Here is a 72,089-nt window from a genome sequence, read left to right on the forward strand (position 1 = left end):
ACGCGAGCTTATGACTCGCGCTTACTGGGAATTCCTCGTTCGTGGGGAACAATTGCAAGCCCCAATCCCTAGCACGAAGGAGGTTCAGCGGGTTACCCGGGCCTTTCGGCCAGGGAACACACGCTGATTCCTTCAGTGTAGCGCGCGTGCGGCCCAGAACATCTAAGGGCATCACAGACCTGTTATTGCTCAATCTCGTGCGGCTAGAAGCCGCCTGTCCCTCTAAGAAGATTTGTTTGTACGTTGGTAGTAAAAACCCGCCAGCCGAAGCCGGGGGCCTTCGCGATACCATAAGGTACGCCTATTTAGCAGGCTAGAGTCTCGTTCGTTATCGGAATTAACCAGACAAATCGCTCCACCAACTAAGAACGGCCATGCACCATCACCCACCGAATCAAGAAAGAACTATCAATCTGTCAATCCTTCCGGTGTCTGGGCCTGGTGAGGTTTCCCGTGTTGAGTCAAATTAAGCCGCAGGCTCCGCTCCTGGTGGTGCCCTTCCGTCAATTTCTTTAAGTTTCAGCTTTGCAACCATACTTCCCCCGGAACCCAAAAGCTTTGGTTTCCCGGAAGCTGCCCGCCGAGTCATCGGAGGAACTTCAGCGGATCGCTAGCTGGCATCGTTTATGGTTAGAACTAGGGCGGTATCTGATCGCCTTCGAACCTCTAACTTTCGTTCTTGATTAATGAATGAGGGAGAGAATGAGAGCGTTGCGGAAGTGAGTGAGATACCGTGTATGAGAGTAATTGGTGCGAGACTCCGTAAATTCCTGTTTACGGAGACGAACAAAATTTCTAAGAGTGCGAGTGAGAAAATACTGGACATTGTGGGAGAATATGAGGAACAGATGATGAAAATGTTGTGCAAAAATGAGAGAATACAGGGAAAACTGGATGAGTGTATGCGTCGAGCGAGTCGGGATTTAGCCTACGGCGAAAGTGGAATGAGCTATGCGAGCGTGAGTGCGAAAAATGTTGAAAAGAGCGTGATTGAAAAGTACAGGAAGTGAATGTGAAAACGAGTGAAAACGAAAGAGAAGAGTTATGCGGTAATAGTGAGGGCGGATGATGCAAGTGCGAATGTGACAAGTGAGGAAGTAAAGGAGAGAATGATGAAGCATGTGAGCAAGTCACTGAATGTGCGTGTGAAAGCGGTGAGGAAAGTGAGGAATGGAGGTGTAGCGATTGAGACGATGAGCGAGAGTGAGTTTAAAAGAATAAGAGAGTGTGGTCAGTTTAAGAATGCTGGCCTAAAGGTTGAGCTGCCTCGCAAGATAGGCCCAAAGATCATCTTGTACGTTGTGCCGAATGATATGGTAAGTGAAGTGTTAATGAGAGAAATGTATGAGAGGAGCTTGAAAGGGCGAGTGGATGAGAGAGTATTTATGGAACGTGTGCGTGTTGTGAGTAGGAATGCGAAGAAAGATGCAACCTGCGGAAATGTGATATTAGAAGTTACGAGTGCAATAAGAAATGTGCTCTGTAGTGACGGACGAGTGTTTGTGCATTGGAAGGCCTTTAGGGTGAAAGAGTTTTTCAGTGTGCTGAGGTGCCACAAGTGCTTCGCATTTGGGCACATGATGCGGCAATGCACCGAAAAGGAAAGACTGTGCCAAAAATGTGGATGTGTAGGACACATGATGAGAGATTGTAAAAAGGAAAGTGTGTGTAGAAACTGTAAGCTGAAAGGGAGCAAATGTGATCACTCGGTTCTGTCCGAAGTGTCTCCGCAATACGTGAGAGCGTTAGAGAGAGAGAAAGCGAGAATAAATGACGAATGAATGGTGCGTGAATGTGGTGCAGTATAACTGCCAGAGAGCGTATGCAATTATGTGTGATCTGGGTGAGATGATGCGCGAACGTCGAGTGAGTGTAGCACTGCTGCAAGAACCGTATGAAAGGCATGGACGTGTGGTGGGCTTGCCCATAGGTATGGATGTGATTGTGTGCGAAAGTGGGACGGTGAAAACAGCAGTGGTGGTAAATGACTCTAGGTTAGACGTGATGTGCGTGAGAGAGTGTACGAATAAGCTTGGAGTGAGTGTGTGGTTGAAGGGGGACTTTGGCGAAATGTATGTGGTGTCCATGTATTGCCAGTATGGTAAGTGTATCGAGCCGTACTTGGCGTACATAGACAGAGTATGTGAGACGGCCGGGAGAAAGCGTCTGCTGATAGGTATGGATGCGAATGCCGTTTCTCCCTTGTGGTATAGCAAGGGTGGAGGCAGCAGAGAGAGTGAAGCGCGTGGTAGAATGATTGAGGAATGGATGATTGCGAGCGGGATGAATGTTGTTGAATGAGCCAAGCGAGTTTTACTCGTTCAGCGGGCCGAATGGGGAGAGTGACATCGATGTTACTTTCGTGAACGGCGTGAATGGAGGGTGCCGGTATGAGTGGGAAGTAAAGCCGACTGGGGAGTGATTGACCATAACGTATTGTTAATACGGATGGTACACAGAGAGAATGTAGGTACGAATGAGGGCATGCGTAGATGGGTGTGCAAGGACGTAGACTGGGAAGGATATATGTGTGATATGCGAGAGAGTGCGTTAGAGGATGCAGCGAGCGCCATAGACGAAGCGGATGCGCAGAGCTGTGTAGAGCGAATGATGAAATGGATCCATAGTGCGAATGATCGATGGATGAAGAGATGTAAACCTGTGTATGCTAGGAAGCTTGTGTGGTAGACGGATGAGCTTGAAAAACTGAAGAAGGCTGTAGGAAGGAGCAGACGTGCCTACCAGCGTGCGAGAAAGAGGAATGGAAGCAGAGTGGAAGAAAGAATGAATGAATATAAGTATGTTTTGCGGGAGTATAAGGAGGAAATGCGAAGAGTGAAAGGGGAAAATTGGAAGCGATTTGTGTGCGTGACTGGGAAGAGGGATCCATGGAGCGATGTATATAAGGTGTGCATGGGAAAGCGTGATAGGGTAAGATTAAGTGGCATAAAAGTGGGTGATAGAGTGACGAATACATGGAAAGAAAGCGCGGATGAGCTAATGAAGAGATTCTTCCCGGCAGCAAGGACGAACGTGGCGATAGACGCCAGGGGAAACGTGAGGGAGGAAGAAAAGCAGTTTGAATGGAGCGAAGTGGATGTGGCAGTGAGATCGATGAAAGTGGGTAAGGCACCTGATATGGATGGTGTGAGTGCTGAAATGTTGCGAGCGATTTGGCGTGCTGTCCCGGTATGGATGAAAAGAATGTATGATGTATGTCTGAATACAGCGTGTTTTCCCCCGGCGTGGAAGACTGCGCGGGTGGTAGTGTTATTGAAGTCTCCCGATAAACCTAGGTCGGACCCTGGGTCTTATAGGCCCATTTGACTGCTGTCCGTGCTGGGGAAAGTGTTGGAGCGAATGATGGTTGGAAGACTCGAGCGAACGATGGGTGGAAGAATGTGTGACGCCCAGTACGGATTCGTAAGGAATCGGTCGACCGAGGATGCATGGAATCGAGTGCATGACTGGGTGAATGGGTCGAAGAGAAAGTATGTGTTAGGAGTGTTCGTGGACTTCAAAGGAGCGTTTGATAACCTAGAGTAGGAATGTGTGATCGAGAAATTGCGTGAGGTTGAATGTGAAGAAATTGAATTATGGAAGAGCTATTTTAGCGGCAGGCGTGTATGCATGATGGGTGCGTGTGACACAGTGTGGAAAGACGTAAAGCGTGGCTGCCCGCAGGGCTCCATCTGTGATCCATTTATATGGAACCTAATGATGGATGAACTGTTGTGGCGGCTGCGTGAGAGTGAATGTAAAGTGGTGAATCCCTCTCACTCTTCGTCGGTCTTCGAGGTGAATCCCTCTCAAACTTGACGTACGGCCCCGGCCAGCACTCGCAGCCTGTGCCGCTTCCCCATACGACTCACGCAAGTCCGTCATGTCTCCATCCGCACCGCTGGAGGCCTCCATAATGGGGCGCCAGCAGTTAAAGGATTCGACAGCAGACGGCCTCTCGCGCACCGAGTCGCCCTCGAGGATACGCGACAAACAGGACTTATTGTTCTTCTTGTAGAGGGATTGCACAATTGCATACTCCCTCTTTCTCCTCTGCTCCCTGCTCTCTCGCTTGACTAGAGGACAGTGCTTCTTTGCCGAAACGCGTTGCGGAGGGCGCACTTGTAGCGGCCGAGGGAAGATCATGCCCAGCCATCTCTTGATAGCCAAGACGTCGACACTCCCCGCCGTCAGAGCATCTCTTGCCGTGCCAGCAAGAGTATCAGCCTCGTAGCTACGGAACGCCGCACTCTGCTCTACGAGTGATTGTATCTTGTCCCGCAGCCTCTGAGAACTTTGTTCAGGGGAAGGCTGATGTGCGCTTTGATCGTCAGTACTAGTCTCAGTGGCCGCAGGAATGGTGTCGGCTCGTGTCATCACCGCACCATCCCTATCGCCCTCATCGATCACAATCGCGCGACGCAATTGGATCTTTTGGCAGAAGTCTCTAACCATCACTCGGTAAGGCTCCTGTTGCCGTTTACCCTTGATGGCTTCGAGACTCCTATTGGGGAACCTTGTCTCCAGATACTGGTTAATGAAAAGCTCCCCGGCTAAGTGCCTTCAGCCTCAGCTCGTGCCATGAGTCTAGTTTCCACAACTGACCATCTGGCCTTTACGCGGTCAACATTGATAGCACTGTTGGCTTGTAGTGGGTGAGCACGTACTTTGTGGACACCAAGACCACGCAAGTTCCGGAACCTCGCCGAACACTGCTCACAGCTGACCATTTCCTCCTCTAGGCTGTCCACTTCAGCCTGGCTGGTCCTTATAGTGGTATGCGACGGACCAGCTGCGACCCCGTCAGGGTCCTCCGCACCTCTCGCGCGCTCACTCAAGCGAGCACTCGCACGCAGACCCCGGGCCATCCGAGAACCCGGGACATCAGAATCATTCTTAGCTTTATTCATAATTTACTGCGTGTAGGGGGGCAAACGGATTGACAACCGAGAGCCCCCCAAAAAACCCCGGTCTTTCTTGGCCCCACAACTCACCATGACCGTAGGCGCATGGGCCGAAGCCGTTAGGGGCGCACTTCGCTGTACACTCGCTTAGTCGACACCTACCGAGTCTAAACTTTCAAAGTAGGCCGTTTCCGGGAGCACCACAAGGAGGTGGAGGTACAACTTGGACGTGAGAGGCTGAAGGTCCTTACTAGAGGACTTCGTTGGCGCATCACGAACCAACCACGACTCTCTCTAACAAGGGACATGTCACAACTGTCCGGAACCGATTTGATTCTCCTTGAAATATGTTGTTAAATACACAGATCTAAAAGACACGTATTTTTTTATACGTGCGCAATTTGAGTTTTAAGGGGTGAAACACCCCTTTAAAGAATAACGGTATTTTTCTTTAGGATCAAATATCTGCTAAACTATAAGAGATATAAAGAAAAAACGTACAACAAATTTTAATGGCTTGAAGAGTACTTTAAAGTTATATGAACAAAAATTTTTTTTTTTTTTTTTTTTTTTTAAAAAACCCTCACCACCTAATTTTTTTTTTCAAAATTAAAAATTTTGTTTTACCTAATTTAAAGCTTATTTTTTTCCAAATTCAACCATGTGTAATAAAGTTATGTTACGAAATATCATTTTCGAAAATTAATTATAAACGCTCCCGTATATACGCTCATCCGTGCTATGTGCGTAAGTAATTACCGTCGAACAATAAAATATATAAAAAATGTTTTTGTATAATTCTTATTTATGTTTTCTATGTATTTATAACTGCGTATTGTGTATATTTAGATTTAAAAAAAAATTTTTAAATATAATTAATAAGAATTTTTTAAATATACCCCCTGCTTTCTTATTATTTCTTTAATATTTAATTTCTTCTATAAAAATTAAAAACAATTATATTTTATAATAAAATTATTTTTTAATTGAATCTTGCGAATACCAATGTCGCAATATTTGGCATAAACAAATTTTATATCTTACGTTAAAATAAATAATAAAATAAGATTATGTGATGACGTATTTCTGATAAGTTAATATAAATTGTTCATGTAGCAGCATAATTCTCACAGTCGGTGTAGTCTTTTCGTTGTAATAATATCTGTGTAAACTGTTCTTTTATTGCAATAGAAAGCAAAATATAACATCTTTGAATATGATTATCAATCCGCTTAACGTTGTTAGACTTTTATTGGTGTCAATAAATTCAATATATTTAACAGAAACGCCAGTAACTGAAGCAGAAGTGGAATTAAAGGAAAACATTAAAAAAATATTACTGGATAGCGTTTTTCATTATAATGGGGTGGAAGTAACGGAAGAAATATATCTCGATTATGAAGAACCTTATAAATTACATAGTTTTGAAATAATTGAAGATGACGAAGAAGCATGGCATGAAGATAGTTTAAATTCTCATCCTCATTGTTCAAATGATGATACAAATTTTGATAGTTCTTATAAAAGACGAGCTGTTGAGTATTGGCGATTTCGGGACACTGATGAAAACAGTAATGACAGAAAAAGGAATCGTCCTCTAAGAGTAGTACAAAATAAATTTAGAAGAGTTTCATCTGAACGTCAGTTAAGGCGATGGGAAGAACAAATACAATCAGGTGGAAGTCGTACAGAAAAATTATCTTACATCTCCAAATTTACACATGATAAATTTACTGCAGCTGTCGAATCAGGATTCATGGTTCATGATATTGATTTAAAAAGATGGGCTTTACAAGCTCAAGAAGAAATAGGAAATTTAAATCCTATATTTAAAGCATCTCACAGTTGGATAGCAAGATTTAAGAAGTCTCACCGAATTGTTTCAAGAAAAGTTACGAAGTTTGTCACTAGAAGAACATTAGAAGATTCTGCTGATTTGCAAAAATCAGCTGATGATTTTCTGGAAACAGTAAAACCTCTTATTGAACAGTTTGGATCTGAAAATATTTACAATTCAGATCAAAGTGGTTTCCAATTGGAACTTCACTCTGGAAGATCATTGTCTAACCAGGGAGAAAAGAAAGTAGAACGTGTCGTGCAATCCATATCATCAACAACCCATTCATATACGATACAACCAATAATATCCTGTAATGGCAATTTGTTGTCCCCTTTATTTATTGTATTAAAAGAAGCTAATGGTAAATTTGGACCAAGAGTACAAGAAAATTTATTTAAAGCAGAAAATGTTATTGTAAAAGCATCGAAATCTGGTAAAATGACATCAGGTATTTTCCTTTTATAATTACTTTTTTTAACAACCTTATTTTATTTAACAATTTAATAAGAGTCATAAAAAAACTATTAAATTAACATTTATATTTTGTACAGATCATTTTAAAATGTGGTTAGAAGAAGCTTATTTCGCAAACATTGGTCCTAATAGCGTTCTTCTTATCGATTCATGGACTGGACATTGCCCCAATATGATTTCGGATTTAACACCTCCTGGAACACATATTACTACTATGATAATACCGAAAGGAACTACAGGGAAAATGAACCATGAATCCTGATTCGACAGCTGCAGTAAATTTATCATGTGTAAATTTGGAGATGTAAGATAATTTTTCTGTACGACTTCCACCTGATTGTATTTGTTCTTCCCATCGCCTTAACTGACGTTCAGATGAAACTCTTCTAAATTTATTTTGTACTACTCTTAGAGGACGATTCCTTTTTCTGTCATTACTGTTTTCATCAGTGTCCCGAAATCGCCAATACTCAACAGCTCGTCTTTTATAAGAACTATCAAAATTTGTATCATCATTTGAACAATGAGGATGAGAATTTAAACTATCTTCATGCCATGCTTCTTCGTCATCTTCAATTATTTCAAAACTATGTAATTTATAAGGTTCTTCATAATCGAGATATATTTCTTCCGTTACTTCCACCCCATTATAATGAAAAACGCTATCCAGTAATATTTTTTTAATGTTTTCCTTTAATTCCACTTCTGCTTCAGTTACTGGCGTTTCTGTTAAATATATTGAATTTATTGACACCAATAAAAGTCTAACAACGTTAAGCGGATTGATAATCATATTCAAAGATGTTATATTTTGCTTTCTATTGCAATAAAAGAACAGTTTACACAGATATTATTACAACGAAAAGACTACACCGACTGTGAGAATTATGCTGCTACATGAACAATTTATATTAACTTATCAGAAATACGTCATCACATAATCTTATTTTATTATTTATTTTAACGTATTAAAGATTTTATTGTAAAAATTATAACTTATCTGGAACACGTACACATAATCTTATCTTATGATTCATTTAACGTAAGATATAAAATTTGTTTATGCCAAATATTGCGACATTGGTATTCGCAAGATTCAATTAAAAAATAATTTTATTATAAAATATAATTGTTTTTAATTTTTATAGAAGAAATTAAATATTAAAGAAATAATAAGAAAGCAGGGGGTATATTTAAAAAATTCTTATTAATTATATTTAAAAATTTTTTTTTAAATCTAAATATACACAATACGCAGTTATAAATACATAGAAAACATAAATAAGAATTATACAAAAACATTTTTTATATATTTTATTGTTCGACGGTAATTACTTACGCACATAGCACGGATGAGCGTATATACGGGAGCGTTTATAATTAATTTTCGAAAATGATATTTCGTAACATAACTTTATTACACATGGTTGAATTTGGAAAAAAATAAGCTTTAAATTAGGTAAAACAAAATTTTTAATTTTGAAAAAAAAAATTAGGTGGTGAGGGTTTTTTAAAAAAAAAAAAAAAAAAAAAAATTTTGTTCATATAACTTTAAAGTACTCTTCAAGCCATTAAAATTTGTTGTACGTTTTTTCTTTATATCTCTTATAGTTTAGCAGATATTTGATCCTAAAGAAAAATACCGTTATTCTTTAAAGGGGTGTTTCACCCCTTAAAACTCAAATTGCGCACGTATAAAAAAATACGTGTCTTTTAGATTTGTGTATTTAACAACATATTTCAAGGAGAATCAAATCGGTTCCGGACAGTTGTGACATGTCCCTTGTAAGTACCATCGCAGCGTGTTGCTTTGAGGACCGAGAGAGTCATAGTTACTCCCACACAATCCTTTTTGTATTCTTCTATTTCGATTGGATCCGGATCGTCACAGTTTTATGAAATCTTCTTTGAGATCTTCAAACTTATATTCCCTGTCTACGTCATAAATTATAAGAGTAGGATTTATTTTCCTTGGCTCCTCTACTTTCAATTTCTTTGTTGTTAGGTTTATTCTTTTCACAAAGTCCCCGTCTCTTTCATCCACTTCCACCACTACTCCTTTTCCTCTCATTTGCCTTATTGCCTTTATCCTCAGCCTTTTATTTGTACTTGTCAGTTCCTTTATAACCTCCTTCTTTATTTCACTATTTGTTCTCGCATCTTCGTCTTCTTTTATAGGTTTAATTAGTACTACTTTGTGCATAGTATCTGACCTCCTTTCTTTTTCTTTTACAGCACCTGTAGCAGGCCTTGGAGTTCCTGCCGTAACATTGGCATAGGAGAGTCCTTTAGGCCTCAAGTCAGCAACAGCTTGGTAAGCAGCTTTCCATTTTTCTTTTTCTAAAACTACATTATGTAGTCTATTTTCTAGTACTGCCCATTTGGACAATATGTATTTTATTGCAGATTTTGTTATTTTGTTGTTATCATTAAACATGAATGTCTCGAGCTGTTCCTTTGTCTCCATCATCTCCTCTACTTCATTTACTCCTGTGCTCTGTTCTAATCTTTCATATCCATCCTTCTCATTTTCAGAATCACTCAGCCTTGTGTTCCCTTCATGCGTCTCTTCAGTGTCTTTTTGGGTACTACCCGAAGGAGGTGGTGATCTACTTACAGATCCCCTTCGCGCAAACAGCAATTCTCTTTTTCTCTCTTTTTCGGCGTTCAGAGTTTCGGTTACTTTCGTGCCAGCATTAGTCGTTACCAAAGTATCAGCCAAGTTTTTGTGTTTTTGTTTGAGTTTTGTTCTTTCCATGTATATCCCACGAGTATGGCAGGAAAAAAAATGTCCACTCAGGCAGAGCCTCCATCACCTGGGTAAGGCGACTTATATACCACAGAGGTTGCGCCAGGTGCCCCTGGGGGATCGTTTGCGGTCGCGCAACTTAACCTCCCCGCGGCCATGCAGCCCCAGACACGATGCCTCCCATCCTGGCTTGAAAGGGACCTCGGGGCCCCGGGTGCGTCATGCCCGTACTACTGTCGAATCGTCAGTAGCCTCCTGAGGAAAGTAGATAGGAACAGATGTCCGTGGTTGATTTAACGTGCGGTACCTGCTCAGAGAGCTTAATCACACAACCCCCATGGGTGCGGAATTGGGATAAGCCCAATCAGCTCGTTCCAGCAGGCCAGGAACTACCAGTAGCGCCTCCGAGTTTGTAGGACTCTTCGGCAACCCACCGGTTGGGGCGAGCGCCTGTCCAACGCTCTACCAGCTGTGCAGGACTGGTGCCCGAGCAGATACGCTGCTCACCCGTCGAGGCCCGAGAGCCCCTAACCAGCATGCGGCTTCTACCACTACCCCCACGAGTCCGACCTCAATTGCCGGGACGAGGGACGAATCCCCCTGGGCAACCCGACTCCCGTGGTACCAGTCAAGATCACTGGTTGGATCTTCGTGGCCGAGACCACTCCCAGCTTTCGGAGGCTTACACCTCCCAGGCAGTGGTCGGCCTATGTTCCTCGGGAACATCGGCTTCTCTTATCCTCCTTTCAGCATCGCCCTCCTTCTCTGAAATACAATCTTCGCATACACACCAACACTTAACTTTCCTTTGCAAAGAAGTTAGATAAAAACATGTTTAATAATTGTTCTATTCCGGTCATAAAAATATACAAAAATGAATGATATAATCTCTAAAAACTCACCTTTAAAAGAAGGTAAAAAAAGGCGACCAGTTAAGGGCACGCCATTAACAAAAATTATCCATTGCAAACCCATGTAGAATCCTAGGCAAAATTAACCATTGCAAACCCATGTAGAATCGTACCCGTTGCAAACCTATGTAGAATCCTATGAAAAATTAACCATTGCAAAAAACCCATGTAGAATTGTATTAAAAATTATCCATTGCAAACTTATGTAGAATCCTACATTGCAAACCCATGTACAATAGAATTGTATGAAAAATTATCGATTATAAACCCATGTACAATCGTAACAAAAGTAATGAAATAAAAAAAAAATTGCGCCAAGTGAAAGTAGAAACTTGTACCAGTGGAAAATTAAAGTTGCAGACATATATAGAGTCGTATAATGAATCAGTAAAAATTTAAATTTGCAAATGTAGAATCGTACCATAAAAAAACTTATCTTTTAAAAAAAAAGATAAACAAGATGCCAAGTCCATGCGCCATGTAAAAAAGAAATAAAAAAATTTTATAAAAACCTCCATCTTCATCTCGACTAAGAGCCAAACGCGATGTTATTGCGACAAATTAATATTTTAGAAAATTTTTGGAAACTGAGGAATTTGAATCCTATGGTTGGGATCTCAAAAATTCCCCTTGTTCCTTCTCTTAACATCCCCTGTAAGAAAAAGACGAGAAAAATATTGGTCCGAAAGTCGGCTGAATCGGGAATCGAACCCGAGACCTTCCGCTTGCCGGGCGACTGCTCTTCCAGCTGAGCTATTCAGACACTTACAAATCAATATTTCTCTCAATGTTTATAACCCCCCACCCCCCACCAAAGCGTCGTACCTGGTCTAAACGCAACAAACATTAATAAGAATATTTGTCAGTCAGCTCTCCTATTTTTTAAAAACCTCCATCTTCATCTCGACTAAGAGCCAAACGCGATGTTATTGCGACAAATTAATATTTTAGAAACTTTTTGGAAACTGAGGAATTTGAATCCTATGGTTGGGATCTCAGAAATTCCCCTTGTTCCTTCTCTTAACATCCCCTGTAAGAAAAAGACGAGAAAAATATTGGTGGGGGGTTATAAACATTGAGAGAAATATTGATTTGTAAGTGTCTGAATAGCTCAGCTGGAAGAGCAGTCGCCCGGCAAGCGGAAGGTCTCGGGTTCGATTCCCGATTCAGCCGACTTTCGGACCAATATTTTTCTCGTCTTTTTCTTACAGGGGATGTTAAGAGAAGGAACAAGGGGAATTTCTGAGATCCCAACCATAGGATTCAAATTCCTCAGTTTCCAAAAATTTTCTAAAATATTAATTTGTCGCAATAACATCGCGTTTGGCTCTTAGTCGAGATGAAGATGGAGGTTTTTATAAAATTTTTTTATTTCTTTTTTACATGGCGCATGGACTTGGCATCTTGTTTATCTTTTTTTTTTAAAAGATAAGTTTTTTTATGGTACGATTCTACATTTGCAAATTTAAATTTTTACTGATTCATTATACGACTCTATATATGTCTGCAACTTTAATTTTCCACTGGTACAAGTTTCTACTTTCACTTGGCGCAATTTTTTTTTTATTTCATTACTTTTGTTACAATTGTACATGGGTTTATAATCGATAATTTTTCATACAATTCTACTGTACATGGGTTTGCAATGTAGGATTCTACATAAGTTTGCAATGGATAATTTTTAATACAATTCTACATGGGTTTGCAATGGTTAATTTTTCATAGGATTCTACATAAATTTGCAATGGGTACGATTCTACATGGGTTTGCAATGGTTAATTTTGCCTAGGATTCTACATGGGTTTGCAATGGATAATTTTTGTTAATGGTAGGAAATGACTCGGTTAATAAAAAATTCTTTGTCATTCCGTATATAGATAAGATCTCAGAAATGATTGTTTCCTCGGTACAAAATAAAAATTGTATGGTAGGATATAGATGTCTCAACAAACTGGATAATATTATTAAAGCACAGAAAGATAAAACTAAACATCCATGCAATTCGAATGTGGTTTATAAGATCAGTTGCAATAATTGTAATGCATCTTATGTAGGCCAAACAAAGAGGCAATTGCAGACGCGAATTAAAGAACATAAAAATAATATTAGGTTGGACTCAACGAAACATTCAGTAATTTCTGAACACATAAGAAATGAACATCATACTTTTAATTGGGACAATGTTAAGATCATGGACAACGAAAATAATTATTATAAAAGACTCATTTCTGAGATGCTACATATCAAGGAACAAAAAAATGGACTAAATTTAAACAAAGATACTGAGTTACTTAGCGAGTCGTATTTTGATATTTTGGATATATTAGCGAACAATAAATAATAATAAGACAAATAGGACATTAACGAGTCAAACATAGATATTAGATCATACTGTATATAAACACGCACGCTCTCCGATCAAGTAGAGTTTAAAATGAGCTGTCTTTCTGTATTGTTGGTTTGTTATGTGTCATCCTTAATAACTGTTAATGAGTGGCAAAATTGTCAAGAAGGACGATGATAGGTAAGCATACTACCAATTGTAGGTGATATATATTATAATTTGGACATACGTTGATCGGTAATTTTTTATTAATCGCAGCGCCTACGGAACGGGTTAATTTCTCGCATATTAACGATGAAACTATCCGAGATCTGAACAAAATCAGAGATCATATCGAGGCGAACATTGTTGGACAGGACGGATTAGAACACGCGTTAATTGCTCAAAAACTCTCGATTCTGAATAACTATAATTAAATTTCGATATTATGTGAATTTGTATAAATTTATATTTCAATAATTATACTGAAGAAGACCGCGTGCGGTCGAAACGTTTATAGAATGATTGTAATTTGCGTTAGTTTTAATATAATGACTGTAGTTTCATAATTTATACATGTAATAAATGGTAGTTGACTGAACATCTCGCATATTCAGCTCGATAAGTTGGCCTTATTTTTATCACTTTGTTTTCAATATACGAGCGACAATTTGTATTAATTTATAAATAAAAATTGTTTTTAAAAATTAAAACGATGGAGACAATTTAAACACATTTAAACGCCGCGCTGGTACGTTGCCATACTAGCATATTTTACTTTGTTATAAATGGCTGCCCGATTTTTAAGTCGTAACACGTTATCTTATTAAGGGGTTATACCTACCTATAAGACCGAAAAAAACATGTATTTTTAGTAATTTCTTTTAAACTGAAAGATTTTTTAAAATAAATGATTAATTATTCAAATGTATACATTTTGAAGTATCTATAGAATTTTTTTATTACAAAGTATTAAAAAACAAAGAAGATATATCATCAAGAGCATTTTTTGTAAGTTTTTGCGGTGTCGAATTCCCCATTTTCTCTTCATACTGCCTGTTTTAAAAAACATTAAAATCCATATAACTTTTATATGTGTGTGTAAAACATTTTTTTATATCTTATACTGAAATAAAAAAACCAATTTTTTTCAAGGGGGGGAGGTGTTTTACTAGATGTCAAAATACGCAGTTAAAAAAAATACGAGTTTAATATTTTTCAATGCTTCAAAACATATTCCAAGTTGATTAAAATTAGTGAGGGTCACTTCCAATCTTTTCCTTGTTAGTTTTAACAATATTAGTTCAGTCAGTAATATTGAATTTTCCATTAGCTTTCATGAAATAGGCGTCTACGATTTACCTGCGATGATTACACTTATTACAAATATGAGATCACAACCATTGCACGCGTACATTGGTCATTCTATGGGCGAATCTGTTTTTTACGTAATGGCAACAGAGCGTCCAAAAATTGCTAGAATTGTAAAAATAATGTCCAGTTTCGGACCAGAAGTTTTTTTAGATCATATGAGAGGTCCACTACGATCGATGTTTTATTTGGTGAAAAAGATGCAGGTAATAATATGTAAATATAATATACTACTTTGAGCTAGAATAAAATTAAGTAAATTGCATTTTGAATAGAAGATATCTTTAATTGCAGCCAATAATTCGAGTTTTGTTCCATGATGAATTAATCCCACGAAAAGTTTTTGAAACGGCAATGGCATTAATCGGCAGCAACCCAAATTTCTTTCTATCGCAGATGTGCGCTATTTTCATATTTTCAGTCTTCGGTTACGACCGTGAGCAGTTTACTTACGTGAGTAATAACTGAGTAAGTATTTGTCTGCGAATTATAATAATAAATTTAAAAGGTTCTAATATGCGAATAAAAATCATATCAAACAATTTTCAAACCGTTGGACGAGAATATATCACAGATAAAAAATTAAGAAAACGTTTTGAAGCTTGATCTTTTATTGTGTGTATACATTCACACACACTCACATATATATATTGATAATAAAATATATATATATATATGTAGGACTTTTTTTAGACGAACGGTATCAAATAAAAATTTTTCAAGTCTTTATAAAATAAAGATATATTCAATAGAAATTACAAGAGAATTCGGTAATTATTCGGTGATGTTCACGGCAACGAAATCGAGCGAGGACTGTCTAACTTCTTTCTGTCCTCGACAGCCCATTGCCTGTATTTATATCCCTTCTTGTCGGTTTCTAGACTGTTCTTCAATTTTCAGTTAGTTCCCTAACTGCTGCCCTCGTCAAGGTAATCCTAACTTATTTATAAACAAAGTCATGCGAGCTGACTCACTTTGCCTTGTTCGTGTCCTTATTATTGTAAAGAGTTTGTCTCTCGCAAATAACAAGTGAGACAAATATTATCGTTCGCTTATACACAAAAATCATTCGCTCGATATAATTATATTCTAAAATAATCCCAATCCTACATATATATATATATATATATATATATATATATATATATTGAGAATACAAAACATATTTCTTTTTTATTCTCTTAAACATTATAAATATATACGTATAAGTAAATATGTATTTCTTTTGCATCAATATAGAAACACCAATAAATATTATGTTAGGCGATTGAAGAATTACAGGTAGCCAAAAAGATAATACAAATATTACATTTTTTTAAGTAATTCTAGTCAATAAATTTATTTTATAGAACTTTAAAACTTACAATTAGTTTCAAAAGTTGATGTTAGAAATAATAATAAGAAATTATGGAAAATAATATTTTCTATTGTTATAAAGTAATGCATAAATAACACAACATTCTATATATCTTGTCCAAAATTTTAAAAAATTACTATATAAAGTAGCTCGTTGTCTTCATTTGTTATTGTTCTTGAATATTGATTTGTTAAAATAATTAAAAAAATAACGAATAATTTTTATTATTATTACTACTTACGTAATATTATTACTTTTAAGAATGTTTTGTTTTTTACGGTTTTACATGAGAAATCAATGATATACCTAAAGTTTTTATAAAACACAAAATATTTATATTATTTAAATATTTATTAATATTAAAATATAACAAAACAGTGTAATAAATTACGATATTGATATCGATAATGTTGAATCTTAATATTTTAATCATAGAAAATATTTTCCAAAAAGATTGCTTCAAAATATTAAAAAAAAAAACATTTATTTCCTTAAACATGTTGAATTCTAAACATGTAATAAATATTTAATACGAAGAAGCAATTTAATCTTTTTAAAATTAATTCGTAAAATTTATTTGAATTGTATTTTAATAACCTTGTTGAGATAGGTGCGCATAGGTATAGGAATTGGTTTTATTCACACCGTACTTTCTTCTTAATTATCCTTTATCTATATTTTTCTTTACATGTGTGTTCTCTTTTACGTTCTTAATCAGAGTGCGAGATTCGCCACGTCTCTTGCGCTTCTCGCCTCGTTACTTGCCAGTGACATCTACATACATATACGTAGTATAGATTTACCGCTAAATTCAATACACCTCCTTAAATTTATACTACGGATTTACAATAATTTTAACATTGTTCGGAATTTTTCTAAATTGGTTCTCCCTAGTGATTTTGTTAATATATCAGCTATATTATTCTCAGATTCGATCTTAACAACATCAATCATTCCATTCTCGACGCATTCGTGTACAAAATGGTAGTGAACTTCTATGTGTTTCGAGTTTTTCGTAAAGTTACCAAATTTAGCGATTGCCACCGCTCCCGAGTTGTCTTCGTATATCGTTATCGGTCTTACAATGTTGACCTGAAAATCTTTTAGTAAGTTCTTTATTACTTTGATTTCGCTCACAAACTCGGATAGCGCTACATATTCGGCGTGCGTTGATGACTTGGTCACACTTCCCTGTTTCCTCGTCTTCCAATATACTATGTTTCCATATAATCGAATTACATATCCCGTCGTCGATTTTCGATCCATTGTATCGTCTGCCCAATCCGCATCCACGTAGCAGTCTATCATATCTTTAGTTGTTTTTCTTTTGTATGTTAACATAATGTCTTTGGTATAATATAAGTACTTTAAGATCCTTAACGTATATCTGAAGTGTGTCTCATCACAACAATTTTGGAATCTACTTAAGTAATTAACGCTAAAGCTTACATCTAGTCTTGTTCCTGTACTTATGTATAACAATGCCCCTATTAGATTTCTAAATTTCAAATCATTCTTCACTACCTGTGCCGGTTCTAATTTTAGATTTTGTTCCATCGGCGTGTTATACCATTTTGAATCTATAATACCATATTTTCTCGCTAATGATTCGATATATTCTCTTTGATCTAAGGTTATTTCGCTTTTGTCACGCTCGTTCTTTATATTAATGCCTAAATAAGTTCTCACCTCACCCAAGTCTTTCATTTCAAATTTGTTCGACAGTTTATCTTTGACATTTCTAAGATTTTTTTCATTCTTCCCACATAATAGTAGGTCATCTACGAAAATTATTAGATAGATTGTATCATCTTTTTCGCCTAACATGTACAGGCAGTAATCACTAGCGCTTTTCCTGAAACCTAAATTCTGTAAATGCTGGTCTAGACACTCGTACCATGCTCTTGGGCTCTCTCGTAGCCCATACAGTGCTTTATATAATCTACACACTCTGTTTGTTCCATCCTCGTAGCCTTTTGGTTGGGTTACATATATTTCTGATCTAATTTTACCGTTCAAAAAAGCCGCTTCCACATCCATTTGTAATATTATTAGTTCATACTGACAACAATGAGCCAAAAGTAATTTCAACGTTTGCATTCGTGCTACCGGAGAGTATAAATCGTCCAGTCCCTCTTTTTGCTGGAATCCCCTCACTACGAGTCTCGCTTTTTTTCTATTGTCTGCTTTAGTCGTATATATCCACTTTACCTCTAATACTTTCTTATCTCTCGGTTTATTTACTAGCTTCCAGGTTTTATTTTTCATCAAGCATGCCATTTCCCTATCCATTGTCTTTTTCCAATCTAATGATTCCTCGCTCTTTACCGCATTTTCATAACTAGTCGGAGTATCTGCGCTTACAAAGTTTACATATATGCAGTTTGAATGGACTAACGTTTCGCCATACCTCTCTGGTTTTTTTTTCTCTCTTTCTGACCTTCTTTCTTCCGTTTCTTGTTCATTGCCGTTATTTATTACCGTTTGTTTATTGGGTGATTCATAACTATCTATGTTTACACTTTCATTCCCTGTGTTTCTATCTCGCGTTTCCTTTCCGCATCCCATCCTATCCTCGTTATCCTTGGCTTCGTCCAAGTAATCGTTTTCCTCATCTTGGAATCCTATGAGATTTATGTCCTCCTCTATAATATCTACATGTCTAGCAATTATCACTTTATTATTAATTAAAACCCTATATCCTACAGGTTCATATCCCAATAATATTCCTAAATCAGCCTTTCTATCCCACTTCGACCTTCTTTTCTCCTCTGGAACTCGTACAAAAACCTTACTCCCGTATATCCGCAGATTTCCAATATTCGGTCTTTGCCCTGTTAATATCTCATATGGTGTTTTTTTTTCTATCGTGTTTGCTAGCGTCCGATTCTTTAAATATGCTGCTGTCTTAATTACTTCCGGCCAAAACCTTCCATTAACCTTAGCTTCCGAAAATAGACATCTAGCCGTGTCCATTATAGACCTATTATATCGTTCCGCTGTACCGTTCAACTGATGTACATAAGGCGGGCATGGATCTATTATAATTCCCTTCTCTCTAACTAATCTGTAAATATCTCTGTTCATATATTCTTTACCATTATCACATCTTAGCCTTTTAATTTTCTTGCCTGTTATATTTTCGACCGTATTAATGTACTCGATAAAGCATTCGTAAACCTCGCCTTTTGATTTCAACGTGTACACTCTGGCTGCTTTGCTATAGTCATCGATAAACGTTAAAAAATATTTCTCTCCATTGTTTCCGGTCGTGCTATGTGGACCATTTAAGTCCGTGTGAACTATATCTAAGAGATCAGTCGCTCGTCTTCTTTGGTTTTCAAAAGGCAAATTATGCATTTTGTTTTGTATGCATGTACCGCATTTAAAAAATTCTGACTTTAACTCGCTTGGCAAGCCTTCAACTAGTTTGCCTTTGTACATAGTATTTAAGTAATTAAAATTCACGTGCCCTAACATCCTGTGAAATTTTTCTTTCTGGGTTATATGTCGATTATTTTTGATTGTTACATTTGATTCCTTATTAGTTATATAACTCCGCAATTTATACAAACCATTTTCTTTAAATGCTATCGCGATCAATATATTATTCTCATTATATATTTTTGATGTGTTATTTACCGAGACAATTTTATTTTTATTCGTTACTTTTGCAAAACTCATTAAATTTCTTTCCATCTCCCGTACATAGAATACATTTGATACCTTAATATTCATTCTTTTCCCGTAAATTAGAAAATATGTTTGAATATTGCCCACCTTCGTGGCTTGCACAGTTCTGCCATCCCCCACTTTTACGCTAATTGGAGTTTTTAATTGAACATAATCTGTAAAATGCGACTCGTTATTTATTATATGATCCGTGCATCCGCTGTCTAAAATCCATTCTATTCTATCGCTTTCGCTTTCGTTTACCTCTATTTGTCTATTCCTATTTTCATTTGCTACTTCGGTGCAAAATGAGCCCATACTTCCGTGATTCGTATCATGCCGTCGGTTCCCTTCGTTGCGCTGTTGCCAACCGCTGCCTCGTTGAGTCGTCCCTCGACCCCGTCGTCCTCTGTAGCTTTCGCCGCGATACTGCTGCTGTTGTGGCGATTGGTGGGCACCTCCTTGCCAGTGTGCCCATCCGCTGGTTCCGTTTCCCCTAGGGTTTCCTTGGTGCCACGTGTTTCTACAGTTCGCTTTTAAGTGTCCAGGCTTGCCACATCCGAAACATGTCTTTTCTGGATACTTCCGCTCCGACTTGAATGCACTTGTTCTGCTCTGATTCTGACAGTTATCGCCCTTTTCTCTTGTCTCCCACAAGACTATTTTATTCTTCAGAAATTCGCATGTTTGGTCCGCTTCCTTCACTGCATCAATCAGATCGCCAATATAGCTAAGCGAATCTGGTAGCGTTCGCAGCATGTAATTCAGTTTTTCCCTTTCTGACACTGTTGCGCCAGCACCTTTCAACTCATTTATTAATCTTTCAAACTCCGTAAAGAATGTACTTGACTCTTCATATTCTTTCAGCTTTATCTTTTCCAGTTTATTACGTACACATATTTGGATGGCCGTTGATTCTCTCGTGTACATACTATCCAGTTTCTTCATTAAGCCATATGCGGTTTCTTCTTCACTTACAAACTCTAACTGGTCATTAGTGATACCGCTATATATATAATTCATTGCCTTGAGATTTTGTTCATTCCATGTCGTTTCGCTGTCCGTTGGTAATCGTGCCCTCGTGGCTACGGCATCACATTTTTTCCATTTCAGATACATAAGTGTTCTTTTTTTCCAGATATTGTAATTCCTTCCATCAAAAACTTGGATTTTAATTTCATCCGACATTATCCTTCTGGTTCTCTTGCCTGGAACCTTTTTTTTTTTGAGTTTTTCCTTACTTATTTCTCTTCTCAGCACGTGCTCGTCACTCGTTCACATGCACGTATTCAGCACGTGTTCAGCACACTCGTTCACATGCACGTATTATTTTTCTTAATTATTAATGAACAACCACGTTCTGCTACCATGTTGAGATAGGTGCGCATAGGTATAGGAATTGGTTTTATTCACACCGTACTTTCTTCTTAATTATCCTTTATCTATATTTTTCTTTACATGTGTGTTCTCTTTTACGTTCTTAATCAGAGTGCGAGATTCGCCACGTCTCTTGCGCTTCTCGCCTCGTTACTTGCCAGTGACATCTACATACATATACGTAGTATAGATTTACCGCTAAATTCAATAAACCTTATGTGTTATTTAAAAATGTTTATATGACCTGCTAATTTATAAGTCAACTTGATTGTGAACATAAAAAAATGTATTAAAATTATATATTATTCGATTAAAAATATAAGTCGTTAAAATTTATAAAAATTTTGTATTAATTTAAGAATATATAATGCTCTGTTAAGAATTAACGCTTCTATAAATTATTTTAATTTGTACAATATAATAATATGCTAAAAAATTTTCTTATTGTTTAAAAATATCACCAAAATTGTGAACGATTATATATTTACGAGTAAATTATTATTATTATGAAATAAATAGAATTTTGATTGCAGCCAGTATTGCGAGTTTTGTTCCATGACGAACTATTTTCGGAAGCTGCTTCCAGCACACTAATAATATTAATGGGGTGCAACCTGAATTTTTTTCGAGAAGAGTTGTGCGCCAACAATCTCGTATTTATGCCCTACGGTTACGACCCAGAGCAATTGAATTATGTAAGTAATAATTCTTTTGCAAATAATAGTAATAAATTCGAAAATCTCTAATATACAAATACAAAATTAGATGCGAAAAGAGCTAATAAAAACCAGACGCATATGTATGTTAAATAACAAACTTTTGTTTTCACATTCTTCTCTAATTATTTTATGCAAAACTATTCTCTTCTTTTAATTCTTTTTATTTATTTAATAAATTCTTTTAATATTTTATATTAAAATAACTATAGAAGAATTGAAAATTTATTTATCTATTGTGTAAGATATAAAATTTTATTTTGAAATTATATTATATATTATTTATAATTTGGTATTAGAGAAAGCGAGAGAGAAAGAGAACAAGAGAAAAGTTAAAAATTATTATTTAATTAGTTTATATAAAATAATTGGAGGGAGAGTTTAAAAAAGATATATAAAATAAATAAATATATGTATTTTAATGTATAATATAATTAGAGAGGAGTGTACAGACAAGTTTGTCGCGCATAATATCTGCGCCTGATTTTAATTAATTCTTTTCATATCTAATTTTTTGTAAAATATCGCAATCAAAGAATGATTATTACGTTTCAGGATTGTGCGATTACACTTCTAATCGAAATTTGTATTTATATACACTAGACAACATAAGCGCACGCTGCGCGCGCTATTGTTTGATTTTGTTTCATGATTTTATTTAATTTTCTTTAATTTTATTTTAAACTCTACTGTCAAATTGTTAAAAACCCTCGTAATGACAGCTGCTCAATGCTACGAATATAACGCGAATCGAGACAACCAATTAACATCGCAAAAAAAGACAACAATAAACTTCGAGAAATAAAATTATTGACTTTACATGCTTCTTTAAGAAATGGATATATATATATATATTCATACATATATACATATATATGTGTATATATATATATATATATATATATATATATATACAGGGTGATTCAGGAGGAAAGGTAAAGATTTTAGTGGGTGATAGTATAGGCAAATGCGAACAAAAAATGTCCTATTAACATGTGTCTTATTTTTATAATTATGAATACTGTTGCTCTCATAAAAGAACGTCAAGATGACCTCAGAAGAGCTACACGTAGTACAGTCAAAAGAATTAGAAAGTGTATTGAAGTCGGAGGTGGCATTTTTGAAAATCAACTTTGAACTTAGTCATTTGCGTCTACTTTTGTTTGTGCCTTTGACTTTTTTCTGCTGTGAGTGGTTTATTGTAACCAATAAAAATAAGACACATGTTAATAGGACATTTTTTGTTCGCATTTGCCTATACTATCACCCACTAAAATCTTTACCTTTCCTCCTGAATCACCCTGTATATAAAATATAATATAAAAATTCTCTGTATATATGTATAAAAGATAAGTGTTAAATTAGTGTTAAAATATATATATATATATATATATATATATATATATATATATACATATATACAGGGTGTCCGGTAACTAACGGACCAATGATTAAGGGCGGATTCTTTGGCCAATTTGGAGACGATTTTTTCTTAGCAAAAATGTTGAGAAGTCAATTATTTTCAAGTTCTAAGCGATTGAAAAAAATGGTTTTTTTTTTTAAACTAAACGTTTTGGAGTTAAAAGTCTAACATAATTACATTCTTCAGTTAATTTCAGGTAAAGTTTACTATAATAAAATTTTAATTTGAGGCTTAGTTATAAAAATACATAATGACAAATATTGGAAAGTTGTAAAAAATGATGACCTTTTTCGACATTTTCGCTGAGAAAAAATCGTTCCCAAATTGACCAAATAATCCATTTGTAATCGTTGGTCCGTTAGTTACCGGACACCCTGTATATATGTGTATGTGTGTAGTATATACGCATATGTGTTTTTACTACTTATTTAGACTCAGCTATCCTTTATGGTGAATCACCTACCCATCCCCGTCTCGCTTAAGACTGTGATGCACATTGTTCAAGTAATCGAATCGCGTACGCCTACTTCTTTATTGATAAATAATGTAATTATAAGATTTTTTTAGTAGAGATTGTAACTTGACTTTATATATATCCCAGATATAGCAAGCTGACGTAATTAAATGTCAAAATGACGTCATTTTGATATTAAATGACATTATTTTGTTGTCGAATGACGTCATTTTAACGTCAGCTTGCTACCTGGGATGTAGATAATACTTCGTATTTTTATAATCGGAAATATAGTCTTTAAAAGAAATTATTATGCATGATAATTCGAAAAATGTTTCTTCCAGAATGTGAACAGATTTTACAATGTACTACCCAACGTAATGGATATGCACGAAGTGCCGTGGCCCAATTTTAATCATCTGGACTTTGTATTTGCTAAGGATGTGTCAAAGCTTTTGTACGAAAGAGTTTTGAAGATCATGAAAGGGAAATATTCAAATGAACAATGATATGATAATAAAATACATTGAGAGATGATATGAATATTGTACACTATAAATGCTAGTAATAAACACGATTGATGTCAATTACGTTATTTTCAATAAAACAAGCTTTCAATTATCGCCGACATCAGCTGCACCCAAAACGCACTAGCTGGAGGTTGTACGATTGGATTTGTTCTTTGAGATCTTAAATTAATATACACACATATCAGGATTGGAAAGTAACGAGTTACTTGTAACGAAGTTACAGTTACAGTTACTTTTTTTCGGTAACTATAACTTAACTTCGTTACTTTTTTCCATCTGTAACTGTAACTGTAACTTACAAGGGACATGTCACAACTGTCCGGAACCGATTTGATTCTCCTTGAAATATGTTGTTAAATACACAAATCTAAAAGACACGTATTTTTTTATACGTGCGCAATTTGAGTTTTAAGGGGTGAAACACCCCTTTAAAGAATAACGGTATTTTTCTTTAGGATCAAATATCTGCTAAACTATAAGAGATATAAAGAAAAAACGTACAACAAATTTTAATGGCTTGAAGAGTACTTTAAAGTTATATGAACAAAAATTTTTTTTTTTTTTTTTTTTTTTTAAAAACCCTTACCACCTAATTTTTTTTTTCAAAATTAAAAATTTTGTTTTACCTAATTTAAAGCTTATTTTTTTCCAAATTCAACCATGTGTAATAAAGTTATGTTACGAAATATCATTTTCGAAAATTAATTATAAACGCTCCCGTATATACGCTCATCCGTGCTATGTGCGTAAGTAATTACCGTCGAACAATAAAATATATAAAAAATGTTTTTGTATAATTCTTATTTATGTTTTCTATGTATTTATAACTGCGTATTGTGTATATTTAGATTTAAAAAAAAATTTTTAAATATAATTAATAAGAATTTTTTAAATATACCCCCTGCTTTCTTATTATTTCTTTAATATTTAATTTCTTCTATAAAAATTAAAAACAATTATATTTTATAATAAAATTATTTTTTAATTGAATCTTGCGAATACCAATGTCGCAATATTTGGCATAAACAAATTTTATATCTTACGTTAAATGAATCATAAGATAAGATTATGTGTACGTGTTCCAGATAAGTTATAATTTTTACAATAAAATCTTTAATACGTTAAAATAAATAATAAAATAAGATTATGTGATGACGTATTTCTGATAAGTTAATATAAATTGTTCATGTAGCAGCATAATTCTCACAGTCGGTGTAGTCTTTTCGTTGTAATAATATCTGTGTAAACTGTTCTTTTATTGCAATAGAAAGCAAAATATAACATCTTTGAATATGATTATCAATCCGCTTAACGTTGTTAGACTTTTATTGGTGTCAATAAATTCAATATATTTAACAGAAACGCCAGTAACTGAAGCAGAAGTGGAATTAAAGGAAAACATTAAAAAAATATTACTGGATAGCGTTTTTCATTATAATGGGGTGGAAGTAACGGAAGAAATATATCTCGATTATGAAGAACCTTATAAATTACATAGTTTTGAAATAATTGAAGATGACGAAGAAGCATGGCATGAAGATAGTTTAAATTCTCATCCTCATTGTTCAAATGATGATACAAATTTTGATAGTTCTTATAAAAGACGAGCTGTTGAGTATTGGCGATTTCGGGACACTGATGAAAACAGTAATGACAGAAAAAGGAATCGTCCTCTAAGAGTAGTACAAAATAAATTTAGAAGAGTTTCATCTGAACGTCAGTTAAGGCGATGGGAAGAACAAATACAATCAGGTGGAAGTCGTACAGAAAAATTATCTTACATCTCCAAATTTACACATGATAAATTTACTGCAGCTGTCGAATCAGGATTCATGGTTCATGATATTGATTTAAAAAGATGGGCTTTACAAGCTCAAGAAGAAATAGGAAATTTAAATCCTATATTTAAAGCATCTCACAGTTGGATAGCAAGATTTAAGAAGTCTCACCGAATTGTTTCAAGAAAAGTTACGAAGTTTGTCACTAGAAGAACATTAGAAGATTCTGCTGATTTGCAAAAATCAGCTGATGATTTTCTGGAAACAGTAAAACCTCTTATTGAACAGTTTGGATCTGAAAATATTTACAATTCAGATCAAAGTGGTTTCCAATTGGAACTTCACTCTGGAAGATCATTGTCTAACCAGGGAGAAAAGAAAGTAGAACGTGTCGTGCAATCCATATCATCAACAACCCATTCATATACGATACAACCAATAATATCCTGTAATGGCAATTTGTTGTCCCCTTTATTTATTGTATTAAAAGAAGCTAATGGTAAATTTGGACCAAGAGTACAAGAAAATTTATTTAAAGCAGAAAATGTTATTGTAAAAGCATCGAAATCTGGTAAAATGACATCAGGTATTTTCCTTTTATAATTACTTTTTTTAACAACCTTATTTTATTTAACAATTTAATAAGAGTCATAAAAAAACTATTAAATTAACATTTATATTTTGTACAGATCATTTTAAAATGTGGTTAGAAGAAGCTTATTTCGCAAACATTGGTCCTAATAGCGTTCTTCTTATCGATTCATGGACTGGACATTGCCCCAATATGATTTCGGATTTAACACCTCCTGGAACACATATTACTACTATGATAATACCGAAAGGAACTACAGGGAAAATACAACCATTAGATGTTTATGGATTCAGAATTTGGAAAAATTTTGCTAAAAGATTTTCAGATGCGGTTTTACTGTTGGAAAGTAATATAAACTTACATGAACGAAATAATATAATAAAATTGCAATCTTTGATACATAATCAATTGTCATCCCCACGATATCAAAACTTATTTAAATATTCGTGGTTTAAAAGTGGTTATACGAATGAAAGACCAGACGAATTCGAAAATCCAGTACACTTTAGTTTAGACGAAACTTTAACAAAATGTGATATCGAAGGTTGCAATAATATAGCTGTAGTAAGATGTTCTTGGTGCAAGAAGTCATTATGTTTGAAACATTTTTTTGTCGAATATCATTATTGTAATGTGTATAATGAGTGAATAATATAAAATGCAAATACATTTTTAAAAAAATCTAAATATACACAATACACAGTTATAAATACATAGAAAACATAAATAAGAATTATACAAAAACATTTTTTATATATTTTATTGTTCGACGGTAATTACTTACGCACATAGCACGGATGAGCGTATATACGGGAGCGTTTATAATTAATTTTCGAAAATGATATTTCGTAACATAACTTTATTACACATGGTTGAATTTGGAAAAAAATAAGCTTTAAATTAGGTAAAACAAAATTTTTAATTTTGAAAAAAAAAATTAGGTGGTGAGGGTTTTTAAAAAAAAAAAAAAAAAAAAAAAATTTTTGTTCATATAACTTTAAAGTACTCTTCAAGCCATTAAAATTTGTTGTACGTTTTTTCTTTATATCTCTTATAGTTTAGCAGATATTTGATCCTAAAGAAAAATACCGTTATTCTTTAAAGGGGTGTTTCACCCCTTAAAACTCAAATTGCGCACGTATAAAAAAATACGTGTCTTTTAGATTTGTGTATTTAACAACATATTTCAAGGAGAATCAAATCGGTTCCGGACAGTTGTGACAAGTTACATTTTTTTAGTAACTAGTAACTATTTTAATAGTTACTTTATTAGTTACTTTTTTTGGAAACATGCGCTAAAAGTATTGTTTAAGTATGGTAGCCGTTATATTATTAAATTAAATTTTGATAACAGTAGCATATGGATCTTCATATGATTTAATCTTTTACCTAAAATTTTCATTTTGTGTACATAAAATAATATAACACATAATTAAGATCGACCAATCACAGTCAAATATTTAAAAAAATTCTTAAAGGTAATAATTGATCAATTTGCTTGCGACTTTGCGATTACCATTTAGTAACTTACTTTAACTATTTTTACTGTTGTATATAAAGGTCATTCATACATTGATGTTAATTGCAAAGTCGCAAGCAAATCGATCAATATTACATTCAAGAATTTTTTTAAATACTTGACTGTAATTGTGCATAAAATGTAAGCTCCTTATATTTAAAACAATGTATAATTATTTTTAAAAAGTAACTGAAAAGTAACGACTCGTTACTTTTAGAGTAACTGTAACTGTAACGAATTATTTTTTAAAATCGGTAACTTGTAACTGTAACTAGTTACTTTTTCAATGAAATAACTGTAACTGTAACTAGTTACTTTTACAAAGTAACTTTCCCAACCCTGACACATATACAAATCAGCGCAGATACACACATACATACTTTTAGGCAAGCAGAATATAATACACACAAGACGAGGAAGACACGCACCAATACACAGACGTACATGAAAATAAACGTAAATATGACGATACAAGAACACTGGAAGTCGTTTCAAGAATATCGCACACTTTCAGTACCATATAAATCGCAGGAACAAACAGACGATCGTTACCGAACAGCTTTACAGTGAATATTACCTTCAATTTCTTTGCAACGTCACTGCGCATTACTATCAGCATCGCCTTCTCCGTAGTGCAATAAAAGCTACAGGATATCAACAATATAAAGTGAGTTCAGTTAGAATTATTTATATAAAAATATGTAATATATTTAAATCTCTTTATTTACTTGAATTTCTTTATTATTTTTCTATAGATGTATACACCGAGAATTTTCCAATATAAATAATCATGAAATGGACTGTACAAAATGATATTTTAAGAATTATACAAAAGTTTCTTTGATTAAAAAATATATTTATTAAATATATATTTATATTACAATAAAAACAATATTTATATCATCCACAATAAGATATAATTTATTTATATATAAAGATAATTTAAAATATAGTCGTAGTAGTAGTAGTAGTTATTTTAAAATGTATTAAAAACTATATTAGAAACCTATGATTCTTTAAGTATTTTAATAATTTTTTGAATTCATAAACTTTTTACAAATAGGTGAAAACAACATAATTCGCGAGTATTCTCCTTCTTTTAAAATTCCGATAAGAAGGTACATAACGTATTTTAAAAAATTATAGCGAATGAAATTTTGTGTTTTCTTATACCACCAGCTATACAAAAAATCACAGATTTGCTGACAAGATAATTTGTACATAATAATTGGTATGTTTAAAATAATCGAAGTGTACAATATGTAAAAAAAAATTTTACTTGTTTTGAGTAAATGTTAAGAAAAATAAAATCCGTTAAAAATAAAATCTCGACGGCAATCGGAGCCTGTGCGGATGACATGCACAAAATTAATAAATTAAAATGAGATCTCAAGTCAAACTCATTTATTAAAATCTAAACGTTTCGACCCACTTCGGGTCTTCTTCAGTAGCTGCAAAATACAAAGAAACAAAAAAATAAAAGATAATCGGTACAATCAGAAAATTATAAAACTCGTATACATACAATCCGCAAATAAATTAAATATCATTCTCCTCCCTATTCGAACCGTCCGGTCGTCGGAGTGTCTCCCTAACGGTGACCATCGTCAGGAAGGAAGCAGAGCAGTGACTCCCTTACCAACACTAATCAACATAGTATAAATTAAACGTGTAAGATCCCCAAGAATTATAAATTAAAAACCGGGAAGAACACTCACCCCGACAGCAAAAACAGAGAGAAGACGATGCTACACGTGACACATCACTCTAACGACTGTGCGGTATTCTACCTCAACACAGTCGATACATATATACGCAAAAAAAAAACACAAAAATAAAATATGAAAATAAAAATAAAAACAACTAATACTTATCGGCACTCATGTCAAAGGTCTAACGAAAAAATCTGGTTATGTCTAATCACAAAGCTAGATTTTGGTAAATTTTTCTATTAACAGATCAAAATTCTCGTTTAATTTGTCGGTATCGCTATGTAAATTTAAACTATTCTTCTGACGCTTAATGTGGATCATTTCGGATATCAAACGTTTACCTAAAAAAGGCTCCTCATCCAAGATTTTTACATCCTCCCAATTAAATTCATGGTTCAATAATCTATGTTCCGATATGACTGATAATTGTGACGCGTTTCTTTTTATGTTGCTGCGATGTTCTTTCATCCTAGTTTTCAACAATCTACCCGTCTGCCCTACATACGACGCATCACAATCCATACAATCAATTTTATAAACTACATTGTTATGGAGTTCCCTTGGTAACTTATCCTTGTGTACTTTGATGAATTTACGGAGACTGTTAATTGCTGTATAGGATGGAATGACATCCAAATCACGTGTAATGTCCTCGATTCTCTTTGATACATTATTGATATACGGAATATTAAAGTACGAAACTTTTTTCTGCGTTGGAATCTTGTCATTGCATATATTTGTTCTATTGTTATGCAACTTATTATTGTACCGGAAGAACAACTTTTTTAACCGCGCTTGTAATGTTTGAAATATCAATTTGAGAGGATAATTATTAGACAAAAGAACTCCAATCATAGACTCAAAATTATCTTTATGGAATTTCGGATGAGATAGCCAAAAAACTCTATCTATGAGGCTGATAATGGTGCCTTTTTTATGGCAGAGAGGATGCTGCGACTCAAAATTTAAATATCTACCTGAATACGTCGGCTTATGAAATAAATCAAACTCAATGCTTCCATTATTTATAATAATAGTGACGTCTAAAAAATTCAATCGGTTGTCAACCCCTTCCTCCATGGTGAACTGCAATCTAGGATGGAAAGAATTGAAAGTGTTTAAAACAATTTTAAGCATGGAGGGAGGGGCCGCCAACGCGATATCGTCAACATATCTAAAATAAAATGGAAATGACATTGGAATCGCAGCAATCGCTCTATTCTCCAAATCTTGCAACGTGATATCCGCAATGATCGGTGAGAGGGGGGAACCCATAGGCGTGCCAAAGGTCTGTTGATAACATACATTATTAAACATAAAATAAGTCGAATTCATAATAAAACGAATTGCACATAAAAATTCATCCCGTGGAATAATACATCCTAGATTGCAGTTCACCATGGAGGAAGGGGTTGACAACCGATTGAATTTTTTAGACGTCACTATTATTATAAATAATGGAAGCATTGAGTTTGATTTATTTCATAAGCCGACGTATTCAGGTAGATATTTAAATTTTGAGTCGCAGCATCCTCTCTGCCATAAAAAAGGCACCATTATCAGCCTCATAGATAGAGTTTTTTGGCTATCTCATCCGAAATTCCATAAAGATAATTTTGAGTCTATGATTGGAGTTCTTTTGTCTAATAATTATCCTCTCAAATTGATATTTCAAACATTACAAGCGCGGTTAAAAAAGTTGTTCTTCCGGTACAATAATAAGTTGCATAACAATAGAACAAATATATGCAATGACAAGATTCCAACGCAGAAAAAAGTTTCGTACTTTAATATTCCGTATATCAATAATGTATCAAAGAGAATCGAGGACATTACACGTGATTTGGATGTCATTCCATCCTATACAGCAATTAACAGTCTCCGTAAATTCATCAAAGTACACAAGGATAAGTTACCAAGGGAACTCCATAACAATGTAGTTTATAAAATTGATTGTATGGATTGTGATGCGTCGTATGTAGGGCAGACGGGTAGATTGTTGAAAACTAGGATGAAAGAACATCGCAGCAACATAAAAAGAAACGCGTCACAATTATCAGTCATATCGGAACATAGATTATTGAACCATGAATTTAATTGGGAGGATGTAAAAATCTTGGATGAGGAGCCTTTTTTAGGTAAACGTTTGATATCCGAAATGATCCACATTAAGCGTCAGAAGAATAGTTTAAATTTACATAGCGATACCGACAAATTAAACGAGAATTTTGATCTGTTAATTGAAAAATTTACCAAAATCTAGCTTTGTGATTAGACATAACCAGATTTTTTCGTTAGACCTTTGACATGAGTGCCGATAAGTATTAGTTGTTTTTATTTTTATTTTCATATTTTATTTTTGTGTTTTTTTTTTGCGTATATATGTATCGACTGTGTTGAGGTAGAATACCGCACAGTCGTTAGAGTGATGTGTCACGTGTAGCATCGTCTTCTCTCTGTTTTTGCTGTCGGGGTGAGTGTTCTTCCCGGTTTTTAATTTATGATTCTTGGGGATCTTACACGTTTAATTTATACTATGTTGATTAGTGTTGGTAAGGGAGTCACTGCTCTGCTTCCTTCCTGACGATGGTCACCGTTAGGGAGACACTCCGACGACCGGATGGTTCGAATCGGGAGGAGAATGATATTTAATTTATTTGCGGATTGTATGTATACGAGTTTTATAATTTTCTGATTGTACCGATTATCTTTTATTTTTTTGTTTCTTTGTATTTTGCAGCTACTGAAGAAGACCCGAAGTGGGTCGAAACGTTTAGATTTTAATAAATGAGTTTGACTTGAGATCTCATTTTAATTTATTAATTTTGTGCATGTCATCCGCACAGGCTCCGATTGCCGTCGAGATTTTATTTTTATTGTAACACAATAATTTGAGCCGAGATTAACAGTTTTTTTATATTAAAATCCGTTAAAACAATATTTTTTCCATTTTCTAATATAAGACAATTATTAACGCTAAAATTGGAAGATATTACTTGAATGTATGTTTGCAATGTAAATGATATAAGATGATATAAATTTTAATAAAATATTATTTTTTAATTATACAATACAAATAATGAAAAAAACACAAATATAATTAAATAAACATTTTAAAATAAAGACATACATGTCCGTAGACACACATATACGTACTCAGGTAAGCAGGATTATAATAAACACAAGACGAAGGAGACACACACCAATACACAGACGTACATGAAAATAAATGTAAATATAACGATACAATAATACTGATAGCCGTTTCGAGACTCTCGCACATTTTCAGTACCATATAAATCACCGGAACGAACAGACGATCGTTGCCATACAGCAAATTTATAGCAAACATTACTTCTCTAATTCTTTGCGACGTCACTGCGTATCAGTATTCCTATCGCCTTTTCCGTAGTTCAATTAGAACCACAAGATATCAACAAAATATTTGTTAGTTTACTTAGAGTTATTTATATAACAGATATTTAAATCTGTTCTTTGTCTTGCATTTCTTTATTATTTTTGTATAGATATGGTATATACACGGGTGTTGTAAAGGAATTAGTGTCACAGCATAAAATATCCTGTGACTGGAATCTTTGTTTCCATAGCATGTACACAACAGTTTTTTGCGAGAGAATCAGTTCAGAAAAAATTAATTAATTTAATAAATAGAGTGTTTTTCCAACAATATAAGCGATATTGTGTAACAATGTATGACCCAGTTACAGCGGTCAACATCATACAGTTAAAATATTATGTATCGTCACTTCGCAGATACCAATATTTCTACATTTTTTACAATTTATTTATGGCAAAAATGTATCGTCTGCAATTTTAAATTATTACAGATCGTTGACCTCGTCAGCCTGTACTAGTCGAGATATTGTGTAACAATATTGCCATCCGTGAAGAGAGATAATGTTAAACGTGAACCTATGTCTGATCTTTATTTTGAGATACATTCTAACGCTTCAAATACTCAATCAACCTGTCTTTGGTAACTACACAGGTAAGACTTTTATTTACCAGATGGTCAGTGTTGTGTTTAAATAATATTTAAATTAACTTCATAAAGCTGAGATAAAAATATGTAAATTAATCTTAGATAAAATAAAGGTGATTATGTTTTAAATATATCTAGATAAACGCTAAAATTATGTGGTAAATAAAATAAAGGTGATTATGTTTTAAATATATCTAGATAAACGATAAAATTATGTGGTATTCATCTAAATAATTTCTTGATAATATTATTTTTAAGACCGTTTATGTGAATATAATTATAGAAAATATATATAATATATTATAAATGAATTATATATATAATAAATTATAAATGGTATATATAAAAATATATTTATATTTTTATTTATAAATTGTTAACGCTTATTTAAGCTTTATTATTTAAGTATCTTTATGTTTTATGACTTTAAAACAAATTAGTCTAGATTAAACATTAGTCTAGATAATTTAATAAAGATAGCATTTTTTTATCTAAGATGCAGCTATAGACATATATAAAAACATATTTTTATTATCTATATCAAGATAAAATGACGTCAAAATTTAATCTCGATCATCTACATAATTTTATTCAAATAACAGCAATTACGAGCTATGACTTTCAATCAAATTATTTGACCATTATTCTAGATAATTTATTAGTATTTATAACACTTAATTGTTTTCATCTAAGATGCAGATATACATATAATATATATTTTTATTATCTAGCTAAAAAAATAACGCCAGAATTGCATATATATAATTTTATTTAGAGAACAGAAAACATTGACGACATACTTATTGCTTAAGTTATACTAATTAATTATTTTTATGCTATGACTCTAAATCAAATTACCTGAATAATTTAGTAAAGATAACCCTTTGTTCATCTAAGATACAGATATAGAAAATATATATTTTTATTATCTATCTAAAGACAAAATAACAAGATCTTATTTAGATGATCATCTATATAATTTTAATTGGATAAGCAAATATTGTAGTTGGTATATAATTCAAGAAAAAAAGCCTAAAATGTAACATCGTTCCGTTATGGACAGCATCCAAAGCTCTCTAATACAGAAAGCTTTCCAGCGGAAAACGCGCACTTAAACACACAAACTGTCGCGCGATCGGTTACCGAATAGAATAATTTCCAATTTAAATAAATTCCCTATTTCACAATCAATTGCACATTTAATTTATTTATCTCTCCTTGCCCGAGAAAGCTTCTCCGTAGACTTGTGTATTACCGCTTCAGTGTGCGTGGACCACTACTTTATTTGTTTCCGCAATTCCGCGAGTAAATTTGCATTTATATAGTGCGCATCCTGCACATCGCAATATTCTTCGGGCATACCTCGGGAAACACAATGACAAGACGCAATAGCAAGTTTTCATATAACGCCTCTCCGTTGCCCCTAATGCTGCGCGCATGCAATATCACCCGTGTGAAAATTTAAAATCGCGGATGCATAGCTACGAGCCAGTTCTTCTAGACGCGAACTAGCATCAATATATAGTAAGCCTATAGTCATTGCTTGCCTCTATGTGTAATATTGTGGTAATCTAGCTTTTAGATACGTATACCATCCAGACGCTAGCTAACATTTGGTAGAAAATAACAAAGGAAAATTGTGCTTCGAGTAGATAACACGAATTTTATAAAAATATGTATATATATTGAGTGTCTTAAAATTACCAAACATTCTGATAATAAGGAAATTCCTGAGATCATTTGAAGACAATTTTTTCTCGGCAAAAATTTCGAGGCACCAATAATTTTCGAGTTATAAGCGATAGAAAAAAATTAAGCTTTTCGTTAAATTATAACGTAAAGCTTATTATATCTTATTATTATACATTATTACTTATTATAAATTAAACCTTGTAAAAATGAAATATTAATACAACCACATATCTTATTTTAATAGAATTTTAATTTAAGATTTAGTTACAAAGATATGTGTATATGGCAAAAATTGGAAACATGCAAAAAATAATGACCTTTCTTTCGAAATTTTTGCTGAAGAATGTAATTTTGAGATACTCTGTATATATAATTCTATATACCCCTAATATATATTTCCTTTTTCAATCAAATGACATTGAAAAGAATCCGTTCGTTGATATTGTTGTACATATATCTTGTGTAATAAAGTATATTAGTTGTTGTAAGACAGCAAAATGATTTTTAACGAAAATTAATTTTGTTAAAAAAAAATTCTATATCTGCGACAAGACAAATTTTGTTTACAATATCGAAGAATTTGTTAATAGTAGTCCAATTGCTGTTACAAAGATATATTTCATAAGAGTGACGTTTTTCTTGTAGCACACAAAATAATTATCTATTTATAATATCTTCATATTTATCAAGATACCAACTCTATATTGACATCGCGTAGCTTTTGGATCACGATAAGCAAATTCTATATATGTTTATATATAAATACTTATTTATCGTAATAATATAGCCAGAGCATAAATTTTTCAGGGCCACTCAAAACAGTAAAAGTAAATGTGTCTGAAGGGACATTAGTCGCCATCGTTGAGGAAAACGTCTATGGCGATTCTTACAATGCCTTTCGTGGAATACCATATGCTAAACCTCCAGTGGGTGATCTCAAATTTCGAGTAAGTACAGAGAATGGTTATTGAATATTACTATCTTGATTATTGAAATATTACTATCTTTGTTAAAAGATTTACTTTGACAAGTGATACAAACTGTTTATTGGATAATCTTAAAAAATACTAGCTTTTCGGACCGCGCTTCGCGCGGTTCTCATATAGCCTATATTATCCGTTTTAACACAAAAAATTAATTCTTTTTTTTATATTACCGCGAACTACTTTCACATTTGTGGACCGAGTTTTGTGAAACTGGTACCAAAATGTAAAATAATAATTCTTATTTATTTCTATCTTTAAGACACAATATGTTAAAAAAATTTTAAAAATTAAAAAAACCACCATTTCATCACACTCCTTAAAAAATTTGCAACTTATATATATATAGATATAAATAGATATCCAATTTCGAGAAAATTAATCAATAAATGTACGAATGCGTGGGTGGATGCGTATGTAGTATTGTAAAACTTAAAAAAAACACATAGTAGTGATCCCCGAAAAATATGCAAAATTTTGGTACCAGTTTCGAGAAAATCGGTCTATAAATGTGTTGGTGCGTGGGTGGTCGCGTAAGTGTGTGAACATTAACAAAAATTATCCATTGCAAACCCATGTAGAATCCTATCCTATTACAAACCCATGTAGAATCCTATGAAAAATTAATCATTGCAAACCCATGTAGAATCCTAGGCAAAATTAACCATTGCAAACCCATGTAGAAAACCTATGTAGAATTCTATGAAAAATTAACCATTGCAAACTCATGTAGAATCCTATGAAAAATTAACCATTGCAAACCCATGTAGAATTGTATTAAAAATTATCCATTGCAAACTTATGTAGAATCCTACATTGCAAACCCATGTACAATAGAATTGTATGAAAAATTATCGATTATAAACCCATGTACAATCGTAACAAAAGTAATGAAATAAAAATAAAATTGCGCCAAGTGAAAGTAGAAACTTGTACCAGTGGAAAATTAAAGTTGCAGACATATATAGAGTCGTATAATGAATCAGTAAAAATTTAAATTTGCAAATGTAGAATCGTACCATAAAAAAACTTATCTTTTAAAAAAAAAGATAAACAAAATGCCAAGTCCATGCGCCATGTGAAAAAGAAATAAAAAAATTTTAGTTAAAAAAACTGGGAGCGCTGCTAAATAATATTCTAACAATATTAAAATTAAATTGTTACTTTTAAACTCATTACAGTTATTAAAATATGTTTTGTGTTTAAATTAATTAATGTTACTTTAAGGTGCATTGTAATTTTGAAACTTAGCAGCGCGCCCAGTTTTTTTAACTAAAATTTTTTTATTTCTTTTTCACATGGCGCATGGACTTGGCATCTTGTTTATCTTTTTTTTTAAAAGATAAGTTTTTTTATGGTACGATTCTACATTTGCAAATTTAAATTTTTACTGATTCATTATACGACTTTATATATGTCTGCAACTTTAATTTTCCACTGGTACAAGTTTCTACTTTCACTTGGCGCAATTTTTTTTTTATTTCATTACTTTTGTTACGATTGTACATGGGTTTATAATCGATAATTTTTCATACAATTCTATTGTACATGGGTTTGCAATGTAGGATTCTACATAAGTTTGCAATGGATAATTTTTAATACAATTCTACATGGGTTTGCAATGGTTAATTTTTCATAGGATTCTACATGAGTTTGCAATGGTTAATTTTTTATAGAATTTTACATAGGTTTGCAATGGGTACGATTCTACATGGGTTTGCAATGGTTAATTTTGCCTAGGATTCTACATGGGTTTGCAATGATTAATTTTTCATAGGATTCTACATGGGTTTGCAATATGATAGGATTCTACATGGGTTTGCAATGGATAATTTTTGTTAATGGCGTACCCTTAACTGGTCGCCTTTTTTTACCTTTTTTTAAAGGTGAGTTTTTAGAGATTATATCATTCATTTTTGTATATTTTTATGACCAGAATAGAACAATTATTAAACATGTTTATCTAAACTTCTTTGCTTAAAATGATGTGTACAATCATATCCTAGAATCCTGATCATTCCTCCTAAAGCACCCTATTTATATAAATTTACCCATATGTGTGTGTGTGTGTGTGTACTAATGTCGAGCATTTTTTATACATTTTCTATTAAATTTAGATAAAAGTTGCAGGATTTCGAAAAAGAAAAAGTTGACACAGACTTTTTCCTAAACGGCGATTTTCAAGTTCAAGGTTATTTAAAGGTCACTTATATTTTCAAAATAGAATTACCTTAATTTTTCTCATATAAATCGATTCCTCGCAATATTTACTATAAAAAGTTGTAAAGGTATAATTTTTACATAATCTTACATAAACTTCGAAATATTACAAATATTTTATTTTATGAAATATTTCAGTTTATGTAAAATTATGTTAACTATCTTTTAAATTATTCACTTTTAGCCATCTTACCCTTACAACCTTTTATAGTGAATATTGCAACAAATTGGTTTATATATATAATATATACAGGGTGTGTATTTTAAGTAATGAGAATAAGTCCACAAAAAATAATTTATTAGAGATATCGCTACAAAACTTTAGTAGTTTTCAAAATATGCTCCTTGAGCATCAACACACTTCTGCAGGCGACGTTTCCACGCTTCGTACGCTCCCTGGAAGTCACCAACCGAAACATCCTTCAGAGCATGCGTGCAAGCCCTTTTGACAACATCCACATCCAGGGTCCCGTGGTGGCGCCCTTTGAGGGCGGTTTTCACTTTGCGGAAGAGGAAAAAGTCTGCTGGGGCAAGGTCGGGGCTGTAGGGAGGCTGTGGAATTGTTACGATGCCATTTTTTGTCAAGTGCTCGGTAACCACGAAGCAGGTGTGAGATGATTTTGTGCACAACCATTTTATCTATTCCTAGCGTTTCTGCGATCATGCAAACACTTAAACGCCGGTCCGTGTTCAGCAAATGTCGCACACGTTGTTCGTTTTCTGAGGTTCTTGATGTTGACGGGCGACCTGCACGGGGCTCGTCCTCCACGCTCTCCCGGCCTTCTTTAAACATTTTGTGCCATCTAAAAACTTGAGCTTGCGATAAGCTTTCCCTGCCGTACGCTTGCTGAATCATTTCCAGCGTTGATGCACCCGATTTTCCAAGGCGAACGCAAAATTTGATTGCGTAACGCTGTTCAATGCTTTGTTGCATTTTGAACTTGCACACATTTGAAGACGTCTACGCCACGCGTGATCCTGCCTCAACCAAAGCCAGCAGGCGACCGCCGATTGGAGCGTTATCAAGGTCAAAGACCCCACGACTCCAACCGGTCGGAGCGCCCTCTGGCGTACAGCCGCGTCAGGACAAAAATATTCTCATTACTTAAAATACAAACTCTGTATATAACATTAGTTATTATTAATTGATGTTTACATTTATTTTTAGACTTACTAGAGCTCAAATGCTCTACATTTTTTGCAAAAACTGTTTATTCTACAGATTTCAAATATGCTTTTTAAACCTAGAACCGAATTAGCATCAAGTATCTAGTAAGCCTATCCGTCCATAGGTATTCTTGCCTCTATGGAGTGTAACATTGTGGTAATCTAAATCGAGCGTTAGATCGTAATCAGTTAGCAGGCGCTAGTTAACATTGTAAAAAAATAACACAGGAAAATTGTGCGTTGGGTAGATAACACGAATTTTATAAAAATTTGTATATATGTAATGTATATTGGGTGTCCTAAAATTACCAAATACCATGATAATAAGGAGATTGCTGAGGTCATTTGAAGACGATTTTTCTCGGCAAAAATGTCGAGGCACCAATAATTTTTGAGTTATAAGCGATTGAAAAAAATTAAGCTTTTCGTTAAATTATAACGTAAAGCTTATTATATCTTATTATTATACATATTACTTATTATAAATTAAGCCTTGTGAAAATGAAATATTAATACAACCACATTTCTTATTTTAATAGAATTTTAATTTAGATTTAGTTACAAAGATATGTGTATATGGCAAAAATTGAAACATGCAAAAAATGATGACCTTCCTTTCAAAATTTTTGCTGAAGAATGTAATTTTGAGATACTCTGTATATATAATTCTATATACCTAATATATATTTCCTTTTTCAAAAAAATGACATTGAAAAGAATCCGTTCGTTGATATTGTTGTACATATATCTGTGTAATAAAGTATATTAGTTGTTATAAGATAAGACAGCAAAATGATTTTTTAAGGAAAATTAATTTTGTTAAAAAAAAAATTCTTTATCTGCGACAAGACAAATTTTGTTTGGAATATCGAAGAATTTTTTAATAGTAGTCCAATTGCTGATACAAAGATATATTTCATAAGAGCGACGTTTTTCTTGTAGCATACAAAATAATTATCTATTTATAATATCTTCATATTTATCAAGATACCAACTCTATATTGACATCGCGTAGCTTTTGGATCACGATAAGCGAATTCTATATATGTTTATATATAAATACTTATTTGTCGTAATAATACAGCCAAAGCATAAATTTTTCAGGGCCACTCAAAACAGTAAAAAGTAAATGTGTCTGAAGGGACATTAGTCGCATCGTTGAAGAAAACGTCTATGGCGATTCTTACAATGCCTTTCGTGGAATACCATATGCTAAACCTCCAGTGGGTGATCTCAGATTTCGAGTAAGTACAGAGAATGGTTATTGAATATATATTACTATCTTGATTATTGAAATATTACTATCTTTGTTAAAAGATTCACTTTGACAAGATACAAACTGTTTATTAGATAATCTTATAAAATACTAGTTTTTCGGACCGCGCGAAGCGCGGTCCTCAAAGCCTTTCTATTCGCGCGGTCCTCATATAGCCTATATTATTTGTTTTAACACAAAAATTAATTCTTTTTTTTTGTATTACCGCGAACTACTTTCACATTTGTGGACCGAGTTTCGTGAAATTGGTACCAAAATGTAAAATAATAATTCTTATTTATTTCTTCCTTTAAGACACACTATGTTAAAAAAATTTTAAAAATTAAAAAAACCACCATCTCATCACACTCCTCAAAAAATTTGCAACTTATATATATAAATATATAGATATAAATAGATATCCAATTTCGAGAAAATTAATCAATAAATGTAGGAATGCGTGGGTGGATGCGTATGTAGTATTGTAAAACTTAAAAAAAACACATAGTAGTGATCCCCGAAAAATATGCAAAATTTTGGTACCAGTTTCGAGAAAATCGGTCTATAAATATGTTGGTGCGTGGGTGGTTGCGTAAGTGTGTGAATAGAGTGGTAAAAATAAAAGAAAACACATATTATCGATCCCCGATAAATATTCGAAATTTTGGTACCAATTTCGAGAAAATCGGTTTATAAATTTGTTGATGCGTGGGTGAGTAAATAGAGTGTTAAAAATTTTTTTAAATCATATATTGACCATCCCCGACAAATTTACAAAATTTTAGTACAAATTTCAAAAACTTTGTGAATAAATGTGTGAATGCGTGGGTAGATGCGTGATTAGAATAAAACTTAAAAAAACCCAAAAAACACAACAGCTTTCTATTAAAAATTTACAACATTTTGGTACCAATTTCGTGAAAATCGGTCACTAAATGCGTATTCATATGAGTGCATGGATGCGTGAGTGGGTGCGTGGGCGGATGAATAGGGTGATAAAAATTTGTTAAAATCATATAGTAGCCATCCCCGACAAAATTTGAGTACAAATTTCGAAAAAGTCTGAATAAATATGTGAATGCGTGAGTAGGTGCGTGGGTGAGATAAAACTTAAAAAAACCACGCAGCAGCTTTCTCAGAAAAATTTGCAACATTTTTGTACCAATTTTCGTGAAAATTCGGTCCATAAATGCGCATGCGCGTGAGTGAATGCGTGGGCGGAGGTGTAACACTTGAAAAAATCACATCGTCGCCATCTCCAAAATATTTGCTAACATGGGTGGGTGCGTGGGTAGAGGCGTAAACTTAAAAAAATAAAACAGCAGTTTTCTCAGAAAAATTTGCAACATTTTGATACTAATTTCGTGAAAATTGGTCCATAAATGCGCATGCGTGTGGGTAAATGCGTGGATGGGTGCGTGAGTAAAGATGTAACACTTGAAAAAACCGCATCGTCAGCTATCCCCAAAAAATTTGCAACATTTTGATACCATGTGTTCAGAAATATTGCAAAAAAAGATTTTTTTTTGCAAAAACATACCCTCCTCTGAAAAATAAAAATAAAAATAAAAAAATTAATAATAAACCCCACAGCAGCATCCCCAAAAATTTGCAACATTTTGGTACCAGTTTCACGAAAATCGGTCCACAAATGCGGAAGTAATTCGCGTAATGACAGACAGACAGACAGACAGTGCTTATATATATAGATAAAAGATACAAACATTTACAAAAATTAGAAATAAAATCTAGTTATACAGGAGAAATGATCTTTTAGGACATAATTGTACATATTATTTTAGACAAAAAAAATTATTATAAACATGTCCTATTTTTTTTGGACAAAAATATTACTAGTGTTTTAGTTTTAAGAATGACTACATTCATTAACTTATTAGAATCTTTAAAAAATTTTAAACTTGCAATACATTTGAATAATTATATTAATTAATAAACATTTTTCAATTAATTAATAATAATTTTGACATGAACAATAAACTTATGCGAACCAAAGTTTTCATAGCTGTTGTTCGTATATTCCAAAGTTTCTTGCCATGTGCGGCGTTCTATGCATCATGGCGACAGGTAGAGAAGACTGGGGTTGGTTATGGCATTTGTGAGAAATTTGATGCTACATTTTATCTAAACAACATGTATTTTTTTATGTTACGGTTATGAAGTGTATTATTATTTAACTTCAAAATGCGATAAAGAATGCAAGGATAAATTTCATGAAACTAAGAAATATTAAATAATTTTATGCCAGTGTAAATTTGCCAGTGTAACTTTCACACCGGCCATGGGGTTAGTTGTGACACCATACAGGGTAAAAAGTGACAGCAACAGTTTCATTATTTGAATGATTTATTTTACTTAAACATTAATTATGTCAATTAACGTACTTATATCATATAAGCAGCCTTTCATTTTTAATTAATATAAACAAATATAATAACAAATTTAACAACATTACACTTCTCAAACATAATACAAAAATAACTTGTCAAAATAAATTGTTTTACTTCTTCTTAAACTAATTAAAAAAACTTAACATGTTTACAATGTTTCATTGAACATTGTAATTAAGCTCTAAAAACAAAATGAATCAATTTGATATATATTAATCACAAGTAGATATTAATTAGAATCATTATCGGAATCACAATTTTTGCAAAGAAAATACTTCTTGTAACTTTTAACACTGTAATCAAAATTGAACATTTGAAACGCAATCAACAAGTTTGACAGAATTTTGCGTTATAACTCTGAATTTTCATAAATTTTAATTCTATAAAATACACATACAATGCAAAACCATTTCTAAAATATCAATATAAACAAAATGAGACCAAAATTACAAATAAAATAAAAAGTTACAAACCTGCTATTTTTCACTACCATATATATGTAAGCGTTAGGTGATGTCGATAACGCGTTTAATATATAATACGCAGTAATCGATATTAGCAACATTAACGCTTTCTAGCGTTTTTTTAGACGGTTTATTTAACTATTTTTTTATAAGAATAACATTTAAACTCTGTAACGTTCAGTCCCAGTCTCTTCCCTACTTTTCGAAAGTGAAAAAATATAGAAATGTGAAAAATATAGTAACTTCGTTTAAATTTTATCTTTATAGAAAAACACACACTCTTAGAAAATAAAAACTTCTAGAAACTTTTACAAAATTAGGAAAATAATATCCACTCGTGACCTCATGCAATATCGAATAGATGTAGACAAAAAAAATGAATCGATAATTCATTACTTCATTAATTTTTTTAAATACTAGACCAACAAAAGCGCGTTACAAGCGCGCGCCACATTTCTCAATTTTATATTAACTTTTAATACTTTAGGACTTACAGAAAATACTTTTTTCGTAATATTTATATTATTCATTCTAATATTAGTTTAATATTTCATAATACTATTTTTGTTTTTCTTAATATTAGTTTCATTATTCCTAATATTAATATTATTAATGATAAGATTAGTATTATTTTTTCTAATATTAGTAGTATTGTTCCTCAGGTTAGTTTTATTATTCTTCAAGTTAATTTTATTTCTCTTAATATTAATTTTTAATATTAGTTAACTGACAACAAAAGAACAAACTGCAGTAATTCCTTCACAAAAAAATTTAAAAAAAATTTGTATTGCTCTGCATTTGAACATCCAAATAATTATAAAGATTTTCTTACATAATATATATTCAGCTTAATCATATTTATTCAAGTGTTATTATACGTAACTGTATAAAAATCAGATATTTTACAATGAAAGTTTAGTCTGCGATTGCAAAACAATCTCGATTACAGATAATTAAAATAAAATCAAATTCAAAACTACTTTAATTTGCCTTTTTTTCAGTTTTCATCAAATTTGTGATATATAATTTATTCTGTAAATATAGATTAAATTTTAATTTTTAATAGCATAACGCAGCAGTCGACTAACGACTCTAAAGAATGTCGAAAAGTTCAAACGACGTCAATTCTCTTTATCGGCTATTCTAAGAACGAACATTTTCTTTCTCGACGGCTACACGGTGTCTCAAACTAATAAGAATAAAATGTTGCAATTAAGAATGGTAGAAATGTTACATTACGTAAATAATTAGTCGAAGAAAACTGTATAGATACTTCTCTCTCTCTCTCCCTCACTCTCTCTCTCTTTCTCTCTCTCTCTCTCTCTCCCTCTCTTTCCCTTTACCATCATTTTCCGCTCTCTCCCTCCCACTTCTTCTCTTTTAAATATATACAATAAATAATTTGTCTATTTATAATGTATAATAATTTTAGAATCTAAGAATCAAATTTTTTGATTTATGATTATAAATTTACCAACATATTTGAAGAAGAATCAAATCGGTTGAGAACAGTTGTGACATTTCCTTTGTTAGATAAAATTAAGAAAATTTTGTTTTATTATATCTAAATTAAACATTAAATCACATGGCAATTTATCTAGATAACTTCCAGATAATATTGTTTTTAAGATTGCTTATATAGACATTTCCTTTGTTAGATAAAATTAAGAAAATTTTGTTTTATCATATCTAAATTAAACATTAAATCACATGGCAATTTATCTAGATAACTTCCAGATAATATTGTTTTTAAGATTGCTTATATAGACGCAGTTATAAAAAAAAAGATGTAAATTATAAATAGAATATAAAAAATAAATTCGTATTTTTATGTCTACATTTTTACGGCTTATTGCTTAAGTTTAAGCAATTAATTATTTTTATGCTATGACTCTAAACCGAATTATCTAAATATATTAGTAACGATAACATTTTTCTTTATCTAAGATGCAGATATAGATAATACATATTTTTTATTATATATATCAAGATAAGATGTCGCCAAAATTCATCTAGCTGATCATTTATAACATTTTATTTAGATAACAAACACTGATTGTAGGATCCGCAACCACCAGAACCATGGTCCAGTGATAGAAACGCTTCGGATAACGGAAACATCTGTCTTCAGATGGACAGAATAGACTTAGTCGTCATAGGAAAAGAAGACTGTCTCTATTTGAACGTGTATTCCAACAATGTGACGCCTTCAAAGAAAAGTGCTGTAATGGTGTGGATACATGGTGGAGGCTTTCTTATGGGAGACGGCACCTCGCTTTATTACGGTCCTGATTATATCATGCGGAAGGATGTGGTACTCGTCACCCTGAATTACAGATTAGGTGTTCTAGGTACATAATTAATTAGCTCGAAATCATTTTATGTTATTTGCGTTCGATGATCTACTTTTTTTTAAGTAAACACATAGGACGCATTCTGCTTCCCATAATCCAAATAATTACGTGTATTTATGGCTTTTTTAAAATACCAATTTCAAAGCAATAACCAATTCTCATAACTTATAACATTTTTATAAATTTTAACGTTTCATAACTTTCTTCATAAACTTTGCTTTTTTTTAAATAATCGTCGAATTATAAATAATTAAAAAAAACTCGTGAAATCGATTTATTTAATCTTTGAAATTTTAATATATTTATATAACTTATATAAATAAAATAAGAATTAAAAAATGATAATGATTTAATCGACCAACTCTGGCAAAAAAGATATTATATTAAATTTTACAACGTTTCGGCCGTGGGTTTCAGCTCTTATCAAATGCTGTAACATAACATAACAATTATGACTAAAGGGAAATTATAAAATATATAAAGAATTTCACACGTTAATACGCAAATATACCTATGTTCTTAAAACAAAGTAAATCACAACTTTTTTGGAAAACAATAGTTTGATCTGAAAATATAACATGATATAATAGTATGAAGACAAAATAACTGTGTTGTCGTAACAGTTGTTAAGCTCCTTATCAAACTAAACGTTCTTTATTAATTTTCTTTATTATTAAGATTATCCGTGTCTCTTTGTAAATTAATTGTGTTGTCAAATTTTTTGATATATAACATCTCCGCGATTTTTCGTTTACTAACATATTTTTCATGATGTAAAATTTCTTGTGAAACAAGAATATTAAATAATCGACCAAATTAGCACAAATCGAATTTAGTAAGTTTTACGACGTTTCGAAAATATGGTTGTGGTACTTTTGAAATGAATAACGTTAAAAATCATTCAAACACATGGTTAAAACGTCGTGAAACTTAATTAATTTTAATTTGTGCTAACATAGTTTGGTCAACTATTATATTTAATATTCTTTATTTTACTGACTAGAGAATGCGAATATGTAAGTCTTGATAATAAACTTTACTAAACGTATTAACGACATGTTTCTTTTATTCCCTCTTTAGGTTTTCTCAATTTTGATGAGGAAATGGCGACGGGAAATCAGGGCTTAAAAGATGTAGTTATGGCGTTAAGATGGGTTAAAAAAAATATATTGCAATTCGGCGGAGATCCCGATAATGTCACAATTTTTGGTCAAGATGCGGGTGGAGTGATGGTTCACTATCTAACTATTTCACCGTTAGCTGAAGGTACGAATCAAACAGACATAATATTGATATACATATATTAAGAATATTTAAGAACACATTTTATACAAACAAATAATAAATTTTCATAGCTTTGCTATATCATAAACTTTTATATTATAAGATTTTCTTTCATTTTAACTAAATCTCGATTGCAAACTACATAATATCGACATTTCAAAATGTCGCAGATAATTACTTGAAAGATAACTGTGATAACATCCTTCAGTAAAAACACATCGATTCTATATTGAGAATTCGAAATTAAAAGCACGTTAATTAATTTTATGTGTTATATTAAGACAAAGAAGAAAGAAGCTTAGATCTTATGATATAATATTATAAAACTTCTTTGAGTGCCAATTCTATTATGTGCGAATGTGTGCTTGACAGGTTTATTTCATAAGGCAATATGTCAAAGTGGCGTCATAACTGTTCCTTGGGCTTTCACTGAACTTGACGATGCTATCCATAACGGTCTGATGTTATCCCAGAAAACTTGGTAATGCGACTTCAAATCCGGAAGAAGCCCTGAAATTTCTGAAAGACATAGACGGAAGAATATTGATAGCAGCAGAGGTCTTTTGACGCTCTATTACAATTATTGCAATAATAAATGTTCGATGAATTAAGATAAACTATTTTTTTATATTAAGAATATTATGTTTTTGCAGAATGACTTAGATATTTTTCCCGCATTTACGCGCCGACCGTGGATTACGAGTCATGGAATTCTTTTTTATCAGAAAATCCGTTGCAATTATTACGTAATGGTATTAAAATACCAATCATATTTGGATATAATAGCCAAGAAGGCAATATTTTCATAAGTGATATTGTCGGTCGTAAGTATATATATTTGCTTTTGCTTTTCATTACGTTATATTATGAATTAAATTAAATTAAATTAGATTAAATTTTAATTAAAATCATTATTCAAATATTTTTAGGGATAAACAACGATACTTTGAACAAATTAATTCTGATTTTAAGAAAGCCATATATCCGAAAATTTTACGTCAATTACCGCAACTAGGGATCACGGTACCGGAATTACGATCATTGTATTTTGGTAATAAAACAGTGTCAGAAAAAACTATAATGGCTCTTTCTGATTTTATCGGCGATCAACATATCTATAGAGGCATTATACAAGCAATTGATATTCAAATGAATTCTAATGTTAACCAGTTGACCTACTTGTACAAATTTTCGTACGAAAGTGAAACCTCTCCTGTGAAGAAAATGTTTTTTGAAAAGCCGTTTCCAGGTATTGGATGGTAATTGCGTTGCTAATTAAAGTAAAACTACATACGTCAAAATCAAATTAACATTAAAGTTAAAAAAGAAGTAAACGTGATATTAAATGTTGTAAATTTTTATACATGATTGTAAAAAGACGCACGCAGGTTTAGAAAAATTTGATTAAAAAAAGTTTATAGTGCATTTAAATATAAATTTTAGATTGCACTTGTAATATATTGATAAAGTTATCAACTTTTATGATTAATTTACGTAACAATATTTTGTAGGTACATCTCACTTCGAGGAACTGGGTTATTTATTTTGTCCTCTTATAGGACAATTTATCGATGTGTTACCAATTGCACATAATACGTCGGATTATAAAATAATGGAATACTTAACGCAGATGTGGACAGATTTTGCTAAAACGGGGTATCATAGACTTGACATTTCTTACGAATATTTATTATAACAATCGTACAATCGCGTAATAATAATCAATTACACATTTATTACAGAAATCCAACACCTTCTTCAGCTAGTTTACCTGGATTCCAGTGCAAAATAAAATTATATATCATTATTTAAATATTGAGAATGAACCTCAAATTAAATTTTTTATTAATGGATACCAACGATGGATTGGAAGTACAAACTTAAATTATTAAACGAACGTAACAAATTGAAAACAATTTTCTGGTACAGAACCATTCATTAACAACACGAAACTTTGCACAAATCTATAGTATGAGATAAAATATGAAGATATCTAAATGAAATTGAATTGCTTTCAAAAAAACCTTCTAATGCAAAAACTGACAAACTAACAATGGGAAACAATGATATATTAATAGAGATCATTTAAAGACGATTTTTTCTCGGCAAAAATGTCGAGGCACCAATAATTTTCGAGTTATAAACGATTGAAAAAAATTAAGCTTTTCGTTAAATTATAACGTAAGGTTTATTATACCTTATTATTATACATTATTACCTATTATAAATTAAGCCTTGTGAAAATGTAATATTACCAAAACCACATACTTTATATTAATAGAATTTTAATTTAAGATTTAGTTACAAAAAAGATGTGTTTATGGCAAAAATTGGAAACATGCAAATAAATGATGATCTCCCTCTCGACATTTTTTCTGAAAAATGTAATTTTGAGATACTCTGTATATATAATTCTATATACCTAATATATATTTCCTTTTTCACAAAAATGACATTGAAGAGAATCCATTCGTTGATATTGTTGTACATATATCTTGCGTAATAAAATTTATTAGTTGTTGTACAGACAGCAAAATGATTTTTAAGGAAAATTAATTCTGTTAAAAAATATTCTCTATCTGCGACAAGACAAATTTTGTTTGCAACATCGAAGAATTTGTTAATAGTAGTCCAATTGCTGTTACAAAGATATATTTCATAAGAGCGACGTTTTTTTGTAGCACACAAAATAATTATTTATTTATAATATCTTCATATTTATCAAGATACGAATTTTATTTTGACATCGCGTAGCATTTGTATCACGATAAGAGAATTCTATATATGTTTATATATAAATATTTATTTTTCGTAATAATTTAGCTGGAGCATAAATTTTTCAGGGCCACTCAAAACAATAAAAGTAAATGTGTCTGATGGGACATTAGTCGGCATCGTCCGAGAAAAACGTCTATGACGATTCTTACAATGCCTTTCGTGGAATACCATATGCTAAACCTCCAGTGGGTGATCTCAGATTTCAAGTAAGTACAGAGAATGGTTATTGAATATTACTATCTTGATTATTGAAAAATTACTATCTTTGTTAAAAGATTTACTTTGACAAGTGGACACAAACTGTTCATTGGATAATTTTATAAAATATAAAAGATACAACATTTACAAAAATTAGAAATAAAATCTAGTTATACAGGAGAAATGATCTTATACATAATTTCAGGACAGAATTGTACATATCATTTTAGACAAAAAAATTATTATAAACATGTCCTATTTTGGACAAAGATATTACTAGTGTTTAGTTTTAAGAATGACTACATTCATTAACTTTTAGTTTTTCGATTTAGTTACTTTGGTTGCTGCGATGTGATAGTGAATCGGTACGGTGCTAGGAATTAAAAATAATGAAAAGAGTTAATTGCACGTAACTGCAAGTATATTTTCTAATAAAACAAAGTTCTCAAAAGTCTGTACAAGAATATAATTTTGCTAGCGTTCACAATGTACGTCCGTACGCGGTGACAGTCGGAAACCAAATCTTCGCATGCATAATCGCTCTTCTTATCTTTCGCCTCAAAAATCGACCTTCCAGAGGCTTCGAGAGGCTTCGATAACTTTCTGTTCGTTTATTTTCTTTGTCTCTTACGTCTCGATGTTTGTCTCTGTGCTTCTCGTCTTTTGTCTCGTCTGTTATGTTTTTATTTATATTTATTTGTGTCTCTGTACTTTTCGCATGTGTGTGTGACTGTATTCGTGCACGTGTTTCGCTCCTAAATTTTTGGGAAGTATGTGACGATGTAATCGCCACAAACTTATTAGAATCTTTGTGAAATTTTAAACTTGCAATACATTTGAATAATTATTATTATTAATTAATAAACAGTTTTCAATTAATTAATAATAATTTGGCATGAATTAATATGAACCATTTAGTTACATCAGGAACCAAAAATTTGAAATTAACACAAGACTTATCGAAGGTAAACTAATGTTTACCAAAATTTCATATAACTCTTTCATAGTATTTAATTTTATTAAGTTAACAAATATCTTTGTTCTTAAACTTGAACATTATATCTTCATAACAGTTCAGAATAGGACACATTTTTATTTAAACTGTTTTGCTTGAAATGATGTATACAATTAAGTCGTAGAATGCTTACCATTCTTTCTGAAAATCTTGTATATACATAAATTAATAAAAAATAATAATAGTTTCTCATTAATGTGTGATAAAGAAAAATTTTTTACGCTTAAAATTTAAACGAAATGCATTATAATTACAATGTACAATTATATAAATAATCTAAAGTGCAAACGTGCCGTGTAAAATTAAACGATCCGTTTTTAGCATAAATTAATCCCCTCGTTGCATTGTTCTTGTAACTAAAACATGTAAAAACACTTGAGCCATAGAACTTAAGCGATAAAGCAAATCGATCAATCACTGTTGTAATCTGCCAATCTTGAGAGAATTAATTGATTGCTTACAATGTTCTACCGTTTAATAAGTTTTCTACCTTATATGTCTTTAAGGAAATGAGTGCGTACATGATACGCAATACGATAAACTTATGCGAACCAAAGTTTTCATAGCTGTAATTCGTATATTCCAAAGTATCTTGCCATGTGCGACGTTTTATGCATCATCGCGACAGGTAGGGGAGACTGGGGTTGGTTATGGACATTTTTGAGAAAATTTGATGCTACATTTTATCTAAACAACATGTTCTTTTTTATGTTACGGTTATGAAATTTATTATTATTTAACTTCAAAATGCGATAAAGAACGCAAGGATAGCTTTCGTGCATCTAGAAAATATTAAATGTATTTATGAAATTTGCCAGTGTAACTTTTACCTCGGCTTTGGGGTCAGTTGTGACGTTATACGGAGTAAAAATGACAGCAACAATTCCATTATTTGAATGATTTATTTACTTAAACATTAATAATGTCAATTAACGTACTTATATCATATAAGCAGTTTTTTATTTTTAATTGATATAAACAAATTTAACAATTTAACATAATATACTTTTCAAACAAATACAAAAATAACTTGTCAAAACAAAAATTGTTTTCCTCTTCTTAAACTAATTAATAAAACTTAACATGTTTACAAATGTTTCATTGAACATTGTAATTAAGCTCTAAAAACAAAATGAATCGAATTTGATATATTTAATCACAAGTAGAATATTAATCGATTGATATATAGGTAATCACAAGTAGATATATAGTAATCAAAGTAGAGCTTAATCAGATCATTCTCGGAAATCCACAGTTTCTGCAAATATAATACATATTTGTGAACTTTTAACACTGTAATCAAAATTGAAACATTTGAAACGAACAATTTAAAAGTTTTACAGAATTTTGCGTTCATACTTCTGAATTTCTTCAATCAATTGTATAAAATACAAATACAATGCAAAAATTTATCAATATCAATAGAAACAAAATGAGACCAAACTTACAAATAAAATAAAAGTTACAAACCTGCTATTTGTTTCTACCAATAAGTAAGCGTAAGTGATGTCGATGACGCGTTTAATATTAAGTACGCAGTAGGCGATGATTGCCAACATTTAGCAATTTTTAGTGTTTTTTTTAGACGGTTATTTAACTATTTTTTTAAAGTGCTAACATTTAACCTCTGTAACGTTCAGTTCCAGTTTCCCTACCTTTTCGAAGTTGGGAAATATAGAAATGGGAAAAATGTTGTAACTTCGTTCAAATTTATCTTTATAGAAAAAACGCTCTCTTAGAAAATAATTAATATTCCTAGAACTTTAAGAATTAGGAGGAATAAATCCATAGTGACCTCATGCAAATCCGAAATAGAGGAGACAAAAAAATGAATCGATAATTTCATACTTCATTAAATTTTTTTTAAATACTAGAAAACAAAAGCGCTCTACGAGGAGCGCGCCACATTACTCAATTATATTAACTTTTTTTAAATCTTTAGGACGTACAGAAAATACTTTTCGTAATTTTATATTATTCTTTCAGTATATTAGTTTTATTTTCATTAATAATGTTTTGATTTCTTAATTTAGTTTTATGATTCCTATTAGTAGTATTATTAGTGATTAAGACGTAATTATTTTGCATAATTTAATAGCTATTTCCTCAGGTTAATTTTTATGTTTCCTCAAGTTACTTTTTTTTCCTAATAAATTTTAATTTAGTTAATGAAAACAAGAAAAAAAAATGCAGTTAATTCCGTCATATGAAAATGAAACAAAATTTGTAGTGCTCTGCATTTAAGCAGCCACAATAATTATTACAGATTTTCTTACATAATATATATTTAGTTTAATCATATATTTATTCAAGTGTCATTTTACAAATACTTCAAAAATAAGATATTTACAATAACAAGTGTAGTTTGCGATTGCAAAAAAACAATCTCGATGACAGATAATTAACATATAATCAAATTCAAAACTTCTTTAATTTGCGTTTTTTAGTTCTGTCGAATTTGTGATAAACTTTATTCACTGTAAATTATAGACTAAATTTTAATTTTTACATACCATAACGCAGAATGCGACAACACTCTAAAGAGTGTCGAAAAGTTCAAGAACGTCAATTCTCTTTATTGGTTATTTAAGGAAATACAGAAGATATACACATATTTTTTATTATCTATTATCAAGAGCAATGTCAGCCAAAATTTTATCTAGCTGATCATTATAACATTTTCTTTAATACAAACAATGAGTGTAGGATCCGCAGCACCAGAACCATGGTCCAGTGATTAGAAACGCTTCGGATGAACGGAAACATCTGTTTAAAGATGGACGGAATAGACTTAGTCGTCATAGGAAGAAAAGAAGGACTGTCTCATTTGAAAACGGTATACAAACAATTGTTGTGAGTCTTCAAAGAAAAGTGCTGTAATGGTGTGGGGGATAAATGGTGGAGGCTTTCTTATGGGAGGACGGCAACCTCGCTTATTACGGTCCTGATTATATCAGCGGAAGGATGGTACTCGTCACCCTGAATTACAGATTTAGGGGTTCTAAGGTACATTATTAATTAGCGCGAAATCTTTGATGTTATTGCGTTCAGATGATCTACCTTTTTTTAAGTAAACACATAGAACGCATTCTGCCTTTCACAATCCACATAATTTACTGTATGTATGGTTTTTTAAACACCAATTTTAAAGCAAAACCATTCTAGAACTTATAACTTTTTACAAATTTAAGTTTCAAACTTTCTTCATTAATTTGGTTTTTTTTTACAATCATCGTAGAATTATAAATAATTAAAAACTCGTGAAATCCAATTATTTCATCTTTGATTGACATTGTAATATATTTATCTCACTTATATAAATAAAATCGGAATTAAAAAATGATAATGATTCATCGACCAACTTGGGCAAACAAGAATTGTCTTCCCTTTTCCAAACAGTCGGCCGTGGGTTTCGCCCTTCTCCCGTGCTGTAACATAATATAACCAATTATGATTAAAGGAAATTATAAAATATATAAAGAATTGCACACGTTAAGAAGACAAAGTATCTATGTTCTTCAAACAAAGTTAAAATACACTTTTGGAAAAACAATAGTTTGATCTGAGAATAGTAACATGATATAATTTAGTATGAAAACGAATAACTGGTTGTCGAACAGTTTAAGCTCCTTATCAAAAACTAAACGTTCTTTATTAAATTCTTGTAGTTAAAAAATTATTAAGATTATCCGTGTCTCTTTGTAAATTAAGTGTTCAAATTTTTGATATAAAACATCTCCGCGATTTTTCGTTTACTAACACATTTTTCTATGATGTAAAATTTCTTGTAGACAAGAATATTAAATAATCGACCAAATTAGCAAAAACTCAAAATGTAGAAGTTTTACGACGTTTCGAAAATAAGGTGTGGTACTTTGAAATAAATTCAACGTTTAAAATAATTTAAACCACTGGTCCGAAACGTCGTGAAACGTAATAATTTTAATTTGTGTAGTTTGGTCAATTATTGTAATTTTCTTATTTTACTGACTAGCAGAATGCGAATATGTAAGGTCTTGATAATAAACTTTACTAAACGTATAACGACATGTTTCTTCTTTTAGTCCCTTTTTAGGTTTTCTCAATTTTAATGAGGAAATGGCGGACGGCCCCGAAATCAGGGCTGAAAAAGATTGTAGTTATGGCGTTTAAAATGGGTTAAAAACAATATACTGGCAATTCGGTGGATATCCCGATAAAGTCACACTTTGGTCAGATGCGGGTGGAGTAATGGTTTCACTATACTGACATTTTCACCGTAGAGGAGTTACAATCAAACAGAACATGCATATTGATATACATATTTAAGAATAATTTAAGAACAACATTATACAAACCAAATAAAAATTTGTCATAGCTTTTGCTTATATCAAAAGTTTATATATAAGGTTTGCTTTCATTTACTTAAATATCGATTGCAAACTACTATAATATCGACATTTTAAAATGTCGACAGATAATACTTGGAGATAACTGTGATAACATCCTTCAGTAAAAACATTGATTCTATATTGAGAATTCAAATTAATAAAGCACGTTTAATTAATTTATGTGTATATTAGACAAAGAAAGGAAAGAAGCAGATCTTGATATATCGAAAGCTAAGATGATGATATGATTATTGTAAAAACTTATTAGATGCCATTTAGATTATTGTGCGAATGTTGTGCTTGACAGGTTGATTTCATAAGGCAATATGTAAAGGGCGTCATAACTGTTCCTTGGTCTTTCATGAACTTGACGATGCTATCCATAACGGTCTGATGGTAGGCCCAAGAAAAAATTGGTAAGCGACTTCAAATCCGGACGAAGCCTGAAATTTCTGAAGACATAGACGAAGAATATTGATAGCGCAGAGTCTTGTGACGCCTATTACAATTATTGCAATAATAAAATGTTTGATGAATTAAATTAAAAACTCATTTTTTTTAAATAAGATTATTAGTTTTGTGCAGAATGACTTAGATTTTATTTGTCCCGCATTTACGCCCGACCGTGGATTACGACTCAGGAATTCTTTTTAGCGGTAAATCCGTGCAATTTGTATTACGTAAATGTATTTTAAAAAAAAAAAAAAAAAAAAAAAAATACCAATAACAAATTGGATATAATAAGGGGCCCCCCCCCAAAGAAGGCAAATGTTTTTCATTGATTAGTGGATTTTTTATGTCGGTCGTAAGTTAGATATATTTGCTTGTGCTGTAATTTAAGTGGATATTATGAATTAATTATATTAAAGTAAATTACAAATTTTAATTAAAATTAGTATGCAAATATTTTCAGGGGTAAACAACGATACTTTAAACAAACTTTATTCTGATTTTAAGGAAAAGCCATAATACGAAAAATTATATACGTCAATTACCGCCACAAATAGGGATCACGGTACCGAATTACGATAATGTATTTTGGTAATAAAACAGTGTCAGAAGAAACTATTAATGGCTCTTTCTGCTTTGGGCGATTCAACATATCGGATAAGAGCAGGCATTATACAAGCAATTCACACTATTCAAATAATTCTAAGTTAACCAGGCGACCGATTTGTGACGAATTGTTTCGTACAAAAGTTGGAAACTCTCCTGTGAAGAAAATGTTTTTTGAAAAGCCGTTTCCAGGTATTGCGTCGCTATTAAAGTAGAAATACATACGTCAAAATCAAATTAACATTACCTTAAAAGAAGTAAACGTGAATTTTAAATGTTCTTGTAAATTTTTATATGAGTGTAAAAAGACGCACGTTAGGTTTAGAAAAATTTGATAAAAAAAGTTTATAGTGCATTTAAAATATAATTTAAATTGACTGTAAATAGGATAAAGTTTCAACTTTTATGATTAATACATAACAATATTTTGTAGGTACATCTCACTTCGAGGAGCTGGCGTTATTTATTTTGTCCTCTTATGGGACAATTTTGTCAGGTGTTAACAATTGCACATAATACGTCGGATTATTATAAAAATAATGGAATACTTAAAAACGCAGATGTGGACAGATTTTGCTCTTAAAAACGGGGGTAATCTTGAACTTGACATTTCTTACGAATATTTATTATAACAATTGTTACAATCGCGTAATTAAGAATCAATTAAACATTTATGAACAGAAATCCAACACCTTCTTCAGCTAATTTACCTGGATCCAGTTTGAAAAAATGATTATGTATATATTTAAAAATTGAGAATGAACCTCAAATGAAAATTCTTCTTAATGGATTTTCAACGATGGGTGAAGAACAAAATTAAAATATAAACAAATATAATCAAATTGCAAACAAATTTTATGGTACAGAACCAGTCATTAATTACACAAGTTTGCACCGAACCTATAGTATGAGATTTAAATATGAAGAAATTACCTAAAATTGAATTGCTTTCAAAAAAATCTTCTAATGCAAAATTGACAAAATAAAGTGAGGAAACAGTGTGTATATTAAGAGGAGCATTTGGGGAACAATTTTTAATCGGCAAAAATTTGAGACACAAATATTTGAGTTATAAGTGATAGAAAAAAAATTAAGCTTCTGTTAAATTATAATTAAGCCTTATTATACGTTTATGATATTATTAGATATTGATGATAGAGTATATAGGATAAATTATAAATTAAGCTTTGTAAAAATGAAATATTAACCAAACCATATACTTATTTAATTAGAAATTAATTTAAAATTGAGTTACAAAGATATGTGTATTGCCGAAAAATGGAACATGCAAAAAAATGATATGACCTCTCTTTCGACATTTTTGCTGAAGAATGTAATGTTGAGATACTCGATATATAATTGTATATACCTAAGATATATTTTTTTTATCAATTAAACATGACTTAAAAAGATTCGTTCGTTAAATTTTTTTGTGTAATAAATCTTGTGTAATAAAGTTAAGAAGTTGTGTTGTCAGGGACAGCAAAATAATATTTAAGGAAAATATTTTAAAAAGAAATATTTTTATCGGCTTTCCAATATAAAGAATATAAATTTGATGTTTGTTAAATCACGGACAACACGAGATAACGCACAAAAATTAATTATTCGGAAAAATTGCTTTTTCTGCGACAAGACAAAATTTGTTTGCCAATATCGAAGAATTGTTAATAGTAGGTCCAATTTTGTTACCAAAAGATATATTTAATAAGAGCGACGTGTTTTCCTTGGTAGCACACAAAATACTTATTTATCTATGTCGTCATATTCTCAAGATCGGAATTCTATTTTGACATCGGCGTGCTTTGGATCACGATAAAGAATTCGATATATGGTATATATAAAATATTTGTCGTAATAATTAGATAAAGCATAAATTTTTAGGGCCACTCAAAACAGTAAAGTAAATGTTCTGAAGGGACATTAGTCGGCATAGTTCGAGGGAAAAACGTTATGCGATTATTACAATGCCTGTCGTGGGACTACCTTATGCTAACACCTCCGTGGTGAGGTAATCAGATTTCGATTAAGTACAGAAATGGTGAGTGAAAATTACTATCTTGATGTATGAAAATATTACATATCTTTGTAAAGATTCACTTTGACAAGTGAAAAACTGTTTATTGAATAATCTATAAAATATAAAAATATAAAAATTTTACAAAAATTCGAAATAATAATCTAGTTATACAGGAGAAATGATCTTGTACAGATTTTAGGATATAATGGGCACATATTATTTTCAGACAAAAAAAGTATTATTAACATGTCATATTTTTTGGACCAAAGCATATTACTTGTGTTCGTTTAAAAAGACTACATTCATAACTTTATTAGAATCTTTAGACATTTTAAAATGCAATAACATGTGAATAATTTATATTAATAAGGTAATAAACATTTTCACTTAATTAAAATAATTTTGACTTGAATAATATGAACCATTTTAGTTACATCAGGAACCCAAAAAGTGAAATTGAACAGAGGATCTTATCAGAAGGTAAACAAATGTTTACAAAAATTTCATATAATTCTTTTAATAGCATTTAATTCTATTAAGTAACAAATATCTTGTTTTTTTTAAATCTGGAACATATATCTTCATAACCGTTCGATAGGACAACATTTTGTATTAACATTTTGCTTAAAATGCTTATACAATCGAGTTTGGATGCTGTCCATTCCTTCTGAAAATTTTGTATTTATACATAAATTGTTAAAAAAATAATAATCGTTTTTCATTAATGTATAAAAGGAAAAATTTTACGCTTTAAAATTATAAAGAAGGCATTATAATTTACAAGTACAATATATAAATCCTATTGATAAGTAGTGGCAAAACGTGCGTGGTGACATTAAACGATCCGTTTTTGTATAAATTAATCTCAACTTGTTGCATGTTTTTGTAAATAAAGCGTGATAAAAACACTTGAGCCATTAGAACGTTAAGCGATAAAAACTAATCGAAAATCACTTTCTAAGCTGCATGCTTGAGAGGATTTAATGATTGCTTACAATAGTTGTACCGGTTAAGTTTTTCGATCTAATATATATATAATTATATATATTATATATATGGCTTTAACGGAAACTGAGGCGCGTACATAAGACGCAAACGATATAAACTTAGCAACCAAAGTTTTCATAGCTGTTGTTCGTAAATTCCAAAAGTTCTTGCTTGTACGAAATTAAATTTCTATGCTCATCGCGACCGGTAAAAGGGACTGAGGTGGTTATGACATTTGAAAAAATTTGATTTGACTATTGGCTCAAAAACAACATGTTCTTTATGTTTACGGGATGAAAATGTATTATTATGTTAAACGTCAAATGCGATTAAAGACGGAAGGATAGTTTCGTGCAACTTAAGAAATATTAAATGATTTTATGAAATTCCAGTGTACTTTCAACCCCGGCCCTTGGGTTATTTGTGGACACCATACGGCAGAGTAAAAAGTGACAGGCTATTGGTTCCATTATTTAGAAATGATTTATCTTTACTTAAATATTAATAATGTCCCCCCCCCCCCCCAATTAACGATGTATATCATATAAGGCAACTCTTTATTGATTATTGATATAACAATTGAACATTTAGAACAATGAGTACTGGTGAAAATACATTAAAAAATAATATGTCAAAAACAAAATGTTTTACCTCTTCTTAAACTAATAAGAAAACTAAACATTTTAAAATGTTTTCATTTGAACATTGTAATAAGCTCTAAAAACAAAATGAATTGATTTGATAATTAGTAATCACAAGTAGATATTAATCAGAATCATTCTAGGAATCCAATTTCTGCAAAATTAATACATATTCTACCTTTTAACCTTGGAATCAAAATTGAAAAAACATTGAGACAGCAATTTAAAAGTTTGACAGACATTTTGCGTTATAATCTGAATTTTCATAAATTTTAATTGTATGAAAAATACACATACAATGCAAAACCATTTCTACAATATCAATATAACGAAAAATGAGACCTAAAATACAAATAAATGTAAAAGTTACAAACCTGCTATTTTCATACGATAACATGTAGCGTCTAGCGATGTCGATAACGCGTTTAATAATAGTAATACGCCGTAGTCGATATTGCCAACATTTAGCGCTTTTCTAGCGTGTTTATCGGACGGTTTATTTAACTATTTATTATAAGGGTAACATTTAACTCGGTAACATTAGTCCCAGTCCTCCTAATTTTCGAAAGTTGGGAAATATAGGAATGTGAAAAAAATGTAGTAAATTTGTTTAAATTTTATCGTTATAGAAAAAAAACGCACTCTTAAAATATAATAAACTTTCTAGAAACTTTTAAAAAAGTAGGAGAATAAATACAACTCGTGACGTTAGCAAATCGAATAGGGAGGTAGACAAAAAAAATGAATCGCTAATTCATTACTTCATTAATTTTTTGGAAAATGACCTTAAAACAACAAAAGCGCAGCTAATTTCTCCAATTATTATATTACCGTTTAATTACGTTAGAACTTACAGAAAAATACATTTTTCTAATATTATATTATTCTTAATATTAGTTTAATTTTCATAATACTAGTTATGTTTTCGTAAATATTCGTTTTATTATTGTTACCTATTAGTATTATTATTGATAAGATTAGTATTAATTTTTTCTAATATTAGAAATTGTTTCTAAGGTTAGTTTTTATTTTCCTCAAGTTAATTTTTATTTTTCAGCTTACTATTAATTTTTCATATTAGGTTATGACAACAAGAAAAAAACTGCAGTAATTCTTTCACATAAAATGTAAACAAAAATGTGTAGTGCTCTTGCATTAAGCATCCAAGTAATTATCAAGATTTTTTTACATAATATAATTAGCTTAATCTTATTTATTCAAGTGTTATTATACATAAACGGTATAAAAATCAGATATGTTAAAATAAAAGTTAGTCGGCGATTGCAAAAACAATCTGAGTAAGATAATAAAATAAAATCAAACTTCAAAAACTACTTTAATTGCCTTTTTTCAGTTTTCATCAAATTTGTGGATATATAATTTATTCGTAAATATAGATTAAATTTTAATTTTTAAGTAGCATAACGCAGCATGAAAAGACTCTAAGGGGTGTCGAAATGTTCATCAAACAAAGTCCAATTCTTTTTATCGACTATTCTAAGAGAAAACATTTTCTTTCTCACGCTACACGGTTGTCTCGAACAAAAAGAGTAAAATGTTGCGATGACAATAATAAAAAATTTGTTTTCATTATGTAATAATTAGTCGAGAAATAGTATAGAACTTCTCTCTCTCTTCCCTCTCTCTCTCTCTCTCTCTCTCTCCCCGCATTCTCTTTTATTCTAGCACCATTTCCACTTTCTCCCACCCTCTATATCTGTTTAATATATAAAGAAATATCTGGTCATTCTAGTAATGTATAAATAAAATTTAGAAAACGAAGAAATTAATTTATGATAGGTATTTAACCAACATATTTGAAGAAGAATCAAATCGGTGGTTGCGGACAGTTTGTGGACATGTCCCTGGTGTAGATAAGGTTTAAGAAAAATTTGGTTTTACTTTATCTACATAAAAAAGTAAAATTACATGACATTATCTAAAGAACTTTTAGATATTATGTTTTTTGATCGCTTAGGAGACACAATTATACAAAAAGAGGTAAATTATAAATGGGATATAAAAATTAAAGTCGACTTTATGTCTAAATTTTGGTATGGTTTATTGCTGAATTTTAGTAATTATTGATGTATGCTATGACTTAAACCGAATTATCTGAATAATTTGTAACCATATCTTTTTCTTCAGCTAGATGGCAGATATAGATAAACATATTTTTCATTATTTATACAAAATAAGATGTCGCCAAAATTTCATTAGCTAATTATTTATAAATTTTATTTAGATAACAAACACTGATTATAGGATCCGCACCACCAGAACCATGGTCCAGTGACAAAAACGCGTTGGCTAAACGGAAACATCTGTCTTCAGATGGGACAGAATAAACTATCGTCATCGGAAAAGAAGACTGCTCGATTTGAACGTGTATACAACAATGTGACGCCTTCAAAAAAAGTGCTGTAATGGTGTGGATTACATGGTGGAGGGCTTCCTATGGGAGACTGCAACATAGTGTTATTACGGTCCTAATTATATTCATGCGGAAGGATGTGGTACTCGTCACCCGAATACAGATTAGGTGTTATAGGACATTATTATTTAGCTCGAAATTCATGTTATGTTATTTGCGTTCGATGATTTACTTTTTTTAAGTAAAACACATAGACGCATTTCTGCTCCACAATTTAAATAATTTACGTGTAACAGGGTGTCCGGGAACTAAAACGGACCAATGATTAAGGGCGGATCTATGGCCCAATTGAAAGACGATTTTTCCTTAGCAAATGTCGAGAGGAGAAGTCAATAATTCGAGTTATAAGCGATTGAAAAAAATGGGTTTGCAAACTAAACGTTTTGGAGTTAAAAGGTCTAACTAATACATTCTTCGTTAATTCAGGTAGAGTTTAGTATAATAAAAATTTTAATTTGAGACTGAGATAAAGAACATAATGACAATTATTGGAAAAGTTGATATTAAAAAATGATCGACCTTTTCGAACATTTCGATGAGGAACAACGTTTCCCAAAGTGACCACAGAATCCACTTGTAATCGGTTGGTCAGTAGTTATCGGATCATCCATGTATTGGTTTATGTAAAATACCCAATTTCAAAGCAATAACAAATTCTCAGAACTTTATAACATTTTTTTAAATTTAAGTTTCATAACTTTCTCATAAATTTTGTTTTTTTTTAATAATTGTAGACATTATATAATAATAAAAAAAAACTCGTGAAATCAATTTATTTACTCTGTGAATTGTAAAATTATAAACTTGTGGCATTTATTGTTGGGCTCGAACTTATTTATCCGTTCGTCAGTATTGTTATTGCGGGCGGCTTATTGCTGGGAATGTATTCGTAAAGGCATTTGGTCCGGTATTTACATTTTCTTCTTGGATTGTATGTTCATCCGTTCGTCGTCTGCTTGAGATTTTGGTTCGAATATTTACTAGAGTTTGATTGGCGCGATTGAACAGCGTCGGTGATTGTGACGGCGGTATATACGACGGACCGCCGGTTCGAGAGACGCGCTTCAATTGATTCTTCTCCGAGTAAAACCGTTCTCAACGCACATAAAGAGTGAGTATTTTTTTTAAATATATCACTCGCCCAACAAACTTATAAAATAAAAATTAGGAATAAAAAATGGTAATGGAATGAATTTTAATTAATCGACCCAGTTCGGGCAACAATAGAAATTTGTATTAAATTTTACAACGTTTCGGTTCGTGATTTCAGCTCTTAATCAAGTGACTGAACATAAAACATTACACAATTATGACTAAAAGGGAAATTATAATAATATATAAAGCATTTAAACGTTAAATACGCCAAACATAACTATGTTCCTAAAACAAATAAATACTACAAACTTTTTTAAAAAACAATAATTCGATCTGAGAATATAACATGATTATAATCGGTGAAGACGAAATAAAGGTGTTGTCGTAAAATTTGCAAGCTACTTATCAAACTAAATCGATCATTTTATTAATTTCTCGTAAAACATTATTTAGATTATCCGTGTCTCTTTGTAAATTATTGTGTTGTCAAATTTTTGATATTAAAACATATTCGCAATTTCGCTTTACTAACATATTTTTCATGATGTAAACTTTCTTGTAGACAGGAAAATATTAAATATCGACCAAAATTAGTACAAATTGAAATTTATTAAGTTTTACGACGTTGTTGAAACATATGGGTGGCACTTTTGAAATAAAAAACGTTTTAAAATCATTCAACCACATGCGTTCGAAACGTCAGTGAAATTAATTATTTAATTTGTGCTGTTGGTCAACTATTTAATATTTCTGATATTACTGCTCAGCGAAGCAATAATTAAGTCTTGAGAATAAAACTTTACTAAACGAGTAATAACATGGTTCTTCATTCTCTCTTTAGAGTTTCAATTTTGATGAACAAATGGCGACGGGAAATCAGGGCTTAAAGAGAGGTAGTTATGCGTTAAAATGGGTTAAACGAAATATATTGCAATTCGGTGGAGATCCGATAACGTCACAATTGGTCAAGATGCGGGTGGAGTAAAGTAGTAATGGTTCACTATTTGATATTTCACCGTTAGCTGAAGGTACGAATCCAAAACAGACATAATATTGGATTATACATATATATTAAGGAATATTTTAAGAAACACATTTTATACAAACAAATAAAAATTTTATAGCTTTGCTATATCAAAAAACTTTTAATTATAAGGTTTTCTTTCTTTAACTCAAATCTCGATTGCAAACTATATATACGACATTTTTAAAATGTAGCAGATAATTACTTTGGAAAGATACTCGTGTGATACCATCCTCAGTAAAAAAACACATGATTTCTCTATTGAAGAATTCAAAATTAAAAGCACGTTAATTAAGTTTAGGTATTATTTAGACAAAGGAAGACAAGAAACTTAGATAGTATGATATAATCTATAAAACTTCTTATTCGTAGTTACCAATTCTCTTAGTGGAATGTGGGCTTGACAGGTTTAGTTCATAAGGCAATATGTCAAAAGTGGCGTCCATAACGGTTCCTGGGCGGCACTGAACTTGACAGTTGCGAGCCAGACGTGTGTCTGTGTTAGCCCAGAAAACTGGTAATAATGCGACTTCAAATCCGAAAGAAGCCCTGAAATTCTTGAAAGACATTAGACGGAAAAACTATGATAGCCAAGCAGAGGTTGTTGAAGCCTCTATACAATTATTGCAATAATAAATGTTTGATGAATTAACATAAACTATTTTTTTATTATTAAGAATATTATGTTTTTGCAGCAGAATGACTTAGATATTTTTCCCGGCATGTACGCAGAACGTGATTGACGAGTCATGAATTCTTTTTTATCAGAAAATCCGTTGCAATTATTACGTATATGGTATTAAAAATACCAACATATTTGGATAAATAGCCAAGATAGAAGGCACAATTTTTCATAAGGGAATTGCTGGTGGAAGTATATATATTTGCTTTTTGCTTTTATGAAATTATATTAGAATTAAATTAAATTTAATTAAGTAATTTAAATTAAAATCGTTATCACCAAATTTTCAGGGTAAACAACGAGACTTTAAACAAATTAAATTATGATTTCAAGAAAAGCCATATATATCCGAGAGTTTTACGTCCATTACCGCAATCGGGATGACGTACCGGAAATTACGATCATTGTATTTTGGAACAAAGCAGTGTCAGAAGATAATAAATAGCTCTTTCATGATTATCGGTGCCGACTCAATATATATAGAGGACATTCTAAAAGCAATTGATATCAAATTGAATTCTAATGTTAACCGGTTGGACCTACTTGTACGAATTTCGTACGAAAGTGAAACTTATACTGTGAAGAAAAGTTTTTTTGAAAAACACTTTTCAGGGTATTTGTTGCTAATGACAAGTAAAACTACTACGTCAAAATCAAATTAACATTAAATTAAACAGAAGTGAACGTGAATTAAATGTCTTTAAAATTCGTATGATGAGTGTAAAAGACGTCAGTAGGTTTAGAAAAATTTGATCCAAAAAAAAGTTTATTAACTTTATAATGCATTTTAAATAAAATTTTTAAATTGCTACTTGTAATATATTGATAAAGTTATCAACTTCTATGATGAAGTATACAGTAACAATATTTTGTAGGTAACATCTTCCACTTCGAGGAGTGGTTATGTATTTTGTCCTTCTTATGGGACAATCCTTATCGATTTGTTACCAAAATTTGCACATAATACGTCGGATTAAAAATAAGGGAAAATTAACGCCAGTGTGGACAGTTTGCTAAAACGGGGTATCATAGACTGACATTCTTACGAATATTTATTATAACAAATCTAACAATGAGTAATAATAATCAATTACACATTTATACAGAAATCCAACACCTTCTCAGATTTAATTTTACGGGTTCCGTAAAAATAAAACTAGTATGATTATTAACTATGAGAATGTGAACCTCAAATAAAAGTTTTGTTAATGGACAACAAAACGAGGGATTGGGATCATAGAAACAAAATATATTATTTAAACAACTGGGAACAACTTTTTGGTACTGAAACAAATATTCACACAGACCTATAGTATGAGATAAAATATGAAGACTTCTAACTAAAAATTAATTAGCTCTAAAAAAAAAACTTGCAAAAAACTTGACAAACCAAACAAGCTGACATGGGAAACAATTGTAATGTATCAATATGATGACCTAAGCGACATCCCCCTTTTCTCAATTTGGAATCCTCTTTTGTAAGACGATATGTTTATGAGATATAAAGTTGTACACACACACACATATATAATATATATATATCTATATTATATAATATATATATGTATTAGTATACATATATGTTACTGTATGCAGTAGTTCGAAAAAGATGATAGATATAAGTAGATATATATTATTTTTCTAAATATATTCTTACTTTTAATATTTTTAAGGAATCCCAAAAAAGATCTTTTACAATCTTAGTCAAAGATTTATAAACCTCAGACGTATGAAAAATATATTTCTTTTAAAAAGAAAAAGGTTTTTCTTTTTCACATTCTTATTTGAAAAAAAAACTAATGTCCCGAAATATGTAACTGAGTGCACAATTACTGTTATCGAAGCAAACCATAATTCCTATGCGAATTTTAGAGAAGGAAAAAAATTGAAAATATAACCGTCATTCTCATTGTTTTTGTCTATCACCATTTTCTTTAGCTTAGAGGGATGAGTGTATAAACGAGAAAAGTAATCAAGAAGAATTACAAAATCGATATTTGCGCTCTACATAACATGATAAGTCTCGAAGTATTATCCAATAACAGTATACGACGATATATTCGTAAGAAAACAGTCCATCGAGAAAACGGCGACCGAATCTCAGTCCTCGCGTAATCCAACTCGTTTTATAATCATATTGCTTCCCCAAGTGTCCAAAGTTCGATTTGAGTTTGAGCGGTCGTAAATATGGTTGCAGTAATCCCGACGTAGTCACATCGACCCAGTCACGTGCGTGGATCATTTGCGGCCAGATTATAGCGCCCGATGTCGGCATTATTCGTTCAGTGTCCGTCAGAACGACAACCAGTGGCCGTGGACGTACGCGAGGGCCAATTAATCGGTATTGTCGAGGGAAAAGGTTCACCGGCGATCATACATCGCGTTTAGGAATACCGTCACGCGAAACGCCGCTCGGTAAACTAAGGTGAAACGCCCCCCCTCTCACATGTCTTGTTAGCTTGTGGTGTGAACTTGAACAACAGAGTTGCCTTTCGGTCTATAATTAGCATGGAGAGGCTGGTTTATACCCATACAGCACCGTGGATTGAAAAAAAACATTACAACAATCTTAACCGCAATATTGCAAATATTGCAATTGTACTGCAAAATGTTGCTACCATCATGCTGTTGAATTGCAGCAATGTTAAAAAATGTCGCTTTTTGGAAGAAAATACAATTATTATTGATTTCGTTAACAGACTTTGATTGTGAATATTGCAAAAATTATTTTATTAAGTATTATCCCCAGCAAATACCAAGTTACAGTTATTAATTGTTAGTTGTAATTTTCCACTCAACAAAAATAATTGTTATAATACCGATCTATATTTGAATGGGAAATTAAAATAACAAATTATATAGCTGTAATTGGTGTTTGCTGGATATAGTTATATATTACAATATATAAATTATAGAATTTGGGTTACATGCAATATTCCGAATATTTATGTATATTGCTAAAGGTGCCTGGAATTTTGTTGACCTCATATCTCTGCAATTTGTCTTTATAAAATGTGCATTGACATCCTTGACATTGCAATGTTGCTGACAATATAATTGCAATAATCTGTGCTGTATGGGCTACGGGAAGAGTCATTGGTTATAGGAAATTGCAGTTTAAATAAACAGTTGGCGGCAACCGACGTAATTTTTTCAGTTTTTTTTAATTGTTAGATAATTCATATAATGGGAACAATTTTGCAAAATAACGATCATACCAATAATAATTTGCAAAAAATTTATGGAAGAGTTTTTCAAAGTTAGATAAAATATAATCCTTATTGTAAGTTTGATTTATAAATTACAGCAATGCACAATCTCAGGGTGAATCTTGAAGAAATATCTCTTCGTCTCAATTATTTTTAAATGTAAATTAAATTTCTCTTATCTCTGTAAGATTTGTGTAACTAAAGCATGTAAAAAATTTGCGCGTGTAGAAAACGGATCGATCAATCCACAACGAGCATTTTTGCTCGAGCGCGTTTGATTGAATTGTTTATGGTTTGAATTCTATATGCATACTTTTTTAGATTTTTTGGCGAGGCATCCTGATTAACCTTGAAAAAATTATGCTGTGCATCTTAAAAAATACTTATAAATATTGTAATACTTTCGTTAGAAGTTGTTCTAATTCGAGTATTGGAAACATTCTATGCCGTCGTAAAAACTGATAATAAATAAGAAAACGTAGCTAATGTGAATTATAGGGAGTCATATTAAAAACCCGAGGAAAATCCAACGAAGAACATAATTATATGAGGGTACAAAAGAGAGAAAGAAAATTCAGGAGGAGAGGAGGGGTTAGATATACAACACCCACACCATCCCAACACACCAACACAAACCACACCAACAAAAGGAAAAAAAAAACAACAACAAAAACACCCAAATAAAAAAAAAAACAAAAAAAAAAAAAAAAATAATATCACCCAAACAAAACCAAAAACAAAAAACAACCAAAAAAAAAAAACAACAAAACAAAAAAAAAACACATAAACAAAAAAAAAAAAAACAACAAAACAAAACAACAAAAAAAAAAACAAACCAATAACAAAAAAAAAAAACAAAAAAAAAAAAAACCCAAAACCAAAATCAAAAATAAGCTGTATATTTCAAAAAAAAAAAAAAAAATTTTTTTTTTGGGAGGGTGGGGGTGGGGGGGGGGGGGGGGGGTGTGGGGGGGGGTGGGGGGGGGGGGGGGGGGGGGGGGGGGGGGAGGGGGGGCTGGGTGGGGGTGGGGGGGGGGGGTGGGGGTGGGGGGGGGGGGGGAGGGGGGTGGGGGGGGGGTGGGAGGGGGGGGTGGGGCTGGGGGGGTGGGGGGGGTGGGGGGTGGGGGGGGGTGGTGGGGGGGGTGGGGGGGTTGTGGGGGGGGGGGCTGGGGGGGGGTGGGGGTGTGGGGGGGGGGGGGGGGGGGGGGTGGGGGGGGGGGGGGGGCGGGGGGGGGGGTGGGGGGGGGGGGGGGGGGGGGGGGGGGGTGGGTGGGGGGGTTGGGTGGGTGGGAGGGGTGGGGGGGTGGGGGGGGTGGGGGGGGGGGGGGGGTGGGGGGGGGTGTGGGGTGGGTGGGGGGGGGCGTGGGGGGGGGGGGGTGGGGGGGGGGGCGGGGGGGTGGGGGGGGGTGGGTGGGGGGGGGGGTGGGGGGTAGGGGGGGGGGGGGGGTGGGGGGGGGGGGGGGGGGGGGGGGGTGGGGGGGGGGGGGGGTGGGGTGGGGGGTGGGGGGTGGGGGTGGGGGGCGGGGGGGGGTGGGGGTGGGGTGGGGGGGCAGGGGTGGGCGGGGGGGTGGGGGGGGGGGGGGTGGTGGGCGGGGCTGGGGGGGGGGGGGGGGGGGTGGGGTGGGGTGTGGGGGGGGGTGGGTAGGGGGGGGGGGGTGGTGGGGGGGGGGGGGGGGGGGGGGGGGGGGGAAAAAAAAAAAAAAAACAAAAAAAAAACAATAACACAACCAACCCATAAAAAAAAAAAAAACAGAAAACAAAAAAAAAAAAATAAAAAAAAAACAACATAACACAAAAATAAAAAACAAAAAAATAAAAAAAAAAAAAAAAAAAAAAAATAAAAAAAAAAAAAATAAAACAAAAATTAGGGGGGGGGGGTGGGGGGGGGAGTGGGGGGGGGGGGGGGGGGGGGGGGGCCGGGGGGGGGGGGGGGGGGGGGGGGGGGGCGGGGGGGGGGGGGGGGTAGCGCGGCGGGGGGGCGGGGGGTGGAGAAGAAAAAACAAAAAAAAATTGGGCACGGGGGGGGGTGAGGGGGGTGGGCGGGGTGGGGGGGGCGGGAGGGGGGGGGCGTGGGGGGGGTGGGGGGTGGTGGGGGGGGGGGGGGGGGGGGGGCGGTGGGGGGGGGGACGTGAGGGGTGGGGGGGGGTGGTGTGTGTGGGGGGGGGGGAAAAAACAAACCCTCCTCATCAAACCCAAACCAAAATAAACCACCTAAACAAAAAAATCAAAAAAACAACCCCCCCATATAACAAACCAATCAAAAAAAATCTAAAACACAAAAATAATAACAAAAAAAGACACAAAAAACACAAAAACAAAAAAAAAAAAAAACACCAAAAACAAAAAAACAAACAAAACCAAACCAAAAATAAATACCCACCCAAACACAAAAAAAAATCGTCGAATTTACAAGCGATGATTACAGTTTGTTTAAATTCTGTATGTCGTAAAACACGACAGTAATACTGTCACGATCATGAAAAGGCATCGATTATTTCTACTTATCAATTGCAGAACGCAAGTTACCGTAGAATTATGGATCTTACAATATTCGTAAACTATCACTATTATCAATTTATTTTAAACGATATAAAAAATTATAAAGTCACCAGATGATAATTAAAAAATGGTAATAATTCAATCGACCAACTCTGGCAAATAAGTGATTTTATTGAATATTCACAACGTTTCGGCCGTAGGTTTCGGCCCTTATCAAATGCTATGTTCTTAAAACAATGTAAATCACAACTTTTTTAAAGAACAAAGATTTGATTTTAGAATCTGACATGATATAATAACATGATGGTATAAAAACAAAATAACTATGAAATAATTTATTTTAAATTGAGTTTTAAAAATTATTGTTATTAATTATTTAATTATTTATTTTTTTGTGGAATAATCTTTTGTATGCTGTCCATTCACTGCATGACAGTAAACACAAATTGACATGTATTCTTCAAATAATGTTGAAATATTTTTAATAGATAAACATTTTTTATTTATTTTTTCTTGAAAAGGAATTATTTTTTAAAAATTATGATATTA

The 72,089-nt window shown here is 32.5% G+C and overlaps 2 protein-coding genes, 3 long non-coding RNA genes and 2 pseudogenes across 7 annotated transcripts; 5 read left to right on the plus strand and 2 right to left on the minus strand.

The window, feature by feature from the left end:
• On the minus strand, window positions 1–738 carry LOC146723882 (small subunit ribosomal RNA; annotated as a pseudogene; the record flags this gene model as incomplete).
• Window positions 739–6,641: 5,903 nt separating this feature from the next.
• On the plus strand, window positions 6,642–8,119 carry LOC146723883 (uncharacterized). The gene is made up of 2 exons (XM_085480945.1): window positions 6,642–7,192; window positions 7,296–8,119. The coding sequence occupies exons 1-2, from the start codon at window positions 6,661–6,663 to the stop codon at window positions 7,478–7,480; spliced, it is 717 nt and encodes a 238-aa protein (XP_085337071.1). The 5' UTR covers window positions 6,642–6,660; the 3' UTR covers window positions 7,481–8,119.
• A 6,496-nt stretch (window positions 8,120–14,615) lies between these two features.
• Window positions 14,616–24,189, plus strand: LOC146723884 (uncharacterized). 2 transcript variants are annotated; one of them, XR_014924321.1, is made up of 4 exons: window positions 14,616–14,778; window positions 14,867–15,040; window positions 21,512–21,673; window positions 23,916–24,189. It is a non-coding gene; the product is annotated as an uncharacterized LOC146723884 (long non-coding RNA). The 2 variants fall into 2 exon arrangements; XR_014924320.1 differs by lacking the exon at window positions 23,916–24,189 and adding an exon at window positions 23,550–23,587.
• A 3,796-nt stretch (window positions 24,190–27,985) lies between these two features.
• LOC146723885 (uncharacterized) lies at window positions 27,986–28,893 on the plus strand. Its single transcript, XR_014924314.1, has 2 exons — window positions 27,986–28,657; window positions 28,746–28,893. It is a non-coding gene; the product is annotated as an uncharacterized LOC146723885 (long non-coding RNA).
• A 486-nt stretch (window positions 28,894–29,379) lies between these two features.
• On the minus strand, window positions 29,380–29,751 carry LOC146723886 (uncharacterized). The gene is made up of 2 exons (XR_014924315.1): window positions 29,709–29,751; window positions 29,380–29,634 (listed from the first exon to the last, which is right to left on the minus strand). It is a non-coding gene; the product is annotated as an uncharacterized LOC146723886 (long non-coding RNA).
• A 3,229-nt stretch (window positions 29,752–32,980) lies between these two features.
• LOC146723887 (juvenile hormone esterase-like) lies at window positions 32,981–48,527 on the plus strand (annotated as a pseudogene). The gene is made up of 8 exons (XR_014924313.1): window positions 32,981–33,149; window positions 33,551–33,711; window positions 36,205–36,344; window positions 45,957–46,245; window positions 47,329–47,514; window positions 47,905–48,090; window positions 48,186–48,356; window positions 48,462–48,527. The product of XR_014924313.1 is annotated as a juvenile hormone esterase-like (transcript).
• A 30-nt stretch (window positions 48,528–48,557) lies between these two features.
• LOC146723888 (acetylcholinesterase-like) lies at window positions 48,558–49,644 on the plus strand. The gene is made up of 3 exons (XM_085480943.1): window positions 48,558–48,781; window positions 49,044–49,188; window positions 49,275–49,644. The coding sequence occupies exons 1-3, from the start codon at window positions 48,613–48,615 to the stop codon at window positions 49,342–49,344; spliced, it is 384 nt and encodes a 127-aa protein (XP_085337069.1). The 5' UTR covers window positions 48,558–48,612; the 3' UTR covers window positions 49,345–49,644.
• Window positions 49,645–72,089: the final 22,445 nt, after the last annotated feature.

This window comes from Nylanderia fulva, unplaced genomic scaffold (assembly GCF_048542155.1).
Source record: "Nylanderia fulva isolate GAGA-0341 unplaced genomic scaffold, ASM4854215v1 Scaffold161, whole genome shotgun sequence".
Classification (NCBI taxonomy): Eukaryota; Metazoa; Arthropoda; class Insecta; order Hymenoptera; family Formicidae; genus Nylanderia; species Nylanderia fulva.

Bases quoted from the DNA above. Each gene is read 5' to 3' on its own strand.
- LOC146723883 (XM_085480945.1), top strand. From the start codon at position 6,661: ATGGTTCATGATATTGATTTAAAAAGATGGGCTTTACAAGCTCAAGAA. The intron at 7,193-7,295 runs GTATTTTCCTTT...TATTTTGTACAG, and splicing joins ATCTGGTAAAATGACATCAG to ATCATTTTAAAATGTGGTTA.
- LOC146723888 (XM_085480943.1), top strand. From the start codon at position 48,613: ATGGCTCTTTCTGATTTTATCGGCGATCAACATATCTATAGAGGCATT. The intron at 48,782-49,043 runs GTATTGGATGGT...AATATTTTGTAG, and splicing joins TTTTGAAAAGCCGTTTCCAG to GTACATCTCACTTCGAGGAA. The intron at 49,189-49,274 runs GTATCATAGACT...CATTTATTACAG, and splicing joins ACAGATTTTGCTAAAACGGG to AAATCCAACACCTTCTTCAG.